This window comes from Physcomitrium patens, chromosome 17 (genome assembly GCF_059467195.1).
Source record: "Physcomitrium patens ecotype Gransden chromosome 17, ASM5946719v1, whole genome shotgun sequence".
In the NCBI taxonomy this organism is placed as follows: domain Eukaryota; kingdom Viridiplantae; phylum Streptophyta; class Bryopsida; order Funariales; family Funariaceae; genus Physcomitrium; species Physcomitrium patens.
In genome coordinates this window covers 2,018,863-2,090,951 of record NC_143426.1, presented here as the reverse complement: position 1 = coordinate 2,090,951, position 72,089 = coordinate 2,018,863, and the positions used below count along the sequence as shown (strand labels likewise).

At 33.4% G+C, this 72,089-nt stretch overlaps 4 protein-coding genes across 6 annotated transcripts; 2 read left to right on the top strand and 2 right to left on the bottom strand.

Moving 5' to 3' along the window:
* The first annotated feature begins 32,509 nt into the window (after positions 1 to 32,509).
* Positions 32,510 to 37,283, top strand: LOC112294560 (transmembrane 9 superfamily member 3). The gene is made up of 7 exons (XM_024545148.3): positions 32,510 to 33,010; positions 34,208 to 34,251; positions 34,409 to 34,982; positions 35,195 to 35,332; positions 35,647 to 35,803; positions 36,048 to 36,532; positions 36,670 to 37,283. The coding sequence occupies exons 1-7, from the start codon at positions 32,856 to 32,858 to the stop codon at positions 36,887 to 36,889; spliced, it is 1,773 nt and encodes a 590-aa protein (XP_024400916.1). The 5' UTR covers positions 32,510 to 32,855; the 3' UTR covers positions 36,890 to 37,283.
* A 556-nt stretch (positions 37,284 to 37,839) lies between these two features.
* LOC112294561 (uncharacterized) lies at positions 37,840 to 39,675 on the bottom strand. The gene is made up of 3 exons (XM_024545149.3): positions 39,225 to 39,675; positions 38,834 to 39,070; positions 37,840 to 38,738 (listed from the first exon to the last, which is right to left on the bottom strand). Exons 1-3 carry the CDS (start codon positions 39,364 to 39,366, stop codon positions 38,542 to 38,544), a joined length of 576 nt encoding a protein of 191 aa, XP_024400917.1. The 5' UTR covers positions 39,367 to 39,675; the 3' UTR covers positions 37,840 to 38,541.
* Positions 39,676 to 44,824: 5,149 nt separating this feature from the next.
* LOC112294609 (putative catabolite repression protein creC) lies at positions 44,825 to 51,204 on the top strand. Its single transcript, XM_024545265.3, has 12 exons — positions 44,825 to 44,970; positions 45,238 to 45,407; positions 45,861 to 46,181; positions 46,995 to 47,103; positions 47,279 to 47,372; positions 47,737 to 47,824; positions 48,101 to 48,184; positions 48,379 to 48,475; positions 48,693 to 48,780; positions 49,396 to 49,501; positions 49,671 to 49,766; positions 49,930 to 51,204. Exons 1-12 carry the CDS (start codon positions 44,952 to 44,954, stop codon positions 50,332 to 50,334), a joined length of 1,677 nt encoding a protein of 558 aa, XP_024401033.1. The 5' UTR covers positions 44,825 to 44,951; the 3' UTR covers positions 50,335 to 51,204.
* Positions 51,205 to 55,556: 4,352 nt separating this feature from the next.
* Positions 55,557 to 59,973, bottom strand: LOC112294622 (uncharacterized). Of its 3 annotated transcripts, XR_016498096.1 has the most exons (3): positions 58,976 to 59,973; positions 55,995 to 58,419; positions 55,557 to 55,885 (listed from the first exon to the last, which is right to left on the bottom strand). XR_016498096.1 is itself a non-coding variant. In XM_090244039.1 (2 exons), exon 2 carries the CDS (start codon positions 58,333 to 58,335, stop codon positions 56,062 to 56,064), a length of 2,274 nt encoding a protein of 757 aa, XP_090100165.1. In that variant the 5' UTR covers positions 58,336 to 58,419; positions 58,992 to 59,560; the 3' UTR covers positions 55,557 to 56,061. The 3 variants fall into 3 exon arrangements, 2 of the variants coding, with proteins under 2 accessions (XP_090100165.1, XP_090100164.1); XM_090244039.1 differs by having other exon boundaries at positions 55,557 to 58,419; positions 58,992 to 59,560; XM_090244038.1 differs by having other exon boundaries at positions 55,557 to 58,419; positions 58,976 to 59,343.
* Positions 59,974 to 72,089: the final 12,116 nt, after the last annotated feature.

Here is a 72,089-nt window from a genome sequence, read left to right as displayed (position 1 = left end):
TAACAACCTCCAAGATTATGAATGCACTTAATAATAAGTAAGAGCATAACTACATCAAGAATTAGATACAAGAGGAGATTTAGAAGATATCAAATCCTAACATCAACAACAACTATAAGATCTACTCTTAATACCAACAAAGACTTCAAAGAACTTCAAAACTCACAACTAAAGGTGTGTAGGCCCATAACCTATTGAAGAACAAGCACTTTGAAGTTACAACATTTAGCATCAGTAAGGTTGCACAAAAAAAAATGAGTATGGAGTAAAATAACTCTTACTTCATATACTTGTAACTTATAGGTAGTAGTTGTCAACTGATGAGGCAACTTCTATCAACGTTACATCCATTTCTACTTCATTCAACTAAATCTTAGGTTCTTTCTTAATCTAGGCGCCACCTACAAATCTTAGAAGCCACCATAGTAACTTCTTTATATTCTTTGTTGTTTTTTAACCATTAACAACTTATCTAAAGTAATACCTTTTACTAAGTGACTTACTTCAATAATTGGCTCTATAAATGTTTGTAGATCTCTAAGCTCTACTTTTTATTGGACTCCAAGTTTCAAATCTTATAGAAATCGATCCATCATTTCTACCTCCAAAATATTATCAATTTGGAAGCATAGGAACTTGAATTAAGAGACATAATCTTGTATCGACCTAGCTTGTGTAAGATTTGTCAATTGATCATATATAATCTTTTCTACATTGATGGACTGAAATTGTTTCTTAAAGTCTCTAACTCCTCCAAATGACAAAATCCACCTTGAGCTCCATAGCTTTGAACTTGAAGTCATGACCAAATAGTTGTCACATCTTTCAAATAGCTGGCTGAATATATAATTCTTTCAGTGATATTTGTCCTAGATAATTTGAGGTATTCTCACATATTGAAGAGTCATTAACATATATCTTCTTATCTTGAAGTCCTAGAGTATGTACTATGCTTATTCAATTTCAACCTAGTAAATGTCAATTTTCTTATCCTCAAGGTTTTTATTAGCCCTTACAAAGTAGTTATCTATCCTAAGAGGTGTTGTATTTGAGCCTCTATCTAAGATTGCTCTGCCATATCTCCCATATTGTAATTTCTCCATTAGACTCCACTATTGTAATATCTTTTTTTTTCTTGATTGACTTTTTAAGAGTAGCTCATGGTAGCCCTAACATAGTACTCAGTATGACTACAATAATTGACTTAGGACTAGATAATGACTATTGATATGCTACCAAAAATAAACAATCTAACACTTACTTTGATACTAATGAAATAAGACTGTGATTGTTGTTTTACTTATTCTATAATTTCCTTCAGAATAAACCCGTAAAGGAAAATTTGAACACAAGGAAAGACTAAGTGCATGAATTTTTATTTGTTAGGGTCTTATAATTAACTATATTTTAAACTACTAAAATACCAAGAAATACTACAATGCTTTCTCTTAGTAATAATACTCCTTCATCAAGTGATAACAATAGTGTACAATCTTGCACTCTCAAAAGACTGCTCAAAATACATAATTTCTATCTAACACCAGAAATAACAAACTTCACTCCAATCAATCTGAATTCATATAATTTCTATAATCACAAACTTCATTTATCCAAAACACACACAGCTCTCAATAAACAACAATCATAATCTTCCAATAATTCTTCATATAATTCAATCATCCAGTATTCCAATTACATAATCAATAATTCATAAATCAATCTCTGATTTATTCTACAAACTCACTTCTCAGTATTTAAAAACTATCCATTACTCTTCAACAACAAAGAAAAACAAAGTAACAAAGAGATAGCACCAAGCTTATCCCAACTCATGACTATCATAGTCTGGCACTCCAACAAACTTCTATACTTCCTATATAATTGCTCCTGATTTCTAGATTCTAATCGTAATCCTCTAATTAACCACTTTTAATAACTTAGTTAACCATCTGTCCTTCTGAACTGACTATTCTATAGACTATTAGTCTATTTTATCAATATCTTATAGAAACAAACTCATATCTATTTTACAAAGACTAAATTATTACAAAAATCCAAGATCCTTTTAATCCAAAGCAACATAAAGCCTCATCATAAAATAGGATAAAATAGATGAGAACTAAATTAAATAAAATTAAATAGAATAGGACATGAAAGATAAAATTGAACAAACAAAAATAGAACAGAACAGATATAAACAGAAAGTTGCAGAACTAAATTTTACTAAGAAAAAAGGTCCAAAGCCAAACTTGACTAGATGCCCCAAAAGGCCCTAGCCATTCCTATTTATATCTTATCCTACTACTCTAGACTTTCTAAAATATTCTTAGATAATAGGGTTTATCTAAATAATCATCTTAAGTCTTTTTTAGAAGGTTCTATGGTGGAATCCACTTAAATAATTACTCTAAATTCTTTTTAGAAAGTTCCACAATGTGTCCTATCTGATCCACTGACCTAATTCTAATTCTAAAAACTTCCATTCTTCTATCTATACAATTATCTTATCTATATCCTATTACAACTATTATGGATTACTTAAAGATATTATATTGAATAAGAAGTCTTAATTTATATTAAGATTTTGGAGAATTTTTTTCAAAATTTTAAAACTAGATATAAAGCTCTCTTTGGCTTCCTATCTTTAAATTGATAGGTAAACAAAAGATATGAATGAAGTTTTACAGTAGTATTTGAGATGTACCATCAACTATTATTAAGATAATTGAAACTCTTTTTCCATTAACAAAGTTTGTATATAATAATTTTGTACATTCTTCTATTCAATAAACATCTTTTTTTGCCAATTATAGTTATTATCTATAATTTGATACTTTTGACTTTTCAAAAATTGATAAGCATATAATAGAAGATTTGGTAAATTTTTCATCAAATCTATACGTAATAATGAAGGCACAGTTAAAAGAAGCTCAAGAACTACAAAAGATCAATGTGAATGTTTATTGTAAAGAATAACCACAATTTAACGTAGATGATAAGATATGGCTACTTTATTATAATATTAAGATTATTTGTCTTTGTGACAAATTGGACTATCAAAGCCTTAGACCTTTTCCTATTTGTAAACAAGTTAATTATGTTACTTATTGATTATATCTATGAGAGTCTATGAAGATCCATCTTGTATTCCACATGTCTCTTTTTGAACCATATAAGATAATAAATATTTTAAGAAGAAGATAAATGCCACATCTTTTTATAAAAATAGATAATGATCAAAAATTTGGGGTGGAAAAAGTCTTAGATTCAAAGTAGCACCAAAATAGATTAGAATATCTTATTCATTAGTACCAATATAATATTAGTGAATGCATATGGAAGCCAACAAAGAATCTTACAAATACAACAAAGATAGTTGAAGTTTTTTATTGATGACATTCATCAAAATTAAGATGAAGAATTTTAAGATCTATAAAAGATGATTACCATTCCTCATAGAAGTTGTTTCTAGAAGGAAGAATAATATCATAAACATATATATTTGGTCTAATATTTACCTATATATTGAAATAAAAGTAATTAAAAATAAATTTATTTCATAATATTTTAAAAAAAACTTCTTAGAAGCTTTATAGATGTTGATTTGACTTTACATGTATTTATAGTTCATTGGTAGGTTACAAATTTGGTCAAAAAATTAATCATGTGTTGATAGCTTACATAACAAGCAAACTGTATAATGCACATATAGAAAACTTTTCTTGCAAGTTAAAATATGAGTCTTGCAAAGTCAATATATTTTAGAGGTTATATAGAACATTGACACATAGCTCATAGTATAGAATATATATAGAAACAAGTGTAAAGCGTTCTTAATGTCGAGGCCATGAACTATAAGATGATGCATAAACCAATGAAACCTATGTCAAAGAAAGAGTGACAAAATAGAAATAAGAAAATATGTATATTAGAAGAAACTAAAAAGGCTTATTGCCAAAAGACAAGAAAACTTGAAACTCTTGAAACTAGACTAGAAACAAGAAAGGAGTTGACAAGAGTGAAGATGGCTCACTTTTGTCTCTATATATACTATCTAACTAGAAGCAACATGGTGATGTTCTATAGGACACATGCCTTAACTTACAAGGCAAGTTTTTTTACATGTGGGCCATATAGTTAGCTTGGCCTTCAAGCTAACAACATGTGTGGTACATGGCCAACTTGTTAACCACATTTTTAATCCAAAAAGTCAATTAAAGACACCTATAAAGTCAAAGCAACGTCTATGAAGCTTCTAGAAAGCTTCTATAGAAAATATTATAAAATTAACTTGTTTTTACCTACTTCTACTTACTTCTACCTATTTATATAAGTAATTATTGGCTTACATGTATATGTAGGTAATAATATGCTTCTTTCTAGGGACGAGTTCCATGAGGAGCAATCATCATATGCTGAAAAAATCTATGATGCTAAAAATTATATTTGCTACATACTCGAATCTTTGTTCTTTTTGGAGATGGTTTATAGAACCTCTCAACCATTGATAATGTCTCATATCAAGGTAGGAAGATCACCTTATTATCTTATCATTTTTGAAGCTTTCATAACTTCCTTCAAATAAAATATTAAGAACACCATCAGGAATTGTTTTTACCTCTAATAAAATTACCAACCATCAAAAGTCTCTTCCAAGGTCATGATACCAAATGCATTGTATCTCGCTATCTATTGAACGAAAAACATGTCGTTCTTGAGGATCTTTGTCTCGATTGTGTCATCTTGAAGGTTGTGACAATCATAATATCTTGTTTGGTAGGTTAGCAAACAAAGGCTCTTCAGTCAAATCCGCTAGTTGTTGGTTTTCTTTCTTCTTAGTGTCACAACTACAAAGAAGCTACAAACAAATATTGAAAGTAGAATGTTATCTTGCCTAGATCTTATTTTTTTTACAATAAAGGTTTTCATCTTGATTTTGATGGATGTCATCAATGAAAAGCCTCCACTTCTTTTGCAGCATTTATAAGATTCTTTATTGGCTCTCATGTGCATTCACTAATATCATATCTGTGCTAATGGAAAAGATATTCTAATTTATTTCGGCACCGCCTTGAATCTAGAACTTCTTCCACTTTGAACCTTCATTATTATCCACTTTTAAGGGAGGAGGTGGAGCTTGTCTTCTTTTTGGTATGTCTATTGTCTTGTATGGTTCAAAAAGAGGTGCATGGAATACTAAATAGATTTTCATTGACTTTGGTAGATATAAACGATATCCAACTTGATTGATATGTGCAGAAATAGGAAATGGTCCAAGTCTATAATAATCCAACTTATCACAACAATGAATGGTCTTGATATTGTGATAAAGTAACCATACTTTATCACTTATGTAGAATGGTGGTTGTTCCTTTCGATAGACATCTGTATTGATCTTTTGTTGTTCTTGAGCTTCTTTTAACTATATCTTTATTGTTGTATGTAGATTTGATAAATGATTTGCTAAATATTCCACTATAAGATTATCAGCTTTTGAAAAGTCAAAAGTATCAAATCATGGATGATAACCATAATTAATAAAAAAAGATATTTATCTTGTAGAAGAATGTACTGTGTTATTATAAGTAAATTTTTTCAATGGCAAAAGAATTGTACAATCATCTTGTTGGTAGTTGATGGTTGTAAAATAGGTAAATAAATTTTGTGGTAAGTTACTGGTTGGTTATTGATAACCTTGAGAATTAGATTGATAGTTAGGCAGTTAAGTTGGTAACAGTAGGTTGTTAGTGGAATAAATGATTAAGAATTCAAAGGGTCATAACCTTTGGAATCCGCTGGCCGATGGATCATCTTTTGGTGGGATAAAGAGGTTGACAAAAGAGAGAGCAAGGAACCAGACTGTGAGAGTCGTAAGCTAAGGACCAAACTATGAGAGTCGTAAGCCAACGGCCAGACTGTGATTGTCGTAAGTCGGGGTAAGCTTGGTGCTACCTCTTTTTATTTCTTTATTGTTGACAAGTAATGGATAGTTTTTGAATACTGAGAAGTTAATTTGGAGTACCAGATTATGATAGTGATAAACCAGGATATTAAATTTTGTGTGATGAATTGAGAAACTGAATATAATAGGTAAGGTGGAGTTCAGTAATTAAATATATATAAATTACAAAGAGAGTAAGTGGGAGATGAAAGAATAAGAATATGGAAGTATTATTGAATTGATAATCGTAGAATGGATTATGTGTTGAATTAAGATAGAAGTAGTAAGCCTTGGTATTTTGTAGTTTGATAATTGATTTCAGATAGCCAAAGTAAAGTCAATTGTGACACTAACAAACCCAATTTATATAACCAATCTTTCTCCGTGTTTGAACCCACCTCTATTAGTTCAATTGCTTTGGTATATTGAAGCTTGAACACAATGAGAAGAACATTTTGACGCTGCTACCGGGGAAATGATAACAATAGGAAATGTTAAAAATTGATTGTATGGGAGATGGAATTATATGTTAAATGAGAATGTGAGAAAAACCAGTTTTAGGGTTACAAATATGTGAGTTATAATTCAAGGCAGTATTGATTTTGTAAAGAAGAATGAAAGATTATGAATGATAATCATGAAGCAGAGGATTATCAAAGAATTAATCGACAAGCAAAAGAAAGACAGGAGTGATTACGCATAAGTAATCTCCTATCGAAATGACAAAAAAGAATTGTAGGTCCAAGTAAAATCAAAGGAAGAAAAATTCAAATTCAAATAGCAAATAGCAAAGAGACCAATGATAATACCAATAGTTGTTAGAGTGCCAAAAGTACCAATTGCTATATAAATGCAAGTAGTATGAGACCGAACTACAAGTGTGGCACCATTACCTACTTTTAGTAGTTGGCCGGACTCTGATCTTGATCACCATATATCTCAATTTTTGAGAGTCTGTGTGGCTAATAATGATAGAATTAAAGACATTTGGTTGAGATGGTTGCAAGCAACTTTAAAAGATACAGCTTTTGAATGGTATATTTGGCAATGAGTAGGTAGATTTTTCAATTGGGAGGCCTTGAGGAATGTCTTCCTAATCCATTTTAGACTAATTGGATTTGAAGATCGACTTAGAGAAAGTTTTATGAATAGTAAGATGTTTGTAGAAGAATCAATAGAGTCCTATTATGGCCAGATCACAGATATACTTCGTAAATGAACAAATAATTAAATGCCACATGCATTTATATCGATATTAATCAATGGTTTGCATCCACTAGAATTGAAAATGTTTGTAAAAGAGACTCGACTAGCTACGATAGAGTCATTGTTGACAGGAGCAAAGGTGTGAGAAGAATGTCATTATGACCAATTGTTAACGGTGGAAGCCATGATGATTCCAAGTTCAGGAAGCCAACAAATACAATTGAAAAATGTATTGATGGGTAATTATCCACAAATGGCTGCATCCAACATGAAGAATGTTATATTGCAAAAACCAATTAATGCTACCCCACTCCAAGCAATAGCACCAATAATAATGACACCTTATTTTATATTGCCAACCTATCAATAATCGGAGTTGCTTACAAATGCGAGTGTTAAAGATCCAAATGAAGCCTCGTTATTAAATCTAACAAAGAAGATGGAAGAATTGGCCATAAATTTGGCTAAAGATAAAGAAAAACGACATAAGCCTTCTAATACGAGATCGAATGTATGGTGTAATAATTATAAGGGACAAGGTTATTTTGATACAGAATATCCATCACCCAGACAAACGGGTATTCAATGTATATTTTGTAGAAGAAAGTACCCTATCCAAAACTTTTGGCATTTACAAAGGCAACAACAATTCAATAGTCAGTCAATACAACCAATTCAATAGAATATTAATCAAGTACAAATTGGAAATATGGATGGTTGGAATAGTAATCGCTTAAATCGACCTAATCATGGCTTTGGAAATTTTCAAAATACTAATTATAATCCGGTTTATGGAACAAAGATACAGAACATTAGAAATAATCAAGGGAGTAATCTTCAAACCATATCAATTCAATAGTCCAATTCTCGACCAGTAGCAATTGGTTACCCAGGATCATTTACTATGGCTACCTAAAATCGACTTAGTAGATATATTCCCATGGAGACTCGAAGTGTACCTAACGATATGGGTTGAAAACCACTACGCTGCTACTGGTGCCAGCAAATTGATCATTATGCCAATGAATGCCCTAATCCAAGGTTTATAAATAAATATGCTCCAGTATGTGGAAATTACAAGCAATCGGGTCATTTTTATTATCAATGAAATATTCCATTTAACTCTAATAATCATGATCAGAAGATACAATCGACTATGTAAATTTTAGAGGAAAAAAATAATAGGACATAGGAAACACCAGTTCATCACGTAGAAGAAGTTCAAGTTGTCCTTACTAGAAGTCAGAAAAAGGGGAAAGGACCAATTCAGCATTTGAATGATCCTGAAGCAAAGGACCAATTAGACCCAATTATGGGGCCATCCAATCCAAATCTTGACATGGGTCCCTTACTAAGTATAAGACCTGAATCAGTTGTGCACCCCATTGAGGTATCAATTACTAAGGCTTCGGTTCCGTGTCAAGCTATTCTGTTCTCTACATACTTTCAAAAAATATCCTTCTTATTAAAAGATCTTCTCGGGGGCACGAATTTCAAAGAAGCTCCAGCTATTATTGCAATTTCAAGTCCAGGACGGAAGAATATCTTACTTCTTGGAGTTAAACTCAATCCAATGAAAAGAAAGACGGCATTGGGTATTACCTTACATATAGAACCCTATGACATTTTGAAGGATCTGGATGTTATTCGGCCTTTTATTTCTATGAAGCAACTTCTAGCAGTTGCACTAAAGTTTCATTCTACATTAAAGTCATCGTTAACGTGGTATAGGCAACGCAATAAGAAAGTTTGTAAAGTTAGTTTGAACCTTGACCTAGGTGCACCAATAATCGATGTTTTGATTGAGAGTGTTATGATCTCAGGTATTCAGTTGGATGGTGGTTCTAGTATCAATTTAATGAACGCTGATACAATGGATGCTTTAGATTTGAAAAACTTAGTATCCACAACATTGGTGTTAAGGATGGCAGATCATAGCTGAGTTAAACAAATGGATATTTTACGGAGTGTTCAAACTATAATTACTGGTATTGCATATGAAATTGATTACATCATCTTTCAATTACAACGTTCGACTTTATCGTATCTAATTTTATTCGAATAACCCTGACTTTATCAAGTGAAGGCTAAGAAAGATTGGAATCGGGGTACTTTGACAATTGGCAAGGACGGAGATAAAATGATATTACAAATGTACTCAGTACACTATCACGGGAAATCTCAATTGTTAGCATCTAAATTGATGTTAGACGATGAGCTTAGCTTTAATGATGATGCAGTAGTACAGATTACGGAGGCGTTCGTGGAAGCAGATCAACACCTTGGAGTGGTGTACCAATGTGGCGGTCCGGGAGAGTACTTGATATACCCAAAGGATTTGAAAATTTTTGCTAAAGTTACCATTGATTGGATGACCATGTATGATGTGTACCATGTGAGTGCCCTGGACACAGGATTCAGTACTTTATACATGTCAGACTTACCGATTGATTTGAAACCCACGTGGGAGTTGAAATAAAACATCGCTGCTACACCTTTATGTCAAACTATCAACTAAGCAACCACAGTAAAGCCTCAGACAATTAAGATATATAAAGGTATTAAGGAACAGGAGTTAACTTGCTGAACAGAATTTTTCTTGCATCATAAATTAGCTTTTGCTTGAACTTATGTTGATCTAAAAGGTATCCCCGCTGAAATCTGTGAGCATTGTATTATTTTAGAGGAGAACGCTAAACTGGTACAGCAGAGGCAACATCCCCTTAATCCTAAATATTTCCTCATGGTGAAGAAGGAATTGGACAAGCTTCTTGTAGTTGGTTTTATTTACCTAATACCGAATAGTGAGTGGATTTTTCCAATCGTGATGGTGCCAAAAAAGAATGAAAAAATCCAAATTTATCAGGATTTCTGAAAACTTAATGTGGCCACCAAGAAAGATTACTTCCCATTACCTTTCATGGACAATATGGGTAACATGTTGTCATTATCACCAGGTAGTAAAAGAATAGGAGTGGAGCACTAGTTAAAGTCATTTTGTGGTATTATTTTGGATTGGCTGAAATACCATTTTCTTATATTTCTTGTATTTTTGAGAGTAGTAGTTTCAATTAAGAGTTAACAGTGAGGAGCCGGTCACAAGTGTCGATTGAAGATGTTCCAGAATAGATGAGTCAGCAACAATAACAATTGGAACTTCGAGATGTCTAGATCTTGAAATTAGAGGCTCAAGTCTATGAATTGGGAGAGTATAATGAAGATCTCTCAAACCAGTTGAGGAAAGAGTTGATGGACGGACTGGAGGACGAAGAAGAAGATTTGCAATTGGAATCAGATTTGGTGAAACGTAAATTTGATAATGCAGCAAATGATCAATTGCTTAGGCCAGAGGAAATAGTACCTTTGTAGAGTTTTGTTAAGTAGTTTTTAGATAGGTAACAATTATGTGTTTGCGAGGGCGCTGTATAATTAGGAGTAGGGCTATGTAGAATATATAAATAAACTTTGTGGTAAGTTATTGGTTGGTTATTGATTACCTTGAGAATTAGATTGATGGTTAGGCAGTTTAATTAATAACAGTAGGTTGTTAGTGGAATAAATAGTTAAGAATTCAAAGGATCATAACCTTTGGAATCTGCTGGCCAACGGATTATTTTTTGGTAGGATAAAGAGGTTGAAGAAGGAAGATCAAGGGGCCAGACTGTGAGAGTCATAAGCCAAGGGCCAGACTGTGAGAGTCCTAAGCCAAGGGCCAAATTGTGAGAGTCGTAAGCCAACGGCCAAACTGTGATTGTCGTAAGCCGGGATAAGCTTGGTACTACCTCTTTTTGTTTCTTTGTTGTTAACAAGTAATGGATAGTTTTTGAATACTGAGAAGTTAGTTTAGAGTGCCAGATTGTGATAGCCGTAAGCCAGAATATTGAATTCTATGTGATGAATTGAGAAATTGAATATAATAGGTAAGTTAGAGATCAGTAATTGAAGATATATATAAATTAGAAAGAAAGTAAGTGGGAGATGAATGGATAAGAATATAGAAGTATTATTGAATTGATAGTCATAGAATGGATTATATATTGAATTAAGACGGAAGTAGTAAGCCTTGGTATTTTGTAGTTTAATAATTGATTTCAGATGGCCAGAGTATAGTCAATTGTAACACTAACAAACCCAATTTATATAACCAGTCTTTCTCCATGTTTAAACCCACCTCTATTAATTCAATTGCTTTGGTATATTGAAGCTTGAACACAATGAAAACAACAATGGTACATCTTAAATATTGCTTCAAAACTTGATTAACATGCTCCATTTATCCATTAGTTTGAGGATGGAATGCCAAAGCTAGTTTTATATCTATTTTTAGAATCTTAAAAAGAGTCTACCAAAATCTTGATACAAATTAAGTTCTCCTATCTAATATAATATCTTTGAGTAATCCATGATAGCGATAGATGTTGTCAAGAAAGATCTTAGTTTTTTCTTCACCTGTGATAGATTTTGTATATGGTACAAAATATATCATCTTAATTAAATGATCTACTATCACGAATATAGAGTCATAAGAACCTGAGATTAGAAGATCAATGATAAAATCTATAGAAACAGAAGAAAATGGTTGTTTTGGAATAAGTAATGGTTGAAGAATTTCATAATGTCAATGATGAAAAGTTTTTGATCTTGAACAAATGTCACATGACTGAACAAAGTCTTTTACATCTTTCTACATTTGTAGCTACCAAAAATCTGTGAATATAAACTCCAAAGTCTTGTTGTATCCAAAATGTCCTTTTGATAGAAAGTTGTGATGTGCTTGAAGAACACATAATTATGCTTCTTCTTTTGGAATATATAATCAACCTTTGAAATAGAGTAATTTATTTTTGAACTCAAAATTAGAAGTATCTTGGGACTTAAAAGAAGGATTCTTGGTATTGTGAACAAGAGGATTAGAAGACATACTTAATTGGATTTATTTCACAAGCGTTGAATCAACAATCAACATTGATTTCATTACTCAAAGATGAAAATGCTTTGGCTTCAAGAAAATTATTCTTTACTAATCAAAAGATGCATCTTGTTCTTTTGGTGTAAAATAAGAACATCTAAAAAAGGCGTCTGACAAACTTTGTTGTTTGCTAGATCGATATGTGAACTTGAAATCAAATCTTGATAAGGACATGCTCCAATGGACTTAGCAACAATTTAAAATACGTGCTAATATGAAGCACTCAAGATTCTTATGATCTACATATATGGTGATTGGATTAGAAGCGTCTTTTAAATGATGATGCCATTCTTGAAATGAATCCATGATTACAAGAAGTTTTTTGTTGTCGATTTCATAGTTAATCAAGTTGATGAAGATGTCGTCTAAATAACAAACAACAAAATCATCTAAAAACTCTCAAAAAACATCATTCATTAGATGTTTAAAAGCTTCCGGTGCATTTGAAAGTCCAAAAGGCATAACATTGTATTCAAAATATCCATACCTAGTTCAAAATGTAATCTTCCATTCATTTCCTTCTTTAATACATATTAAATTGTATACTCTCCATAGATCTATTTTTGTGTAGATCTTAGCTTAATTTAATTGATCTAGAAGTTTGGATATCAAAAATAGAGGGTATCTATTCTTGATGGTGATCTTGTTGAGTCCTCAATAATCAACACAAATCTGCAATGACCCATCTTTCTTCTTCACAAATAAGATTGGAGCTTCTGCTAGTGATTTGGAATGGCATATGAAATTCTTGGCCAGATTCTCTTCAATATATTTTTTGAGTTCAACTAATTAATTTTAAAATAAACTATAGTTTGGTCTAAATGGAGTTTGTGCTCCTTCTTGAAGGTCAATTGAGCAATCATAGGGATGATGTACTAGAAGAGTATCCGCATTCTTCTTCTCAAATACATCTTGAAATTCTTGATATTGGTTGGAAATGCCACTTGAAGTCTTTATATCATTAGAAACATGTATGGCGTAAATGAAACAAGGTATTACCATCAAATTATGGTAACGTTGAGGCCTATTTGTACGACCCTCAAATCAAAATTTAAAAATTTGATTCTCGCATTTCACAAAAAACTCAATTGCTTGACTTAATGTTTGAGGATCAAATAAGTTGAGCACTAATTTCTTCACTTCATATTGTAATCCATAGAGAAATTGGCTAATAAGTAGACTGTCATTCCACTTGATATCAGTCACAAGTTATCAAAACTGTGAATCATATACCATTATAGATCGATTGTCTTCTTGCAAAATATAAATCTTCTTGGTTGCAATACGAGTTGCATTGCGTTTTCCATACATGGCCTGGAATTCTGCCAAAAATATCTACAAGTTATCTAGTATTGGATCTCATCGTTCAAGAAAAGATGAAAATCATGATAGTGCTAAATCTGAAAGAAGTATATCAATGAATCTAACTTATGATCTTAGAGTTGGATAGCTTTGAGGTTGAAGTTCAATCACAAGTTGTACTTGAATGATAAATCCTCAAAATTTGAATCTTGTACCATCAAACTTTTTGGGTAGGATAATTCTTAGTTCTCTAACACTTAAAGGATGTTCCACCATGGATGGAGGGACATGATTTGGTGTTGATATTGAAGCAGCTCTAATCATCTCTATATTCTCACTTCTTACCATTCTTCTTGATCCTTGTTGTGATAAACTAAGTTGATGCATCACAAGTATCATCTTCTTGAATTGCTCTTATATTTGTGCCATTACATTCTTTATTTCAACAAGCTCTACCATAATAACACTCAAAAAAATATCTAATATTACTCAAGATAAGTAGAAGAAAGGACTTAAGGACAAAGAAAATACTAAAAAAAAATATCAGTTTAGAAGAAGGTAGTCCGCAACTTCTAATATGCTTATATCTTATCATGAAAAAGAGGTAATCCACTCTTAATCAAAACAAGACAAAGCTCTGATACTATAAGTGTACTCTATCAATTTATCAAAGACATGAACTAAAAGATGATGCATAAACAAATGAAATCCATGTCAAGGAAAGAATGACAAAATAGAAGTAAGGAAGTACGTATATTAAAAGAAACTAAAAAGGCTTATTGCCAAAAGACAAGAAAACTTGAGACTCTAGAAACTAGACTGGAAACAAGGAGTTGACAAGAATGAAGAAGGCTTCATTCTTGTTTCTATATATACTATCTAACTAGAGGCTACGTGGTCATATTCTTTAGGATCTTTAATATGTGTTGACTTTGTAGGACACATGCCTTGACTTACAAGGCAAGTTTTTTTACATGTAGGCCATATAGTTACCATGGCCTTCAAACTAACAACATGTGTGGCACATGGCCAACTTATTGACCACGTTTCTAATCCAAAAAGTTAATTAAAGAAACCTATTAAGTCAAAGCAACGTATATAAAGCTTCTAGGAAGCTTGTATAGAAGATATTATAGAAATAACTTGTTTTTATCTACTTCTACTTAGTTTTACTTATTTATACACGTAATCACTAGCTTACATGCATATGTCCATGACACTTTAGTCTTGTCAATGCTTTTTTAGTCCTCAATCTTATTATAAGACTTTTTGATCTTTTTGTCTTTAGCAATAGTCATTCTAGTTTAATACTATATAATCTTTAAATAATTTTTTTGGTCTTTTTTAATGATATTATAGTATATTCAGGATTTCTTTCTTCAAAATTCATATTCTTGATAGAACCACTTTTGATGGTGTTCCAAATATTTTATCTGAAAGAAGTTATAAATATCACAATAATAAATAAATATAAAGGTGGTTTTTTTTTGCCATTGTATAAAATATTATAGATAGCTAAGAATACTTATTAACCTTATTCAAAAAGAACAAAGCTTAAAATATGTATTAAATACAATTTGTTACACCTTATAATTCCTCAATATATAATTACCACTTTTCATAGAACTTGTCTTTAAAAGAAGAAAGGATATGTCAACAACCATGTATTTATTTAGATTAAAGAAGCTAAATAAAATAAGTAAAAATAAGTAGATTTGATATTATTTATTTATTATAAACATAAAATCTTTAAGAATTTGTTGCCTCAATAAAAATAATATAATCTTCATGAAGTGTTATTTCAATTGAAAACATGATTTAAAAAAATTAATAAATAAGAATATATATATATATATATATATATATATAATATAAAATAATATATATTTATATTATTTATAATATATTTACTAATATTTTAAAAAATAAATAAATAAGTAGATACAAAATAGACTTTATATAAGGCTATTTTCTACAAAATATAGATATAAATGATAAAATTTATTATTCATTTTTTATTTTAATTATATATAAACTAATAATAGAAAAATTAAATTTTAAAAATTAAAATCTCATATATATTTCATACATATTTTTTTTAATTATATTTAATATAAGTTTGAAAAATTAAAATACAATAAATTTACATATTTTTAATCTTATTATAATAAACAAGATATAAATATTATATAAAAATCATATCTCAATAGATGTATAACATAAGTATTTTACATCACTTATTATATAAGTTTGTAATATATTGTTACATAAACTACAACACATGTAATAATTAATATATTTTAGAATATAAAAAAAATTAAATTAAATTAAAGGAATACCACTTATTCCAAAAAAGTTATGTTTTTTTGGATTAAAATGTCTGATAGTAATATTGAACCTCCAATTTGTATTTTACTTTATGGAGGAATTTATAAGAATTTAATTAAAAATTAAATTAATTTGATACAAAATATTAGAATTTTTTTTAAAATTCTCAAAAATAGATATTTTAATTTTTAATCTTTAATTGGCCTTCTAATAATAGTTATTTTTTTATTAGATAAGTAAAGACTCAAAATAAATAAAATTCAATTAGAAGTAGAAATTAATATCAAAATATATTATAATTTAATATAAAATAAGCATATTCAAAAATATAGAAATAATTTATGTATATAAAGATATCTATGTATAATACCAAAGTTCAAACTTAGACTTATTTTAGAAGTTATGCCCTAAGCCAAGATTGCTTGAAATTCAATCATATAAAAAATCATTATTATTGTAATGTATGATTATAAGTAACTGTCACAAATTTAGAATACTAACTGGAAATCTAAACAAGAAGCTCAAGAAGAATCGGCAAGAACTAGATTAATCAGATTGATACAAGAACAGTACTAGAGAGGTGAGCTAGAGTTTTAAGAGGTGTATTGTCGAGATTGAGGATCCCCTCAGTCTCGGCTCCTATATATACTACAAGCTTGAAAACTTCTCAAGTAGCTTCTACAAACTACAAAGCTTCTCTAGAACCTTCTAGAATCTTCTACAACTTCTTAGTATATGTTCTTGACATCACCTCCCCCTTTAGCTTCGAGGTCTCCGAGAAGTACTCCTATTTCGAGTTAGTACTAATGTAAGAAGTTAAAAATTTGTTGCATAGTGTCTACAATATACTCCAATTGTTGTTTACACGACAAGTAGTTCATTCGTCCTTGTAACCAATGATAGTGTCCTACGCCTTTAATTTTTGACCAAGCATTAATTTTTGTGTCTTCATTGTAAAAATGCCTTGCAAACACTCCTTCGGGAAGATCACTATAGGCAGGTTCTACATCAAACACAATCACTAGTGACGTGTTACTAAATATCCTCCATGGTCTTTGTAGTATAGACAATTCTTCATCTTCGGGTCGTCTTCATGAGATACCTGGTTGAGAGGACATGGCTGGTATGGTATCTATGTCTTGGCTATCCATATCAGACCAAAAAAATAAGCACTAAACATAGAAGAATGGGCTCAAATTACAGATTTATAGTCTCTAACTATGTCTTTTAGATGTTCCTTCTCCCCTTCTTTGTAAGGCCGAGGATTATGAGGCTTCAAGGAGAAGGGACTTCACTGAAAAACTTTCATCAAAAGGGCTTAGGTTTCTGAGGATAGCATCGATGAAACTCCTATACCTTTTGCAATGCATTGATAAGATTTTCTACTGCTTCCCATGTTTGCTCATTGATATCATAGCCACTCCAATGTACTAGGTACTCCAATTTCTCCCACTTACGTCGCAAATCTAGTACCTTTTTTACCTTGTATTCCTTGTGGTTCTCAATTTCAATACTAAGTGGTGGATATTACACTCTTCTAAGAAAAGTTGACTCTCGATAAGGCTCCAACAAAGAAACATGAAAGACTGGATGTACCTTCATAGCAACTGGTAATCCCAAACAATATGCCAATGGATTGATTTGCTTCTAGATGACAAATGGTCCCAACCTTCAATAGTCCAACTTATCACATGGATGCTTAGTTTTGATATTCCATTGAAGGAGCCATATTTTATCTCAAATTTTGAAAGTAGGTGCCTGATTTCAAAATTTATCTACAAACACCTTGTAAGCTTCTTGGAAAATTTGTAATTGAAGCTTCAACGTAGTTTGAAGTTGCGATAGTTGTTTTACAAATCTTTCAGCTGCCAGGTTGTTATTTGTTGACAAACTCAACAAATCAAGCTTCAGATGATACCCATAGTTCAAAAAGAATGGTGTTTGTTGAGTCGACGCATGAAGGGTGTTGTTTTATGTAAATTCGGCTAACGATAGATATGCAGTCCAATCATCTTGTTGATAGTTGATGCTGCATCGTAAATACTGCTCCAAAGTTTAATTCACCTATTCCGTTTGGCCGTCAATTTGAAGATGGAAAGCCAAAGAAAGCTTGTTATCTACCTTCAATATGTCAAAGAAAGATCTCTAGAACTTTGATATGAATTAGGTTCCTCGATCCGACATGATATCATCTGGTAAACTATGATATCGATACATACTATCAACAAAGAGCCTTGTTGTATCTTTGCTTGATGATGTTTTCTTGCAAGAGACTAAGTGTGCCATCTTTGTAAGCCGATCTATCACACCCAAGATGCTATTAAATGAATTCAATGGCGGCACATCTATAATAAAAATCCATGGAAATTGAACACCATAGCTAATGTGGAATAGGCAATGGCTAAAGAAGACCATAAGAATAATATCGAGGATTCTTCCATCTTGAATAAATGTCACAAGAGAGGAAAAAATTCTTAACATCCTTCCACATTTGGAGCTACCAAAAATCTTGGAAAATAAGTACCAAGGTCTTATTGAATCCAAAATGTTCTGCAGCTAGAAAATCATATCGAGATTGGAGAACTCAAAGTCGTGTTGGTCCCTTTCGAATATATAATCGCTCCTCAAAATATAAAAGATCTCCTTCTACCTTGAACTTGTCATTATTGACATGTTGCATAATATTGAGGGCTACAGAATCTCCAATAGTCGCAGTACATACCTGGTTGAAGAAGTCAATATCAATTGATACTATAGCAGAGCAAAGCCTGAATTGTTCCGACTTCAACAATGTTCTACACTGTTGATCAAACGTTGCTTCTCCAACCCTTCGTGCTAGATACAATCTCTTTGTTAATGTATTGGATAGTCTTTGTTGCTTCTCAGGCCAATAAGTAATAACAAAGTCAAATCTGAATAGCAACATATTTCATCAAGCTTGATGACAATTCAGATTCCAAACAAACATGAAATAATCCAAATTCTTGTGATCCGTGTATACGGTCACCAGATGCGTAGCTCTTTCCAAAAAGTGATGCCACTCTTAGAAAGAATCTACTATTGTAAGAAGTTCTATATTATGGATCTTATAATTGATCTCTGTAGTAGAAAACTTTCGAGAGTAGAACGCAACCAGATGAAGCTTCTTGTCTGCGCCTATCTGTAAAAGTACAACTCTCATAGCAAAATTTGAAGCATCGATGTTGTGTTGTAACATGATTATATGTTAAAAATATAAATAAAAAAGATATTATTAATATTTAGTCATCTTGGATGTTAAAAATAGTGGCCAATTCTAGTGCCAATATTTAAGGTCAGTTAATGTCATCCCACCGGCGTCATTGAACCAAGTATCCTCCATATCAATGGGACAACCAGGATCATTTTCCAACCCTATATGGAACAAGCCTAGTAGGTATATACCGGTAGAAACACCCAATATGCATGACGGGGGTGCAGGAAGACCACTTCATCATTTTTGTTGTAGACATGCTCATCATTATTCCAGTGAATGTTCCAATCTCAAAGCCAATGATGATTATGCGCTAGTATAAAGGAATTGCAAGCAATTAAGGAATACTTATCAACAATATAATGCTCCGTCCAATTTCAATAAACGGGATTAGCAGATCCAAAGCCAAGGAAAAATTAAAGAGATAAATCAAGGTCTTTAAGATTCTCCGACAAATTGGGTGGACTGAATTCAAGCCGTTCTTATGAAGAGTCCATAAAAGGAAAAAGGACCAATTCAATATTTAGATGAGTTTGATGTGAAAGACCAATTTGATCCAATTATGGGGACATTCAATCCAGGTCTTGGTATGGGCCTCTTATCCAATATGAAACCTGATTGGTTGGGCAACTCAATGAGGTCTCAAATACGGAAGCTTTGATTTCATTTCAAGCTATTCCATTCTCTATGCCATTTTGAGAGAAACGTCCTTTTTGTAGAAAGATCCTCTTAGAAACAGGAATTTCAGAGAGGTGCCGTCTGCTGTTTCAATTCGAAGTCCAAGACAAGAAAAAAGAAGATGACACTGAGGTAAAAGACAATAGGGATAAGAAAAGGGGCATTTGGAGATGAGGATTTTGGGATCGAAGAGCTAACTTCAAGCTCTTTTGAAAGGTGTAGAATTAGATTTTTATAAGATTTGAGAGAACTTTTGCAATCGTTGCTGAAAGTCAGTATTTGTATTGGTGATTGGATTTGTTTTGCAATAAAGTAACGGCTGGTACTCTTGACTGTTTTGTAAAATTGGAGAAATTTTTTCAGTTGAAATTTAGGGGTGTCTAGAGAGTTGAGTATGCCGAGTGCCTGCAAAATTTTGTGTTAATTTGATGAAACAAATAGAGGATATTTGACCATTAGTTTAAAGAGGTATTAGAAGTTAGTATATTGGGGTTGTTTAGGGTTTCTGTAATATCTGGACATCTACTATCTGGAATAAGGTGACTTTTGGCGTGGTAAGTCGAGGACTTTTAATCGATGGTCAAGATATATCAGTGTGGATTATTAGCATTTTCTTGCAACCTGTAAATTAGATTGGATTGAAACTTCTTGAGCATTTAGAAGGCTTATAAAAACATTAGTGGTAGAAATTTACAACAATCGGATGGTCAGATTGAGAATTATAGCTTGTTGAAGCTCATTGTCTAGAGTTAGAATTAAAAATAAAATAAAAATAAAATAAAATAAAAAATAAAAACTAACAAATAACAAAAGACTTTGTGCTTATAATATCTTGAAGTTATTAAAAATAGTATTTCTAAGTACTTTGTATTAGAATTAAGCTTTTACATTGAAATCTGAAATAGTTTGTATTTAGATGTTTGAAATCCACTAGCCTACTTGGATACTTGCAAAACATTATTTTATCTTCCACAGCCAGATACCCGATGCGTTCTCAAGTAAGTTAGCATGTAATACAATATAAGTGGTGAACCCGACGTGAAAGCTTGAATTGGAAGGTATTAGATTTCATTTATTTTTATTTTATTTTATGGAGAACGAGAATAAAAATTTTGAAGGATCTTTGGGGGGAGCTTCAAATAGAGCTTGTGATGGAGTTTCTTCTAAAAGACAGGGTATCTACATGGATCCATCTATTGCTAATATGTTTCAAGCCTTATCATTATCTATGCAATAACAGCAAAACATTGATCACAAAGAAGCTTTAGCAACCAAAGCTTTGCAAGCAGTGGTCAATAAAATTGACCAGCTTGATAGAAGGAATATTTCAAAGTATTTAAGATGTCATGTTTGAGAAATGGAATTAAATTGGATTTCTGAGAAGAATATGGTTGAATTATTTGGACTAGCCATGATATCAGAGATAAGAGAGTATATTACCTCAATTATATAGTATTATGGAAATTCATAGGAAAATTTTTCATATGTATTAAAAAAAAAATATTTCTTGAAGGACCTTGATCGTGTTACTAAGAAACTATTTATAGAATAGATTGAATAATATAATAAGAATTTGTAAGTAACAAAGCTACTAAGGAAATTTGAGAGGTAATATTCTCAATTATTGAAGGTAGAAAAATTGACATTTGAGCCGAACAAGGTTGAATTATTTCTTCAAGCTGCTGATAGAAAATTACAAAGGAAATTGGAGTTACTTCTTGAAGACAAAGAAGAAGATGAAGGATTCACAACAAAGTAGAAAAATATTGAAAATACTGTGGGTTTGCTTGTAAAAAGAGAAAAGAGGAAGGATAGGAGTAATATTCCAAAAGCAGTACAAGCACCTAAAATTCCAATACATACAACATGACCATCAATGCCTACTGTCCAACCTTCAACATCTTTATCAAAGAAAGGAGACATGGAGATTGAAGAAATTATACGTGGAATGTGAGATCTTCAAATCAAATTGACAAGACTTGAAGAAAATACTTCTACAAATAATTTGAAGAATGTTTCAAAATACGAGTATATACAAAGATGTATCTGGTGTGATGACATTTTACATACTAGAAAGGATTGCAGTGAATTTAATAATATGGTGCAATAAATAGTTATTTGTTAGAAAGATGGAAAGATAGTATTAAAGGATACAGAGGATCTCCTTCAAATCAATTTTGGCAAAGGAGGTATGACAACATTGATTCAAGATTATTTAAAAGAACAAGGAATAGAAACACGAGAGAGTATAAGTTATGGCACTAAAGTAAATGATGACTTTGGTGGAAGTATGGAAACTAGTGAATTTTGGGCTTCTGCCATTTCTACAATGCAAAAAAGAAAAATACCTCGGGAAGCATTATTGAGGAGTATAGCTACAATACGAGGTGCAACAGGTTGAGAAGATCTTGTTGAGTCTCTTTCAGTTCATGCATATATTACTAAGATCCAATATGAAGCTTTGATGGAAGAAAAGAGATGAGGAAATTTTGATGATACAAGAGAAGGAAATTCTTCTTAGAGGCAGACTCAAGGAAATGAGGCTAGTGAAGTGGTTTCATAAGAATTGCCTATAAAAGATACTTCAACATCATTGGAAGAAAAAACAAAGGAGATAAAAGAAAAAGGTAAATCAATTGCTTATAAGCTACTTTCTGATATTGAAGTGGCAACAAATTTAAAAGGTATGCTGGAAGAACTTATATTAAATGCTAAGGCGGAATTCACATTGAAAGAGATTTTGGAAATTGTAAAGAAGGAGTTTCATGATGTTATCATTGACATTATTAAGCTAAAGAAGCAATTAATGGACGAAGCTGGAATGAGTCATGCTATTGATACAGGATTATATAAAGATGAAGAAGAGGTTGATAATAGTTACAAGCAATCAACAAATAAAAAGAATGGATATAATCAACGAGTACATTTTGAAGATTAAAGTGATAAAGAAATGGAAGCTTCAAGCCATTATACTTGGAAATATTGAGCAAAGGTAATTACTAAAGTATTCGTGAAAGTAGGAGATATAGAAGAACCAATTGTTGCTTTAGTTGACCATGGTTCTAAAATAAATCTTATGTCTAAGGATCTTTATAAGAAGCAAAAATGGCCAATTGATATGGAACATAGATGGGCAATACGAGCAGCTAATAACACACGAGGCAAATTATATGGAGCTTGTCCAGATGTCACAATTCAGATTGGAGATGTTGCGATAGAGGAACATTTCTTTATTCAAGATACAACATCTTATCCATTGATTTTAGGACAACCTCATATCACGACAACACGGATGGAAATAAAAGTACTTGATAATGGTTATGCTTATGCAAGGATACGTAGTAAAGATGGAAGGAAAGCTATATAATTTTTGACAGTACCTCCTAATCATGAACGGAATCGAGATAGGTTGAGGGAGAAACCATTGCCAAGGGTTGTTGAAGGATTTAAGGATTTTGGAGAAGTACCACTATAAAGCAAGATTATGGAGGTACAAAAGAAGAAGTACTCTTACGAGATGAAGGTATCTTTGATGCGAGTTTTATTGATATTTTTGAAAATAGAAATATTATTTATAAGAAAGTTGATGATTTTAAAAGAAAAGAAAGAAAAAGATTATATAGTATTGAAAAGGAATTACACAAGTTAAAGACATTAGAAGATGATGAGAAGTTTTTAGGTATTTATGAAGAAAATGGATTGGAGGATTCTTTAGAATTAATTACATCTATTGGATTAGGAGATAATGATAAGATTGTGGAATTTCATTCGAGGGAGATTTATACTATACTTGAATCTTTTCAAGCACCAGAAGTTATTGTAGAGATAAAATATAAAATAGTAGATAAAAAAGTAAAACCTATTGTCGAACCTTTACCAGAAGATTTTAAGCAAAAAATAGAAGAAGCATCAAAAGAAGAGAGTTTAAGAAATCCAAAGAATATTGGACATCGGTTTACAAAGGAGACTTTTGAAGAATTGAAGATTGGATGCAATGGTTCCTTATTTCCAACAAAAATTGAATATTTTAAAAAAATGCTTGTGAAACGAGATAAATCATTTGCCTTTAGGTCTCGTGAAATAGGATGTGTAGATCCTAATGTTGTTGCTCCTATAGTTATCTTTATAGTGCCTCATGTACCTTAGAACTTAAGGCCAATTTCCATGCCAACGGCACATTTACCTAAATTGGTGGAATTATTGAAAGAAAAGATGCAAATAAAAATTTTGGAGCCTTTTTTTGCTCCATATTCTAGTCGTTGGTTTACGATGCCTAAGAAAATTGGATTTTTATATTTTATTTAAGATATACAGCCAATAAATACAGTAACTATAAGAAATATAGGTATAGGACCATTAGTAGACGAGTTTGTAGAAGCGTTTGCAAAAAGGGCAATTTATTCAATGGATGATTTATATTCGGATTATGATCAATTTCAACTTGCACATGAGAGTAGAGATCTAATAACAATAAGAATGCCACTTGGATTATTTAAAATGTGTACTCTCCCTCAGGGTGCTACTAACTCAGTTGCGCATATAATGAATGGGATGAACAAGGTATTAAGAGACTTCATTCCTGAAAAAACTATGCCCTTTTTAGATGATGTTCCTATCAAAGGATGTAAAGAAGGAGAAAAAGATGAAACTTTAGGTCAGAGGGGGTGTCGCAAATATGTTGTTGATCATATACAAGATTGTGAAAAGATTTTAATTCGACTTGAAGAGGTTCATCTTACATTTCGAAGAGCAAAATCTACATTTGGAGTGCATGAAGTTCTTATTGTTGGGCATTTGTATGGATTTTATGGGAGAAAGCCAGATCCAAGCAAAGTTGATGCAATTAGAAGGATGAAGGATTCATGTGACTCTTTAACAGAAGTATGCAGGTTTTTAAGAGCTTGTGTATTTTATCATATACGGATTCCTCATTATGCTCATTTAGCAGATCTATTGTATGAATTATTACATAAGGATTATCGATTTAAATAGAAAAGAAAGCATACGGAAGCAATGCAGCAGTTAAAGGTGTTATTGTTGATACCTCCAATTTTAAGAAAAATTGATTATGACTGTAATAGACAAGTAATTCTTATTGTGGATACTAGTCGTATTGCTATTGGATGGATTGTGGATCAAGATGGCTCAACTGAAAATAGATTTGCAGTTCGATTTGGAGCTAAAGTTTTAAGTACTCATGAACGTGCATATTCACAAATTAAAAGAGAACTTTGGGGAGTTGTTTTGGCTATGAAAGCTGAAAAGGATTATTTAATTGGTGCAGTAGTAGTAATTGAAACAGATTGCTTGGAATGGTTACTAATTGTTCAACGCTAGATATTACAATGTTAAGATGGATTGCTTATATTAAGTCATTAAAACTGGAATTTAAGCATGTTGTTGGAAAGGAAAATTTAGTAGCAGATATGCTATCTCGAACAAGATATGAAAGAGAAGACGAAATGGTTGAAGACATTGATGATGTTGGGTCAAAATTCTATTCAGTATCAAATCTTAACAAAGAAGACAAGCTATTTCTTGAAGAAATTTATGAAGGAGAATTATTGCATATTAGTCATTACTTGAATATCTTAACTAAGCAAGAAAATTGGTCTACAGAAAAATTTAAACAAATAAGAAAAAAAATATATGGATTTTTGCTTCAAGAAGGATTCTTATGGAAGAAACCAAAGAAAGGAATTGGAATGCTACAAAGAGTGATAGGCAATAAGGAAGAGAAACAAAAATTATTAAAGGGATTTCATGATAGTTTATGGACAAGACATAGAAGAATTTGGGCTACTTTTGCTAAACTTAAGGAACGATATTGGTGGAAAAATATGTATCGAGATGTGCTCTTATTTGTAGAGTCATGTGAAATTTGTCAAGCATATTCTAATATACGACATCAAGATGGTCTTCATCCTACATATCCTCTAGCTATTCATTTTAAATGGGTTGTTGATTTGGTTATTATACCAATCGGGTTATGGCAAATGAGATATTTGGTCTTAGCTCGTGAAGATTTATCAAATCAAATAGAAGGAAGAGCATTGAGAACAAAAACTACAAAAGAAATTTGTAGATTTTTGCTTGAAGATGTTATTTTCCACTACAGATGTGTAGGAAAAATCACTATAGATCGTGGAGAATTGAATGCACAAGAAGCTTGTGAATTCTTTGAAAGATGTGGAATTAAACTATCACTGACCATGCTTATAATCCTAAAAGAAATGTAAAAAGTAAACGTGGTCACCCACCGATTGTGAAAGCATTAATTAAAGCTTGTAATGGGAAGGTTAGAAAATGGCCACAACTTTTGCCATTTGCATTATGGATTGATCAAACAACTCATAGCTCAGTAACGGGATATATGCCTATTGAGCTTATGATAGGCCAAAAACCAATTATGCCAATTGAAGAAAAAGTACCTACTTAGAGTGTGCTACTATAAAAAGATGGATTGATAAGAGAAGTACTTCTAGCTATTAGAATTCAATAATTAGAGCAAAGATTAGAAGATGTGCAAATAGCATTACAAAGGTTAAAAAGAGCGAGGTTACAAAATAAGATACGATTTAATAAGTAGCATCGATTGAGGCCTAAAGCAATTGAAGAAGGTGATTGGGTTTTGGTCTATGATAGTAGCTTGGACAATCAACATAGTGTTTTAAGAAAGTTTTCTAAACGATGGTTTGCACTGTTTGTGGTAACAACTGTTCATGATAATGTAACTTATTCATTATGAGAGTTAGATAGAACAAGGTTAAAAATACCAATTGTAGGGAAGCGAATAAAAATATTTAAACAAAGATATATAAAAAAAAATATAAAAGACCTTGGTGAAGATATAGATATTCTTCAACAGGAAAATGAATTTGACATGGATAGCAAAAATAATGAAGAGGATTTGGACAAAGACTTACGGAACGTATTATAAATCAAACAACAACAGGGTTATTTGGTGCATACCAGAGGATGCACAAGTTTAGAGGGTATAGATATCGTATTGTAATACGACTATATGGTGAAAATATAAATAAAAAAGATATTATTAATATTTAGTCATCTTGGATGTTAAAAACAGTGGTCAATTTCAGTGCCAATATTTAAGGTGAGTTAATTTTATCCCACCGACATCATCTAACTAAGTACCCTATGTATCAACAGGATAACCAGAATCATTTTTCAACCCTATATAGAATAAGTCTAGTAGGTATATACCGATGGAGACATCCAATATGCATGATGGGGGTATAGGAAGACCACTTCGTCGTTTCCATTGCAGATAGGTTGATGATTATGCCAGTGAATGTTCCAATCCCAAAGCTAGTGATGATTATACGCTAGTATGAAGGAATTGCAAGCAATCGAGGCATGCTTATCAATAATGTAATGCTCCATCCAATTTCAATAAACGGGATTAGCAGATCCAAAGCCAAGGAAAAATTGAAGAAATAAATCAAGGTCCTCAAGATTCTCTAACAAATTGGGTAGGCTGAATCCAAGCCGTTCTTACCAAGAGTCCACAAAAGGAGAAAGGACTAATTCAATATTCGAATAATTTTGATGTGAAGGACCAATTTGATCCAATTATGGAGACATTCAATCCAAGTCTTGGTATGGGCCTCTTATCCAATATGAGACCTGATTGATTGAGCAACTCAATGAGGTCTCAAATACGGAAGCTTTGATTTAATTTCAAGCTATTCCGTTCTCTATGCCATTTTGAGAGAAACGTCCTTTTTGTGAAAAGATTCCCTTAGAAATAGGAATTTTGGAGAGGTGCCATTGGTTGTTTCAATTCGGAGTCCAAGACGAGAGAAAAGAAGACCACACAGAGGTAAAAGAGAGGAGAGGATAAGGAAAGGGGTATTTGGAGATCAGGATTTTGGGATTGAAGTGCTAACTTCAAGCTCCTTCGAAAGGTGTAGAATTGGATTTTTATAAGGTTTGAGAGAACTTTTGCAATCATTGCTGAAAGTCAGTGTTTATATTGGTAATTGGATTTATTTTGCAATAAAGTAACGGCTGGTACTCTTGACTGTTTTGTGAAATTGGAGAAACTTTTGCAGTTGAAATTTAGGGGTATCTAGAGGGTTGAGTATGTCGAGTGCATGCAAAATTTTGTGTTAATCTGATGAAATAAATAGAGGATATTTGACCATTAGTTTAAAGAGGTATTGGAAGTTAGCATATTGAGGTTGTTTAGGGTTTCTATAATATCTAGAGATCTACTATTTGGAATAAGGTGACTTTTGGCGTGGTAAGTCGAGGACTTCTAGTCGACGGTCAAAATATATCAATGTGGATTATTAGGATTTTCTTGCAACCTGTAAGTTAGATTGGATTGAAACTTCTTCAGCATTTAGAAGGCTTACAAAAACATTAGTGGTAGAAATTTACAACAATCAGACGGTCAAATTGAGAATTATAGCTTGTTGAAGCTCACTATCTAGAATTAAGATTAAAAATAAAATAAAAATAAAATAATAATATAATAATATAAAATAAAATAAAATAAAAAATAAAAACTAAATAACAAAAGACTTTGTGCTTATAATATCTTGAAGTTATTAAAAATAGTATTTCAAAGCACTTTGTATTGGAATTAAGCTTTTACATTAAAATCCAAAATAGTTTATATTTATATATTTGAAATCCACTAGCCTATCTAGATACTTACAAAATATTGTTTTATCTTCCACAGCCAGATGTCCGGTGCTTTCTCAAGCAAGTTAGCACGTAATACGACATGGGTCTCCAAATAGAAGGCCTTTGCAAAGTCTAGATGTACCAAGATTGGAGCCAAAAGGTGGTTGTGCTCCTTCCTGCAAGTCTATGGTACAAGTCTATGGTACAATTATATGGTCAATGCTCCGGTAGCATGTCGGCATTCTTCTTTTGAAACACGTCTTCAAAATCCTTATATTGCTCTCGTATATTTGTTGTCAAAATCTTCTCACCCCTAGTTAGAGTCGCATAAATGACAAATGGTGTGCCTTTCTTAGACAATGTTACAAACACTCTTACTCCAATAAATAAGGATTTTTTGATTTGGGATCTTCTAACAGGCTTACTCTCGGAATATTTAATAAGAAATGTCATCTTTCATAACCTCCAATCTATGCATGGATTATACATTTCTAACCAAGAAAGACCAAAAATAACAGGGTTTGACGGTGTTCTAATAATATTAAAAATAATATAACTAATATGGTCTTTAAACGTCACCTCTATAGGTTCTAATTCATGGGTGACACTACCAGACAATAAAGGTCGTGTATCTATTACTTCTACGTGAACGAGTTTAGATTTTTGTACTTGAAGAATATCATGACACTTAGCAAATTCTTTGTCTACAAAGCAAGCAGATGCTTTTGAATCTAATAATACTAAGATTTTTAGTTTTTGAGGGCCAAAAGATAGAGGAATGGTAAAGTAATAAGCAAGCTGAGCAAAAAGAGAGGAACTTGATTATTGTTGTGGTATTGAATTATCCAGCCGCACGATTCGTATTATGGCTGGGCATCCTTATTTTCTTGAACAAATATGCCTTTGGTCTTGACAATGCATCAATTTTACTTCTTGGGATAGTTTCTAGCTCTGTGGCCTTCTTCACCACAATATAAGCATAGTCCTTCCTCCATATGCCGCTTCTTTTTCTTCTAGAATTAGAAATTTATCACGTATCGTGTCAATTTGCATGTCTTCCACCTCTGAATGTGAATTCAGGCTTCTTGCTGACATAGTTGGAGCGTGGTGAGCCGTACGTTATCTTGAGCATTGGTCTTGGCAACGTTGAAATAGGCAGTTATTGTACTTCACAACTTGGATAATGGCTTTGTTGAGCGTTTGCGGATTTGAAAGAGATAATAACAAATCCTTTACATCGTCCTTCAAGCCCCAATAAAATTGACTCATCAATGCTTCCTCATTCCAGTTGATGTCGCACACTAATTGTCTGAAATCTGATGTGTAGACTGATGCGCAGCGTCCCCCTTATCGTAGCAATTGGATCTTTGTTGTAGCCCATCACACCTTGTCATGTTTGCCAAATGCTTCTGCAAATGCCTCCAAAAAAGTTTTGAAGTTGTTCAAAATTAACAATCTTTTCTCAAACAAAGGAGCAAACTATGATAGAGCTTGCCCCATGGACAAAGTTCCAACCAGTCCAACACGTGACTCCTTCATTGGATACCGTTTGGATTGTATAGTTGTTATCAATCTAATTTGATTGACAAAACCTTGAAACTTGAAACGTGTACCATCAAACTTATTTGGAAGGCTAATTCAGGGCTCTTTTTGTTGTAAGACCAACGGTGCTTATTGAACTAGAGGTAAGGCTACTACTCTTAGTGCTGAAGCTTGAGGATGGTGAATCCTCGATTGTGCCATCCCGGATGCTCCATCATTATGAAGTCTTATAATGATTTCTTCAATCTCTAGAATTCTCTGTGATAACGTAGCAAGAGCATTCATAATGGCATCCAACTTGGACTCTGAACTTTCAGCCATACTAATGTCTTGACCTCCGGCCATTCTAAGAGAAGGAAAGAAATGACTCTACAAGAAGGCAATATTGGTTTAGAGGAGGGTACTCCCCAACCTCTAAAATGCCTTAAAACCTTCAAAAAGAGAGGTAATCCACTCTCTCCAAGAAAGATAAGACTCCAATATTATAATAGAAGAAATACCAGTTTAAAAGAGGGTAATCTGCAACCTCTAAAATGCCAGCACCTTCAAGCAAAGGGATAATCTATATTCTAACAAGAAAGAACTAGCTCTGATATGAAAGATCAGTGCAGTTTTGACAAACTGTCACGAATTTAGAATACTGACTGGAAATCTAAAAAAAAAACTCAAGAAGAATTGACAAGAACTAGATTAATCAAATTAGTACAAGAACAACACTAGAGAGGTGAGCTAAAGCTCTAAGAGGTGTGTTGTTGAGATTGAGGATCCCCTCAATCTCGGCTCCTATATATACTACAAGCTTGAAAACTTCTCAAGTAGCTTCTATAAACTACAAAGCTTCTTTATAACCTTCTAGAATCTTCTACAACTTCCTAGTGTATGTCCTTGACAATAATACAAAAATAATAATAATAATAATAATAATAATAATAATAAATATGTATTATTCTAAATACTAAAGCAAGAACATAGACCTTTAGTCATAAAATTGTTTTTGTAAAAATGTTTATATTCTAGTTCTTTGATCTTTAAAATATTATGTTCGTTTGTTTTTCTTTGTTCTTTTGTTGATTCCTTGTGTTGTAAAACAATTGAATCATCACTTGTATTTATTTTAAAAATTCTTATTATTCCAATAATTCATATTGCAAAACTTTTGTGCATCATGAAAAAATTCTGAAACCATGATAATGCATGTACATAACATTTGGTGCCGCATAGTAATGTATCTAATCCCTTTAAACTTCAAAACTATTTTTTTGGTATATCAAGGTGATGTTTCATATTTTTTGTAAAAATAAAAATCATGGATAAAAAATAAAATTATTAAAATTTGAAACTTAAAGAAGCTATATGGTCCCACAAATACAACAAATCACAACTTTATTTGTTTATCTATTACAGCTAACTTAATCCAAGATGTTCTTTTACAATTACATATTGATACATACAAGATTGTTAATTGCAAATGCTTTGAAATTAACAAGAAAGTATATTTCTTTTTTATATCACAATTGTGCAAAATGATTATTATAATTGTAAAAAAGAAAAAAGAAGAAAAAAAAATATATTTTCTTTATTGTATTATTTTGTTGACCAACAAATCATAATACCATCAAGAATACGTATAATCCATTAAAATAAAAAAATAAAAAAATTCAATTTTTAAAAAATATATTTAATTCTAATTAATTAAAACATCCTCACTAAATATGTTTTTATTTAAAAAAACTTAATTATAACAAAATTAGAAAATGATTTCATACTTCTACATTCAACTTTAAATATCTTTTGCATTGTCACATCAAAACATTTGATTTAATATATATATATATATATATATATATATATATACGCACTACATTTGCCAATTAGCAATTGGCAAATGCTTGTTCTATTTTACCATAATTATTTATAGGGATCAAAAAATTATCACTATAAATTCTGAACTGCATGAGAAATAATTGTGAAGACAATTTAAACATCTATCTAAACCTTTTAATCTATTTCAAATAAAATGTTGGGAATGCACTTATGACTTAGAATAATAATAATAATAATAACAGTAATTAACGGTTTATTGTCTTTGATTTTAAAAAAAATCATCATCATTGTGAAGTTCTTGAAAAAACATGCTGTTTTGCAGAGGTCCACAACATCATGGGAATCAAAAGAAAAAGGAATGTTCCCTTTTAAAAAATAAAATAGAACTTTGCAACACCTAAATAATATTCAAATGGTGGTATCATAGGTGGCTAAATTTGTCTTACGAACAATGCACATCCCTGCTGCAATCCTACATTAATAATAATAAAAATGTGGTCCATAATATACACTGTCATAGCGAGTCTTATTATTGCAGATTACCATACAACAAACAAACACACCCTTTTTTTGATACCCAACTCTACCAAAAATACAACAAAGTCAACACTTACGGTTGAAAATATGTTTTTTTACAAGAAAATGTCAGACCGACCTGGCACCCATTTCCAAGATGTGGCACTCACCACTAATCATTGACGTAGTTAAAACACTCGAACTAAAAAAGTTGCATACAAACGTGAAAAGAGTGTTTTCATTAATGTATTTTCATGGTCGCATCTTTCTTTATCTTTAACCAGAACTAGCCCTAAAATACCGGGTATAGAAAGGGCCCTGCTATTCCACAAGGGAGCCTAACCTTCCCCACAACTCATGTTGTTGAGCTCGTGCTTTTGTCGATCGCGAAGGGTCCGATGTGCAGGATGTCATCGAGGCATTTGCGTGTGGCTACCGGAGTTTGTTAGATCGGCAACCACCACAACAACAACAACCATGCCGGAGTGTGCTTGAGATCGGTGGTGGTGGCGGAAGTGGAACAAGGAAGAGTGCCTAGGGTTTGACGGACGGACAGACAGACAGACACAGGATTGGGGTTTGGAGCAGGGGTGAATTTTCTTGAGGTTTTTGTTTGTTTGTTTGTTGGTTGGTTCGTGGAGTTGGTGTAGGGGGAAGTTGCGATGGCGCAGCGAAGAGCGATGCTGGTATTTGTGGTGCTGGCGCTGTGTTGTTTAGATGCTGTGGAGGTGGATGCTAGTGGCTCCAACCACAAGTACGCCACTGGAGATCCCGTGCCGCTGTATGCGAACAAAGTTGGTCCCTTCCACAACCCGAGGTTAGGCTGACGAAACTTTCTCGTGGTGTAGGCTGGAACGTCGCAGGGATGTATTGAGCATGTAGTTTACAGATCGTGTGTGTTGAACAACAGTAATGGTGTCCGCGAGAGAGTATTAGATTTTGTGATACCTTGCAAGTGTTCGGAAGGAAGGAAGGAGGTGACTGGGCAAAGTGTGTAAGTGGAAGCGGCAGAGAGTGATCTCAGTCATTTGTTCTTCCTCTTTTGTGGAAGAATTACTCGAATGGCATATCAATCGCTAGACTTCGGTATCGGGATTGAGTTGCTGCCGCGTGGGAGGGATCCATTTGCACAGTTATTTGTCGTTAGTGTACTCCCGAGGTAGCGAACCGTGAGAATTCATAATGCAATCTGGCGCAGACTGTTTTAGAGTAGCGGCTTTGCAAGTTTTTGACAAATATAGGTTTCATCCTTTTTTAGGAATCACCTTGGAATCTAATTAGCTGCAGTAGTTTACCTGTCAGGTTGCTGGGCTTCCGTTATCCGAAATCTTTTTAATTTTTAATTTAATTTAATTTAATTTAATTTTTTTTCCTGTCTCCCCTTCCTTCTTTCAACACGCTCGACTAATTGTGCTCAAAATCTTCGAGATGCTAAATAATTGCAAGCAATAAGGAACGTAACGTGGACTTAGAGGTTTTAGTTAATGTCTGATTGTTTTCGAGACCTTCGTCAGCTTTGTTGCATGCTACATTTTGGAAGCGGGAGTGAATTGACGAAGCAGATGCCTTGAAACAACGCATGTGTTTGGTATTGTAAATACTGAAGGGTGTGTTTCATAATGAGTGCGTTGAATGCTGTGGAGGGAATCATTAATGTCGTAGCTGGAGGTTTGTACTGCAGCCTAGATTTGAGAGTTGCAGTGTCCCGGTTCGGTCGTATATTAGCTCGGGTTGGAAATTTTAGTATTCTGATTTAGCAAATTGATCGAGTTGTGAGTATGCAGATGCGGGTGAAGCTCTTGATTTATTTGCAGCTTGTGTGGAATGATCTAAGGATGAGTCGTACGGGTCCATGTTCTGAGTTCTGGATCGGCATGATTAATGTTGGTAGAGTAGTGTATGTATATTACTTTATCTCAAGTGTGACAAATTTGAAGTTCTGCCGACGAAGGAGGTGGTGCACCAAATTTGTGTTGTCACAGGCCACTCTGACACACTGTATCCGTGTTTGCAGTGAGACCTACAAGTATTTCGATCTGCCTTTCTGCCATCCCGTAGGTTTGTACTCATGATTCCCCACCTTTGTCCTTATCGTTGCAGTGTTCGTGAAGCTGCTTTTGGATGTTTAGTAGTCATCCTGTACGGGTTCCGCGTGTTTCATGGTGCCTTGACGCTTACATGCAGGTCTCAAATGCTGACTTGTGTGGCATTGCAGGTGAGGTTACCGAGAAAAGGGAGGCTCTTGGCGAGGTTCTCAACGGCGACCGCATGGTGGAAGCTTTGTATGAGTTGAGGTTTAGAGTGGACAAGGAAATGAAGACCCTCTGTGAAAAGACACTTACAAAGGATGACATCAAAAAGTTTCAAGATGCTGTGAAGAACGATTATTTTTTCGAAATGTATTATGATGACTTGCCCATCTGGGGGTACGTTGGCAAGAAAGAGGATTCAGGGCAGGATGTTAAGTATTTTTTGTACACTCACGTTCATTTTGAAATCCTCTACAACCAAGATCGAGTCATTGAGATCAATGTCGGGTTCGATCCTATGTACACCGTGGACATCACGGAATCTAAGGAGCAGACAGTAAAGTTCACTTACTCTGCAAAATGGAAGGTAACTGACAAATTATTCAGCCAACGTATGGAAAAGTACTCGAAATCTTCATTTATGCCACAGCACCTAGAGATCCACTGGTTCTCAATCATCAACTCGTGTGTTACTGTCCTTCTACTCACCGGTTTCCTTGCGACAATTCTGATGCGCGTACTCAAGAATGATTTCATCAAGTAAGTAACTTGACAGACTTCGTTCCTGGGGAGGAATACACTTATTTATGATTTTTAGAGTTGTATCTCCATCTGTTTGCGCAGTAGATGTCATCGTTGTTGGTATCCACTGTTGTTTCTGACGAATCTCGGAAAAAGATACATCTGAGCCACCATAAGGGTCATGTAGTGAGTGTTCAAACTTGATTGTGTTCATGTTTCTGAACGGCCAGGTATTCTCGTGATGAAGAGGCTGCTGATGAGCAAGAAGAGACAGGGTGGAAGTACATTCATGGGGATGTGTTCAGATTCCCACCTTACAAGTCCCTTTTCTGCGCCGTTCTTGGAAGTGGAGCACAGCTTCTTGCTTTGTAAGGTTCCAAGCTTTCTTCTTCAGCTTCCTTGTTCGAATGTTCGTGATTTTCCATTCAGCTACTGATGCACTGCCCTGAAGGCTGAGACGCTTGGTTTCGATTGTGGTCAGATTGTGTACATGTGCACCCTGATAACAAACTTGGCAACTGGGGACATTCCCAGGATTGTGAGTTTGTGTATAGTTTTTATTTGTCGTGTATGTCTTTTCAACTAAATTAGCTCAGCATGACGGGTACGTGGCCGAAGGCATCGCACAATGTGAGCTAATCAAATCACATGCCTACGGGGGCCTGTGTTGTGTTATTTGTAGGGCTATCTTCATCTTCATGCTTGCCTTGGTTGGAGTATTTTACCCGTACAATCGTGGGGCTCTTTACACGGCGCTTGTTATGATATACGCACTGACATCAGGCATTGCTGGGTACACAGCTGCTTCTTTCTACAAGCAGCTTGAAGGCGTTAATTGGGTAAGTGAATGATCATGTGTTGATGTGGCTTTGGATATATCTTTGTTTAGTTATTTTGATTCTAGTAATTAGCACAAGTCTTAAGCTAGCCACTGAGCGATGACGTCGTCCATCTTCATTACGGGTAAGTCGGTGGAAATGACGTAGCAATTACGAGAGCTCATGCACTCCTTACAGTTGTGAGCAGAATAATTCTGCCCATGTGGATCTGACACTTTTTGTAATATGTACTGGGTGAGTGCAGGTTAGGAACATTCTCTACACTGGAGGATTGTTTTGTGGACCATTGTTTCTCACATTTTCGTTTTTGAATACAGTTGCTATCTTTTACAATGCAACTGCAGCCCTCCCATTCGGCACAATTTGCGTTATTTTCCTAATATGGACGCTCATCACGGCCCCTTTGCTGGTCTTGGGTGGGATAGCTGGGAAAAACAGCAAAGCTGAATTTCAAGCCCCCACCAGGACTACAAAGTTTCCCAGGGAAATCCCGCCTCTGCCTTGGTATCGTTATACTGTTCCTCAAATGGCCATGGCCGGCTTCTTGCCATTCAGTGCTATTTACATTGAGCTGTACTATATTTTCGCCAGCGTGTGGGGGCATAAGGTGTACACCATCTACAGTATTCTATTTATCGTTTTCATCATCCTGATAATTGTGACGGCTTTCATCACTATTGCGTTGACCTACTTCCAGCTTGCCGTCGAAGACCACGAGTGGTGGTGGAGGTGACACTCAAACTATGCCTTATTCCAACAAATGTTGCTACACAGGAGTGGCCAAATTAATGACTAGATGCAGATACGATTAGTTTGTGGAGATAGTTGCTTTTAAGGCGAACTGATGCTATGGATTGTATGTGCAGGGCCGTCTTATGCGGGGGCTCCACTGGAGTGTTTATTTATGGATACTGCTTCTACTACTACTATGCGCGGTCAGACATGAGTGGATTTATGCAAACGTCGTTCTTCTTCGGCTACATGGCTTGCATTTGCTTCGGCTTTTTTCTCATGCTGGGCAGTGTAGGATTCCGCGCGTCACACTTATTTGTCCGGCACATTTACCAATCGATCAAATGCGAGTGATATCCTCGCTGTGTTGATATTGTCTTACTGATCAAAGTTTCTGTGCCCTTATGCACGTTGATGTGTATGACAAATGTATCATGCTGAGATCCGTTTGTTAATTTGTCAGCACGTTCACTTGAGGTTTACATTGGTGATTAACATAGTGTCGAGTCACTTTATTCCTTCAGGAATGTTTTTGATAGTTAAGTTCAAATTTTCATTTCAAGGGTGAGGGGATCACAAATAGTTCAATGGTTAAATTATGTTGCACTGATGGTGTTTTAGGAATTTTTAGGGATTGATGGAGTTAAAATGGTTAATTAGAAGGTTAAATTTATCTAGTACTCAATGGTCAAGACAAGTCAAGTCTATCTAGAATGAAGTGAAATTATGGAGTCAATTTCAATCACCATATCAAATAGCATGTGTGGATGTGCATATGACTCGAAGTTTGAGCCTTATCAAAGCCCTGGACCATTCTTGCATAGCAATCAGAAGGTAAAAACTTGCGGAAGAATTGTTTTGATTAAATTGATGTTTCTAACATAGTATGTTCATTCAAATTGTTGATGTTCAAAGTGTGTCATTGGAATAGGCTTGATTGGGTGTTATTACATATTTGTTAAGAGTGTTCTGAAGAGAGTAAATGGTCAGTGGAATAAGAATATTAGACAATGCTTTGTCATTCTAGGAATGCTTAATAATTATCAGAAAAAAATCTTTCCAGATAATTTGCATTGGTGGTAGAGAGAAGGGGAAAGTAAGGGCTTCACTCATTTAAGAAGGTTGTGTGCATGTTCTGGAAAAAGTAGTAATTTATCATACACGCAATAGTTATAATGAACTGAAATCATTTGACAACATTAACTAGCTCGGAATTAATTTTGTTCATTGTGACGATGAATATTGAAAAATAATACGAAAACAATTATTGTACAGAAATAAACATAATTTATTCTTAGTTATCATACTTGTTATTTGTGCTTTTTCTTAAAGAGGGTTGGTAATGCCTCAGTTTTTGATATTGCTACCACAATCCACCACCCTTTCTACAAATCTTTAAATGAGCGTCTATTGCTCATTTAATGTGTTTTTAAACAGCAATTGTTTACACTCATTTACTCATCTATTTTTTTTACAAGTGCAAACAAGAACTAAAAATAATTTAATACATCTTTTTCTTTTTCTTTTTCATTTTTAAAAAGGAACAAAAACAAAAATTGTAAGCCAGTCCAAAACACAAGGAAACGACTCTCTCTCACTCTCTCTCACTCTCTCAATGCAACTTATTTCCGAAATACTTTGATGCAAAATTTCTTGTCTAAACATCTCCACCACATATTTAGTTCCAACAACAAAATACTAAACTTAGGCCATTATTCTTATAAGTCAAAGACAAATGCCTCCACAACACAAATGGAAGGAAATACAGGTAACAAGGTAATGTAGTAGGTCTTGGAGGCCATCACAAAGAGGGCATAACAAGTAATAGAGGACTAGATCTGGATTCCACAAGCTCTGGATTTTGATCAACCGTCTTTTGATCCATTCATTGCAGGAATTTCACAAGCTCTGGATTGGCATATATTGTTTCATTGATTGACCTTATTATATCGTGCTTCATTTTGTTGGTCTTTGCAGGTAGAATGTTGATAGTTGCAACTCTCCCCTCACCCGACGTGTGGGATGCGAGCTACCTTCTCCTCTTCGTCAACGTACAGGACAACACGGTTAATTTGTGTTCCTTTAGGTTTTCGCCGCCGCAAGGGTCCATAATCAACAAGCACTCCTGGCATGTCGTCCTTGATGATCTTCACTGCATCTCTATAGTGTACACCCTTCAACTCGGGCCATCCTGGACATACTCCTGAATGGAGACTAACGCATGTTTCAATATGCAATTCGAAAGCAGGATATGCGAGCTGCAGAATTCACGATTGCGTAGAGTTTTTTGAGACGTACTATTTGGATGCCATCGACCATGCCGCGGGATTTCATATATGATGTCGTCACGTGTTAAGTAGAACCAAACATCTGATTCTTCGTCGTGTTGCGGCCGATTTTGCTCACTTGGCAGAGGTCTTTGCAAAAACATGCTGAAATCGGGATCCGCTTCGTCCAAGGTATTCCAGAAGAGGGCCCAAACAGCGGACATATTTTTATGCAGCAATTCCGGCCACTCGGTTCGTCTCTGAACACCTGCAATTGCAATCGTCTACTGTCACTCAACTTCAATACGCACGACTTCAAGTTACAAAGAATATGCTTACATTCGCAGGTCAAGCTCAACCTAGCTCTCATCTTCTCCTGCGATCACATCGAGTGTAGTATTAAGTGTGCAAATTTGTCTTGCCTGTGGCTTTCACATCGTTCCTAAACATTCGATCATATTCTCTCTGTGTTGCAAACCCTTCCTGCTGTGCAAGGGCAAGTGGTAGTACGTCCTTGCCGATGATGCTGGCAATAGTTAAAACTGCAGCAAATATCCTTGCCATCTCGGATACTGTTCTTATCCGTCCAGCTTCACCATGGGATTTTCCTTAATCTCGAAGTGCAAAAAAAGATTCTTCGGACGATTGTAGTCCTGTCTCGCACGCAGAATTTCTTCTTCAAGGTTGTGGCTATAGACCAGTGGCGTTCCATGGAGTGCAAGACTCACAGGGTCTTCTTCTAGTGTAGAAATAAGCTACCGAAACTGAAATTGATGTAATTATGTCACTTTTATAGTTAACAAGGCAGTTACTTTGTTCCTTCAAACGGCTTAACTTTCAAGTCTCAACAATAAAATGAATCAAATGCAAACGAGCTTGATGGTTGAATGACGAAAGACATGAATGAAACGGTGTAGATTTATCTGAATCGCTACCTTTCGTGATTCAGTTGAGAATCTCAGGTCAAGGGAAATTTGGGCGTACTTGTGCAGTGTGCATTGAATTGGCCAGTCTATTGAGATACCAAACGTAACTCTGTCCAATTAGAGCGGCTCTACTCATCGAGGATAGAAGGAAATAATCATAACAAGCATCAAAGTCGAGAACTAACAGAAGGTTCTCTATAAGCCTCATCGCATCAGCTGAAAAGGAAACGCTCCTCGATGGCTGACCGACGAGATGGCAGCTGAGGCATGCTTGGACATCCAGGTGTTCTCAGTAGCTTGTGTATCATTTCTTCCTCAAGCAAATGGACAAATAATTAAATTCATTAATTCCTAAACCAATATCACATGACTATGTTCTTACGCTTGATAGATTGGTTCATAATTAGATAGTTGAACTCAAGTAGAATATATCAGATCGTTACGCTGAAGTATTCAGTTGAAGTTCGTGATGCCACGATCTTAATCGCAGAAGGATTCTGTTACAGCGACGAAAACAACAACTTCGAGGTTATAACATCGAGGTGTTCGGCAATGTTGTTCACAACAACGATTTATTCCCTGCACAAAAGGAACAAGAAGGCACTAGGCTCGCAGGCTGGAAGCAACGCACATTGTTTCACGACTGAAGATAACACATACATTTGCTGCAAAACGCTCTAACGGAGGTAACAGAAATACTTCAAGCAGGTCACCACAATGCTTCTGACTTTAACTTATGCGCCGGCTGCGTTTTTGGAATTTCAGAGAAAAACATTGGAACTTTTTAGTCTCGAATCTCTGGCTCCTTGTTTGGTTAGTCGGGATTAATCTCAAGTCAAAGCTCACTGTTTCAGAGTGTCGTTAAAGAGATGGAGGTGTGGAATAAACGATGGCCATTGCAGAAATGCGTATCAGCATTAGAATGCGTGAGAGAGAGCAATTTTTACAGAAACTAGAATTACTGATAGATTTCTATATGAACAATTTTTTTTAATAAAATGACTTCAGGTTTGTAAAGAAGAATCTTATTTTGGAATCTTTAGTTTTTGGAGATAGTGTAAAGTAAACAGAATTGGTAAAACTGATCAAATCAATTATTCTATTATAAATCTAAATATGTTGGCTCATATATATATATATATATATATATATATATATATATTCATGTTTGCTATAATTTTTAGAATCAATGTATGATTCTAACAATTATAGCAAACATATAAAAAAATAAAAAATAATAAAAAAAGATACTCTTATTTTTTAGATATTTTTAGAGTTTTAAAATATAAATATTATGAAAAAATTCTAAAGGACAACATTATTTATGCCTTGCAGGAAAAAAAAATGTATATTACTTTATCTTTCCTTCTCACTATCTTTGGCTTGATTTTATTGAGTGTAAATCCAACTAAATAATATTTTTTTAATCTCATCTAATTGACAAAATTAAAAATTTTAATCTTTTGTCTTCTCTCTAAGTAGATTTTAAAAGGTAGATAGTCTTAATAATCTAGTGTATCTTTATTGACTTAACTATCATTTATTCTCATATTTTAAGTTAAGGTTTGTAAATTTGAAGAAAATATGACAAACTCAAAAAAAAAAGTTTGAAGAATTTTAAGTCTTCAAAGGTTTGTACAAAGTTAAAAGATATATAAAATTGTGAGTAAAAAAAAGAAAAATATAAATTTTAATATAAAATAATAATAATAATAAATATAAAAAAAATAAAAATCAAAAGAAGACAAAAAATAAATAAAACATAAAGTGGTTAGTCTTATTATAAGCTTAATTCAAAGTTTGCCTATAAAATTCAAAATAACCAATTTAGCACTTAAGAGATGTAGAACCGCAAATTTTGTTATAGACTATTGTAGGTGTATCAATAGTCAACATCATAAGTAAACATCTTTTTTTTTTGTATACTTTATGTTTTTTATGTAAAAAACCAATTATTTTTTTAATACATTTTCCAACATGACATCACAATTTACTAGGTCTAGAATAGTAAAATTGAGTAAAATATAAGTTTTGACCTTTATAAGAAATATCAAGATATTTAAAAATTTACATCCATTTTTATATAGTTTTAGATTCTTAATATAATAAATGTTAATATTACTTAAATAAATAAAAAGAGATGTAGGGAGAAACATGTTAAGTAATTAATATCCTTCTTATGAAACTTTGAGGAAGTTTTTATATCTAGATTGGATCTTTATACTCCTACAGATATATCATGTGGTAATTAAAATTTATTCTACAAGTTTTTTTATTTTTAAGAAGTTACATTGGAATTTGTCTACACTTGAAATTTGGTTTATAAGTCTATTAGTCATCAAGAAGCTTCTACAAAAGTGCATTGATAGATAGTATATGTAGAGGTAGATTAACATCATCTTTGGTCTTATCAATGTCTTTTGTATGTAATGGTTTAAGTTCAAGTATCTTTATATTTAGCAAAAACTATAACTATAACTTTATATATATATATATATATATAGTTACATTACTTTTCTTTACATTTTTATTTATTTTAGTGGCATATAAGTATACTGTATTTTCAATTTTTTATCTGGTTTTATGTCCTTGATATTTGAGCATACTTCAACATGTTTTTCTTTTATTATAAAATAAATTTCGAAAATATTCTCTTTGCTAGAATGTTTTTTTGATTTGACTTTTTTACTTAATTATACCAAAAATAGAATTTATACATAGATATAAGGTATGTGAGAAGCAATGAAAAATAAAACTTTTACAATATATTTGTTCAAATATATCTTTGTGGATAACAAAATTGACCAAATCTTTACATCTTGTTTTTTAATTTTATTTTTAAAAGCAGTGCTTTTATTTATCCAATATTATTGTAAATAATATTTAATATAATTTTATATGTACCAAATATTATTAAAAAATCTAAATAAAATTGATGTATGTATTTGTATTCCATAATTTTTAATTTTTAATTAATTGTAGACAATAAATCAATTAATATTAATATATATATATATATATATATATATATATATATAGTGAATGAATTGAATAAAATTAATTTTTAAATCCTATTAATCTATTTATAGAAATTCAAATTTAATTAATTTTAAAAGAAAAATATAAATATATACATATACAATATCTTTAGATTTTATATAATATGATTAAGATTCATCAAAGACAATTTGAAGAATCCTTTAAAAATCATTTTTGAACTACGATTTATTTATATTGAATACCTTTTTATTTGATAATAAAATCTAAAGTATTTTATTATATATGTTAATTATTATCTTTTAATAAGTAATTATAATTTTAAAAAAATTGTAAAAATAATTGATATTAAATTTATAGCATAAATAGCAACATATAATTTTTATTTTAGAAATTTTAATATGATGTAATATACAAATAAAACAAGTCTTTAATATGACTTTTTCAATAAGAATTCCAAATCATAAATATAACACATTTAATATTTATATATTTATACATTAAATATATTTCAAAATTATATATAAATTACAATGTATGTTACAAAATAGATCACACATTTCCATTTTGTCTTGTGATGTAGTATAGTAATAAAACAAGGTCTACAAGCAACCAAGAACTTTTTATTTTTATTATTCAACTGAATTTTATTTTTTCAACTTTTAATAACTAGATATTATTATTTTAAAAAAAACAAATAAAATAATAAAATAATAAAAAATAATAAAAAAATAATAAAAATCTTTTTGAAAATAACCTTTGCCCTTTTTGGTACAAATAAAGAAATAAATTAGAGTATTGAATAACTGATATTAATTAAATAATATCAAATACTAATTTAAGTTTTTTTCTAAATATATAAGCTATTGAATAAATTTTAAATACCATCCTTTTTAAAAACACACACACACACACACACACATATATATATATATATATATATATATATATCACTTTTGATAATGTGTTCCATTATAGACTTTACAGATTTAATGCAAAAAAAAAGTTCTTTCAATACAAATATTGGCATTTAAACAAAGTATATCACTTTATAAAGCTTATCAATGTAGAATTTAATATGATATGTTTGATAAAAATTTGTAATCAATACATCATCCAAAATTTTAAAAGTTTAAAAATAATACATAATAAAAGTATGTTTAGATTAGAAATGCATACAATGTCAATTGGAGTTTTATGTCACAAGTTTTGACCATTCCTAACCATATCTTGTATTTTGTATTGATGAAAGACCAATATTATCTGTTAAATGGCATGTAATATTATTCCTTTTACAAATTCCTTATTATCTGCCCTTGAAAAGTAACCATAATTCACTAATAGAAACAAACTTATTATAGATATGATAGCTAAAACCTGGTTTTGTCTTTAAATATTATTCATATCTTATTCTTTTGATCTTTAGAATATATTTTTATATATTTAGTGTTATATGTATTTGATTTTATTATTTTTAAATTTATTCTTTGGTTTTTTTGCCACAAATCTATTTTATTTAAGTCAAATTTTTTTTATGTTAAAAATATATTATCAGTATATGATCTATGCTTTAATTGAGTATTTTATTTTTACGATCTTCATACTCTTCTTTTTGAATATAGTATATTTCTTTGTACTAAAAATATTCAATTAATAATATATGTTAAGATGAATAAATCCTTTTAAAAATATAGGACAAAAATATAAGAAGGCATAAAAATGTTGAAGCAAATATTAGTTTTTTAATATGTGATTGTGCTATTTTGCAATGTAAATGTAAGATATTGAAATAGATAATGTAAGTAACATGCGTTCTTTCTTCGCCGAGGTCTAGAAAGATGCGTGAAGGCAATAGGAGGCAACGAGGGAGGGTTTGGAGAATAATGTGTTTTTTGCGTCGATACGGAGGATTGCCGCTTCGGCGTACAGCTGCAAGGGGGGGGGGATAAGGAGAAGAAGAATTAGAAGCAGAAGTAGAGGAAGAAGCCGTAGTAGCACAAGCAGAAGCACGTGGTCGTCGTCGTCGTCGTCGTCGTCGTTATTGTCGTTGTTGTCGCAGTAGGTGTTCCTTGTCCCGCACGCTACAGCCCCGAAATGAAATGACTCGAGGCACCAGAGAGAGACCTAAAGACGAGTTCACCGGAAGAGAAAGAGCAAGACAGTCTACCCCCGTGTCCCTTACCCCCCCCCCTCTCCTCCCCCCGACTTCGCTCGCGGCTTCGCAGCATGGTTGAATCTCCGTTCGGTAGTGCCTTTTGCTTCGGATCGCCTCGTTGTTTGCGCTTGGTGCATTTTTCCTGCCTCTCCTGCTGCTGTAATAGCAGTAGTACGATACCAGGCTACTGATCTCAGTGGCAGCTCTGTTGTTGCGTAGCTGGTGGTGGTGGTGTTGCTGCTTGTATCTCCTCTTCATACCCTACCATCGTCGTTTCTTCCTCTCTCTCGCTCTCTCTTTCATCATGCCCCTTCCTGTTCTCACCTCGGTGCGTCCCCCCCTGCCGCTTTTGTACAGCTGATTCTTCTTCAATCCCATCGCCCAGCCCTATGGCGACGTCCACAGCCACCAACCCAGGCGTCCGCACTCATTTTAAGACCCCCGAGGGCCGGTACAATTTGTCGCGCGAGAAAACACATTCTCCGGGCATTCCTCACTACAGCCTTGCCGCCAAGGTTATCACTCAGGTACGCGATGGTTGCTTCAGCTGCTGAGCGTTTTAGGGAAACTACACCTTCACTCGACTTCGCCTTGTTTTTTTTTCCAATCATTTCTGCCCCCACCCCCCACGTAAAGTCTGCAGCTAGTCGCACGGGAAGATTCACTTGCCGCGACTTTTGGGGTGGATTCCATAGTGCAAACGCATCAAACTGAAGGCTGATCTATGTTCCCGCAAAGTAGCCTAAAATCTGTAGCGTGAATTTTCAAGTCTCACTCTAGCAGGGACACGAGGATGGAGTTTGCCCTTAGGTTGCAACGTGTTAAGGAATGAAGCATTAGGGCTGCTGGATTCGCTGTTTTGTAGATCAGCATCACGCAATCACGCTTGCGCCCTGAATGCAACAGCGTTACACCCCCTGGTTAGGGTACTAGTCAGAGTAATCTGGAGTGACTGAGACACCGGTGGTCCATTGTTGCAGGTGGCGTTAGCTCATCTGAAAGAGAAGCCCACTCAATCATCGACGGTAAGTGGTGGCAGTGCAAGTACTGTAGGAGGCGTGCGCTTCACAGCTGCTCGGTTTTTAGGAGCAGGCAATGGGAGTAGAAGTCTGGGGTTCGGAGGTGGGAATGGTTTTACGGGTAGGCTGAGTAGTAATAAGTCTCCAACTGCAAGCAACGCAGGGGGCCCTGTCGGATTGGGTAGCAGCCCTTTGACCTCCTCTTACGATGGAGAGGGCACTTACTTAATTTTCAATGTGGGCGATGCCATCCTCATCAGTGACTACTATTCTCAAGAGAAGGCAAGTGTGTTATCAAGACAGGCCTTTCGTTTTGTTTGATCGTATTCTCTTCCTTATAACCACTAGGTTATCGCCACGCGAGTAGTCAAGATTGATCGTTTGTTTACAGGTAGATGGCTCTTGCATGTTTAGCTTTATAATCTCTAACCGCTGATAGCTATGTCCTTTTCTATTTATGTTTACATCACAGCTCTTATGGCTTAGCTGTAGGAAGCACATACTTCGACAAACAAGTGATCCTGCATCTTATAATTTCGAATGGATATGATTTTTGTTTTTGTTTTAGTTTGTTTCTTCTTCGATGTGATATCGAAGAGTGAACAGCCGATTGGGGCTATGGTAAACACTTATAGTCTTTCGAGCCTAGAGTTCTGTAGGTTGCACCAACATAAAATACCTCTCTCGTCAATCAGACACCACCTTTGATTTACTTATCAAATAAGCAATTAAATGATAATTCAGTTCAAATTTCATTTTTGCTCCTACCTTAGAATCACTTCGTTCATACAGCTTCGATTTACGGAAGGCACATCTTTAGGTCTCGTTAGTAGGCACTAGTTAGGAACTGGTTCCCTTCGTCGGGTTCCAAAAATGGGACGATGCTCGTCACTTCGATGAGAGTACGAAAGGCACGTTTGTGGATCTTTAAAATGAAGTTTGGAACACTTTCTTGGTGATTTTCTTGTGACAGGATTTTGCGTCCTAGTTTGAGTATGTAAAGTACTTGTCTCCGGAATATTTTATACCTTTTTAATGGTTGTGTTCAACAAATTAAGCCATACCTTTGAAATCTGTGCAATCATGTTCTTCCAGGAGCCAATCAAGACGATCCAGTTTGGCAATGCTAATCCCGTATGTCATCATTTTGACGAAGATGCGAAGGATGGCAACGACCTTATCATTGGGTTGAATACTGGGGATGGTGAGAGTTATTCAGTTTTGATTTGTTTCCCAGACACAAAATAAATAAATAAAATGCTGATAATTTAAATTCAGTTTCTCTTGGTCCGTATTCTTACCAAATACTTCCAGCGGTCTGCCAGTCATGGATGTAAGTATCATACCTTAGACCGAGTTCACATGGTTTGTCGGTGCAGTTTACATTGCATCGCTTAGACAGCAGCTGCAGGACTCGGGAAAAAAGCTAGTCGGGGCCATGCACTTCAATAAAGACGGCTCTATCAATAGCAGGTATGAGCTCCCTCACTTCTAAGTAACTGCTGCTGATTGACAAGCATGTTTAAGTTTGATATAGTAGAGTCTTACTCGAATGTTGGTCCAATGTGTTTCAGCGAGATTTTTTAGACAGAGAGCAGGTCTTCTATTCAAAATGTGCTTGGATGGCATAATTAGGATTATGCTACAGCTACCTTGAAGAACTTTTGCTGCAAAAAGCACTGCTAATGTTTAAATCACTTGTCAGTGTTAAGATTCGTCATGGTCTTGTGTTTTTCTCTGGATTTTGGGCAAGTTGGAAAGCTTTTTTGGAGGTCGAAACGCTTCAGCACGCTGTTTTAGAAATTATGACTAATAAATTAGCATCGGGTTTGTACAGTCGGTGCACGGCGGTTTCTCATGTACCCAACGTCGAGGGCCTTTTTGTGGCAGCGCATGCTGATGGGAATGTTTTTGTTTATGACAAAGTGAGTTAAACAGTATTTATTCTTATTTTTCTCATTTTACAATTAAATATAGCAAGCACCTCTTCAGTTGATACGATTATCATTTATCAAGTGTTAGAGGGGAGTTTGTGTTGATAACATTATTGGCTAATTCCTTCTTGAGTCGAAAGCTTTTGAAGTTCGGCCTGCAACGATTACCAGTTACTAGGAATGTGTGTGGGGAGCTGGGGTTCTCTTTGGTCCGGTGTTGAATGATTATTATTGTATTAACGAATGTCTCCGGTATTGTTTTGACAGACTAAAGATAGTAGTGGAGATGCTCCATTTCCACCTGTGAAAGATGCGGTCCAGTTCCATGTCGCACATGCAAGGTCTAGCAAGGTACTCTTAATTCACCGTTATCCTCTGTTAGGTGTCAAGGCACTGAATAACGTTTTCAATTCTCACCATGGTGACTTGATTACAAGAAGTGCTTCTTTTGTTTGCTGCTGACATTTGGTGAGTCTAGACTTTTCGCATTGGCCCAGTCTTTTGTTTTAGTGACATAGGATTTTTTTTGATGGCTCAATTTTCAGAGCAACCCAGTTGCCAGATGGCATATTTGTCAGGGTTCTATTAATGGACTTTCTTTTTCGCGGGATGGTACTTATCTTGCGACAGTTGGTCGAGATGGTATGTTTCTTCTAGCACTGAACATGTTCCCGCAGATTAAGTGCTTACTTTGGTATGTCTACACATTTCATGCTTGCAGAATGAGTTTTATTTCCTACATTTATTGTTAAGATATGGTAAGGTTGGTGATAAATGACTTATTTCAGTGTAGAACAGATGCTGCTTTGAATTTATTCTTGGCTTGGAATGTGAAGTTATGACAATGTTGATGTGTCAGGATACTTAAGGGTATTTGATTATGCTAAGGAGACCCTTGTATGTGGGTGTAAAAGTTATTTTGGTGCCTTGCTTTGCTGTTCTTGGAGGTATTGTCTCTGGATCGATCTCAAGTCTTTTAATGTTTAATCTCGTAATGCAATGTTGACGTGGCAGCTGATGCAGTTACAATTTGAACAAAGTAGGTTTAACTTTGTCGTAGCGATTGTTTCAATCCAATTGGAAGTCCATGGTAGGAAACCTAAAACAAAGCCCAGGGTTATGTTGCAAAAATCCAGGTGATGTAAGTAAAAGTCCAAGTGAAGAAACTTACCTCACCTGGATCTTTGCATCATAACCCTGGGCTTTATTTTGGTAATCTTATTACGGACTTCCCTGCGATTTGTTCCATCTGTTCCAGTTCGTCTGCTTTGTATTTAATGCTTTGTATTGATGATCGGGTGACGTTTGTTACGTTTTTAATAGTTTGTAGATTTGGTTATCAGGATGTAAAATGTTAAGTTGATATTTGGTACATATTTAACTGAATGCTTTATTATGAGCTTCAGGAAGTAATTTAGTACTTCTCTTAAAGCATCTCATAGAACTCTTCTTTCTTACGATGTCATCATTACTCTCTTGAATGCGGCTGTAGTGTACTAAAATAGAAACCTTGGGAAGTGAAAAGTTGTCTTGACAATCACAATGGGGTTGGCTATTGGTAGTCCGGATGGGAAGTACATATTGACAGGTGGAGAAGACGATCTTGTACAAGTTTGGAGTATGGAGGATCAAGCCGTCGTTGCTTGGGGGGTGGGGCATAATTCTTGGGTACTGTTTACTTGACTACAGCTGTTGGCTTGTCGTGGTTTTTTTGTACGATTATCCGCTTTGGAGCTTTGACTGTTCAGACATCCTAACACAACTATCCTGGATTTTTTTTATTTTTCTATTTTTTTATTATCTTGACGCTGTGCAATATGGCTGGGGAGGGTCTCAGGTTAGCGCAGTGGCCTTCGATCCCTTCTGGGAAGCACCCATTCCTGACACTGGAGCAGGAGAAGTTACCACCTACCGCTTTGGCTCTGTTGGACAGGTGCTTTGGCTATTTGTCATTTTTCCTCATCGAGTTAGAGTCGTTTCGACACTGATTTTGTGAGGAACAAAGAATCAATGTTTCATTCTCAATGGTCGCATTGTGTCAATAGAAGTGTTGGCATCTTGTATTGACCCACGTATGGTGGGATCCTTCCACACAGGACACACAATTGCTTCTTTGGGATCTGTCTATGGATGAGGTGGTTGTACCGCTGCGGATGGCACCAGTATCTAGTGGGTCTCCGTCGGTGTTAAATCATCAGGCGGCAGGTTGGGATGGGGCAGCGCACTCGGTGGGTCCATTACGTCATGCTCCTGCTCGAAAGGAGGTGCCAAAATTGGCCCCTGTGATGGCTCACCGTGTGCATGCAGAGCCGTTGTCAGGGCTTCTGTTCACGAAGGAAGCTATCGTTACAGCCTGTCATGAAGGTAACTTGAAGATTTGGGACAGGCCAGGGCATGGTGATAACCTGCTCAATCATACACCAGAGGTTCCTGCAACTGCGGTATCCAAGGACAGGCTGTTGACGTCAGGAAAAGGCGGTATATCTCACCTTAGGCAATGACGAAATTTATTTTGGTCCTATTTCAGTTTTGACATTCACTCTTGGTCTTTATTGTGCACTATGTGTTCTTGCAAGGGAATCTTCCATCTTCATACAGCAGTGCACTAGAAATATGGTTCATTTAGCTGCAGAAGTCAGAGCCGCAGTATTGACACCATCGCTGAGGTTGAGATTCACCTTTTGCCCTCCCCCTCTATAAACGTCTCATGTTTTAGAAAATGCTTTGAGACCGGGAAATACACAGATTGGTAACTACGAGGTCGAGGGTTGATTTCGACGAAGCAGACTGCTTCGAAGAATTGGTTGATGCATAGATGACTGAATCGCATCCTTTGAGGCTGTAGCATTCCACATCACGTAGGGTAGGTACCCTTGTGTCATGAAGTTCCCGTGGGAGGAACCAGAGTGCGTTGTTGCTTTACTACTCAAAAGTGGACCTGTGCTTGAGATGTGGGAGTGTGCAATTAGTTTTTAAGAGATTGTGGGGCGCCATCCTTGGGACATCTGCGAATAAATCCCTTTTCCATTTCTTAGAAATGTACAATGTATTGAACGGTTAGAATCCACATCGACGGTTGGTTTAGCTGTTCAGCTTCTCACTTGTGAAGGTGAGGCTGTTAACGCTGGGATGTTCGCATGTAAAGACTAGTCTATTTATAGAAATTTCAGAGGATGGTATTACCTCGTTTGACTGAGCGGAAGATAGTGCCTGGGTGGTTAATGCTAGTCTTCCTATACCCTCTTCACAGGATTGCTGAACTGAATGGACAAAAGTAGACAAAATGTACTTAATTGTTGAGTGCAAGTGCAGTATGTAGTAAAGTGCTGCAGTTCACATGGTAGAAGTAAAATTGTCATTTGGAAATTAAATTGCCAGACCAACCATTCATTTGTAACAGGACTTTTTAAACACAACATGATAGTCACACCTATAACTAAGTCTTTGGTATTCAGCACTACTGCCGATGCTCTGGCTTATACTCTGGTATATGTTGCAGATTTATAGGATTTTCTACAAAAAGACCTAAAATTACATGTATTTTGCACGAATTGAAAGAACACTTGTATCAAAATTGTCCGAAATTGATCATGTACATTGAATGGCATAATTGATGAGTGATCAAATAATTAATACATAACACAACATATTATGTACACAGATGTGTGAAGTACATATATAATTGAAATTTCAAAATTTATGTTTTTATCAAGTTATGCAATTGATGTGTGTTCCATTGTACAAGGAAAATAATCTGATGGTGTATAAAGAATTAACACTCATGAGTTAAAAAAATATTGTCTATTTTTCTTGTATAATTGTGAGATGAAAAGGTTGAGCCCATACAACTCTGTAGGATATTATGGTATTTTTGGAATTTGTTTTGAAAGGATTTGATTTTGACAAAGTCTTATTCTCTCCTTTCATCTTGCTTTTGTCCTTTGGGATTCTTCCCTTGGTTTGGTCTGAGAGTCTTCATCTCTTCTCACCTTTGGGCAATCACTGCCTCCAAATTAAGCAAGCAAGCTTTTAAAAAGAAATCTAATCTAGCCTCAAATCTCTAAAAGGATATAAAGTAAAATTTAGGAATAATCCTTCTAAATCATGAATTTTAAATAAAACGGCCCTAGTCTTGTTGTGATGGCTTTTAAAAAGATGATTTAAATTTTTTGAATACAAAATTTTGGATCAATTGCTATTGTTTAATTTCCACATCTTTAGTAATATTATTGAGCTAATTTTAATTATTTTCATGTGATTTATAAAATTTATTATAAATTCTATATAATAATTTTTATATAAACTATAAATAAGTTATTATGGTTTATATTAATACTAAATCAATATATAGTAAAATAAAATAATAAATAATTCATATATATACATATAATTTAAATTTAAAGTTGCTTAAATTACATTGCAATTGTATTAGTATAAAATATTTGATTATGCTCAAGTAAAATAGCATTATTATAAAACTATAGTTGTTTAAAATTACATAATTTAAAAAAATATATATACTTAGACTTAAAAAGGACTTTTGATAAATTCCTTAAAATTAATCAATACCTAAGAATGTATATCTTTGCTTTATTGTAAATAAAATAATTTAAGTCTAATACTTTGATGTTAAAAAGTAAATTATGATGTTTGAGACATATTTTAATAATAAGATTTTAATATCATAATAAATTTATAATGAGACATAAGTTGTTATTATTATTATTATTATTATTATTGTTGTTATTTCACAATTTTATTTATATAATATGCATAATGTCTTTTTGTAAAAAAATTAATCTTAAACTAGTATAATAAGTAAGAGATATTGTAATAAATGAGATTATAATGAAGACATAATCTTTTAAGTTTTTTTTTTTTTTTTTTTTTTTTTTCCATTTTAAGAAAATTCAACCTATTAAATATTATATAAAAATATGGGAATGGTACTAGGTAGATAATTTGACTAAATTTAATCTTTTCAAATCTAATATTTGACCTATTTGACAGCATAATAAAAAGAAATCAAGTTTCTACAAGCATTAATAGAAACAATCTGCTCAACAATTTAAGTAACAAATATTTATATAAAGTATTGAATTTTACCACGAAGGCAAAACATATAATAGATGCCTACACAACTTAAATAGATAGAAGTAAATAGTAGTAATTAGAAATAAGTAGAAATAAGTAGTAATATATTAGATAGGTAAATTTTTGTTTTGAATGTATAAAAGAAGCTTACTAGATTCAAATTTAAATCATAAATATGCATAATAGCTATTGAAAATATTTTTTAGCATAAGTATTAACATATTCGTAATAAAAAGATGATTTTTACATGATTTTTTTTTTTAACTATTAAGAAATTATTTTATTTGATCAAGTAGGACTGATTTCTATGATACTACTATTTGTATCTTTTTAAACTTAAAAGGCTGATATTTCAAAAAATAGTATTTTTATTCTCTCTTATTATTATATTATAGATTTTTTTCTTTTAAAACTCTAAGATGATTCTTTGAAGTATAGTAGACAAATAAATAAAATTTATTGTAAGTATTAAATAAATACTACATAAATACTAAAATGAATAAATTTTAATATTAATTTATTTTATTATTCATTATAAAAATTAAAATTCTTGGAATCTATTTATCTTATGACATTTTATAGATTAAGATTTTATCTTAATAATTGATATAGTATATAACCATCTAAATACAATTCACAAAATTTACTTTTATGTGTAAGAATGTCTAATTAGAAGTGTGGTTGATAATCTAGATGATATTGCTTTAAGAATAAATCTCATAAATAAAAAGAATAAATTAATATATTTAAATTAATAGATTTTTTTATATATATTATGGACTATCAATAGTCTACATTTGAGATATTTCAAATAATAAAGTATTTTAATTATAAATAAATATTTCTAACTTGAAGAATATATATATTTATATATATTTACAGAGAAAAAGAGAGAGTTGATAAAACCACACCTCAATGTTGTGAAAACTGCACTCCCCTTGCTATCTTATGATTGATTTTGTCCATCCTCTATTTCTATCATTGATTCCTTTGTCTTGTATTATCATGGCCATATATGGCCTTCTTCTCTATTTGTAATGCACCATCTACCTTACAATGTTGATGATGGCCAATGTGATAAGGGTTCTCCACTTGATACCCAAGCTTCGATGGTTGAAACCTACTTTCTCTCTCTCTTTCAAGATTTTATTCCACCTCCTTTCATATAAGTGTAGATTATTGCACATTACCACATTTAATATATTATGTTACTTATAAAAAAATGATGCTTAAATAATATATAAAATTAATAAATATTAGTAAATTATACTTAATAAATATAACTTGAAACATATTAAGCATTTTGATAGTTTAATTACTTTTGAGTCTCTTTTATTATTTTGCTAAATATTCACATCAAATTGCATTGATAAATTTTCATATTATAGGTTAAAAGAAGAATTTTATTATTAGTAGTAAACTAAAAATTTATGTATCAAACTTGAATTCTTATTTTAAAAATAAAGAGTGTATCCTTTAAATATTTGAAAATAATAGGAATTTAAATGATGTTTTGAAGAAATTATTGTTAAAAATTCTAGTACTAAAATAATAGATAATCTATAATAAATAATAAAAGTATAATAAACTTACAAATATCAATTTGATATTTACAAAATTTAATCCCATAAATTTAATAAAGAAAATCTCATAAATTTCTTAAAGAATAATCCCATTTAATAAAGAAAATATCAAATAGTCTAACTAAGGTTATAAAGTTATATAGTGGAATTCAATAATAACTTGATTATGTTGGATCTATCCTAGTTTTTCTTAAACAATGGTTCTGATAACTTAAAAGAGTTTATTTTGGATTTTATTAATTCTAATGATTGATAGTAATTGGATTAGAGTATATTATTACAATGTTTTAATATAATTACAATATTAGTTTTTAAATTTGCAACACTTTTTATATCTAGGATTTTTAATTTATACCATTAATGATTTTACAAAAAATTATTGTTTATTTTTGTTTTTATGTTTTTATAACCATCACTACATGTTAAAATTTCTCTTCACTAAAGTATGGATATACATGTTCACATTTTTTTGTTTTAAAACACACCTATCAAAGTGACATTCTTGGATACCTTGTGACATCTTTGAGTCTACTTAAGTGCACATAGTTGGTGTTCATTCCCGCACCAAACTGTATTGTTGCATTGAAGACATAGATTCTCCCTACAATTTCCTTCTGATCAAAGATCTGGTTGAATTATGCTGTGCCTGTGATAAAGTGGAATGCAAGGAAGTGATCTTCACATGCTGCTCTGATTGTATTATGTCATGTTCATGCTAAAAGTAGAAAAGATTGTAATGGGACAACAGTAAAATTAGGACATAATAGGGTAACCATCCTGACAAGACACCTTCGGTTTTTGAAGCAATCATTTACAAGACATGAAACTAGGGCTGTGGTGATGAAAGCAGTGTAGAGATGACTGCAGCATGGGTAACAAGCTTAACTTCATCACATAACTTCAGGAGATCTGAAACACAGAACTTGCATGCAAGTAGAATATTGCGGGAATACACCCAACACTGACTTGAGATCAACTAGATACTAGGCCTGCACCGTAAGTCTAAGTTAAAAATGATGACATGACCAAATATTGACAACCAGATATTCCACTCAAGATGAACCAAAAAAATCATCTCAAGATCAAGTAGCAAAATCAAAGTACGAGTCTGAGTTTGTACATGCCAAATATTCTACACATTAAAAAAAATCCCGAAGCTATCATAAAACTTTCGAGAAGTAGCTTCCAACTATGCTTTCTATCCTAACTCTGCAAACAATTTTCACTTAAAGCATGTGATAGTAAATTTGGACCAATTCTTGGTGTAAGAGCCTAAGAGGTGTTTCTCAGGTGGTAATAAGCCTGAATAACAACACTAGTATGTGAGGGAGATGGCCCGCTGCTTGACAAGCCGCATTACTAGCTGGTACCAATTCTGAAGAAATAACATGGATGAAGTTTGTGAATATCCGCCCCACGTATCAAACATCCATCCATCAGTGGGAAAAAAAAGTTGAAAAAAGAAAAAAGACTCCAGAATTCACCTTCAATATGCAGCAGCAGCCAGACAGATATCCCGTCTGCCCCATCTTCCTTCAAACTGTGGACTTTTTATGTCGCATTAGCTGAGGTTTCTACAGCATCAGCTGGGGTAGATGCTGGGTCTAGCTCCAGACAATCTGCAGGCACTCCAGGCAAGTCACCTTCTGTAATACGCAATGCAGGTACTCGATGTGAAAATTTGTGCAAGGTTCTCACTGAAAGCGGGTACACATCTCCCTGAGGTATCCAGAGGGTTTTGTATCCTTGGAGCTTCTCTAGCGCCACTACACCTCCTCCCCCAGTCACTGCTGAAAAGTCACTTTTAATCTCTACAAAGCTGTACCGGAATGGAACTCTTCCATCGGCATTAGACTTCGGTATATCTTTATCGTAGTCTCTGAAAATTGCCCACACTTCAGACCTCTTCGGATAGACTTCATATAGATTTTTGCATCTCCTGATTGGCATTAAGTGTGAGAACGTGTTTATCTGGTCAAATTCGATGTCATCACCAAGCTGAAATTCACCAGTGCTCAAAGAAAGTTCGCGTTCGTTTAACCAGTGAAAGGAATCTTTAAGAGGATGAACCGGCTCCAGCCATGAGCCATACACCATAAATGGGGTTCGGCGGACTTTCGTCACCTGACAATAAAACCGAGGCATTCCATCTGTATCATCGAAGACAGCCCACACCTGGTTCTTCTTCACGTGAGCTTCGGTTCGGTCGGCATCAAAATCGTGAAAATCAGGGTCGGGCACATTTATGACGTCTTCTTCAGAGCCTACGGGGGACGGAACATCCTTCTCAGGTCCATCAGGAAAATTGGCGCGATGATGAATTTCTTGCTCGTTCTGCTTTAAGGTGTCTACATCGACATGACCACCAGGTTTCCCAGTACAAAATGATGAGTTTTTGGAATCATTCACCGAGTTAGCAGCGCAATCCATTCCTTCCTCTAATTTCTTTCCGTGTTCGTCCTCCGTCTTTGGCCGTGCTAAGCCTTGTCGAGGCACAGTAAGACCTGGAACTCTGCCAAGTTTTGCTGCAAGGTCTCTCCTGAACCTCTCAGCCAAACGTTCATGCAAAGGATCCTTCAGTCTAGTATCGTTCACAAATGCAGATCCGCTATCCCTTTCCTTCACACAATTGTTGTCAGCACCTCTTTCAATCCACATCTCGTCATCGGAGTCCATCATGGACTTGCCCTTTTCTGAGGTGCTACCGCAGCCAACCTCCCCACCATTACCAGATATGGAGGGTTTTTTTGCTTCCGAAGGAGGAACAAAATCATCATCGTCACTTCCGTCTTGTCCGTATGCCACATTCCTTTTGCGACGACAGGATCTCCTCGTAGGATTTGACTTGGCTGTGGGACTCCCGACCTCGTCCTCATTCTCATCCTCGTCGTTGTCATCATCGTCATCATCATCATCATCGCCTCCTAATCTTTTGCGCTTGCTAAGTCGCTTCCTGCTCAAATCTTTCCGACCAGCTTGCCGTTTGGCTTCTTTTTCAATGGTTTCCTTCCGCTTGTTCATCAAGCGATCAAAAGCCTCTTTCGACTTGGCCTCCTCACGCGCCTTCCTTAAAGCCTCCTTTTCTCGCTGCCGCAATAGTTTTTCCTTCTCCTTCTCTTTCCTCTTCAACTCCTTCTCAGCATCCACTCTGTCTTTTTGGGCCTTCCTATATGCTTCCTGCACCAGGCTTGCAGCAGCTGCTGCTGCTGTTGCTGAAGTTCCAGCAGCTCCTGGTCCTTTGACCCCAACACCCGTCGCATGAGCATCCCCAGAGACGTGAGAATGTCCGTTTCCAGCTACATTACCTGTAGACCCATTGGTCCGAGGAGTAGTCCAGTTCTGAAAACTAAATGGCTCGGCTCTTTTAGGAGCAGGGGGAGCTGCGCTGCGCGGGATGGGACCGTTATTGTCTACGGGAGTACGTGTCCACGCGGCGAACGAAGAGGCCCCATTTACAGGTGCTGCATTGATGTCCTTCGCAAGGAAGGGTATGTGGCATTTCTGACATAAAAGTTGATAATTCAAGTAAGTGCGCAAATATTGGTACTGCATTCGACATTCAGGGCATGACGTCCAGAAGGTGAGGGATGGATGCGGAGCTGGAGCGCCAGTTCCAGGGCCAGGGCCAGGTGTTGCTTGTGCAGCGGCTTGATACTGAGCATGATAAGCGGGATACGAAGTTTTCGATGGTTCGTTTACACGAGACGGCGCACGTGAGGCCTTGGACTCACCAGCTCGCTTCACATCATGCAAACCTCTCTTACCCTTGTCAGACAGAACTCCAAAAGCCTCTCCAACCATTTTGAAAGCAGCCTCCGCCCCCATTGACTTGTTCTTGTCAGGATGCAATTGTAGAGCGAGCTTCCGGTACTGCTTCTTGATAGTGCTATCATCCGACGTCGGCTCCACCTAAGACACAGTGCTCACGAAGTTCAGAAATAAGTTCAGACCCCACAAGTACAGCCTACCAAGTTCCAACGGCACACCAAAATGTAGAAAATCGGCTCCAAGCTCATGACATGGAGAGACCGAATCGTATCAGTCGCAAAGACCACTACGTCAACGAATATTTACCCCACAGAGCATTACTTTTCAAAATAAAATAAAATAAAGCAATCAAACTGCAAGGATGCTACTACTACACAATCTTCACCTCGCGAAAAGAGGACAGAAGAAGCAAAACATTGTCCATACTTCACGTTCGAATCCATGCACAGCATCAACAAGTTGATGCTTGCATTTACCGAGTGATAACCACAATGACGGGCATTAAAAACATTGCTTACGACATACTCGTTGTCGTAAAATTAAAGGAGGCAATCAACATTTGAACGTCTCCAGTGGATTGGGGCATCATAGAACGCTCATCCGAAAATAGGTACAAAAGAATACAGCTTGAAAGAAAACACCGAGACACAAACGAAACGCGATGCGAAAGGGTTAGTCCACAAAAAGGCACGAGTACCTGAAGGATGCCATACCAATCGGTCTCATTGTTACTGCTCCCGACTTTCGTTTGAGACACAATGTGAACTTCTATAACAGCCAGCCATTGGGATACACCTTCGAGAGCAGGATACAACTGTTGAGCTTTGTGAATAAACTTCTTAGCGCCAGCAAAATCCTGCATTGTAAACTTTTTCTCTGCAATCTCCCTCGCCCGAATTGCTTCATCTCTGTTGCACTCCATCAATCCTCAAGCCAGCGAGGCGGCAAGTACCAACTCCCCGCCCCTACTTACACACTCCCAATTCAAATGTTTCTTCGACCCTATAATTTCGTGACCTAACCCTCCTAAGGACACAATGTAAATGTAGCAACCGAGGGCTTAGGTTGAAAACGTGCCATTTTCCGTTTCTCAGAATATTTCACCGCTATACATTTCCAGTAAACGCTGCTGCTCATACCCCCTACACTCCTTGAGCTCATTTCTGTAAGACCCTACAAAACCTGTTTGCAGAAGTAAAACTCTGTGTCGCATTCTAAACGTCTCTGGTCCAATTCAACAATCCACCAATTCTCACTGTAATGATCCACCACAGCCCGCACCACGTCCCCGACGCTCACCATGACCTGCCACGCTAATCTTCTTACTGACCACCCCCAAAAAACTTCAGCGAAAACGTTTCACTAACGTCACAATCCGCTTGTGCTTTTAGAATGCGATGCATAAAGAAATGAACCGCGGCACTCCATCTCCTTGTCATCCCGGCCAATTTCTTCGCCACCATACACACACACACACACGCCGCTACTTCAAACCCTAACGAACACTCCAGAACATCCACCTCCTCTCCTCCCTTCTCTCAACCCCAACAGGACACAACTTCGCTTAGAAGAATCCCAACCCTGAAACCCTAAAACCATCATGCCACCCCCTACCTCCAATCCTTCAGACCTTCATGACACCACAAAAAAATAACACAAAAACAAAAACAAAAAAAACTGATCACACCCTCTCCTCGTCCCTGATCGCCATTGCCCACGAAACCGAAACCAAGCGTAAACAATCACTTTCCCGCCCTTTTTCTGGTTTCAACCCAAGCAATCTACCACCGCGCTGGACGAGTTTTCAAACCCGAGCATTCGTTACAAAGCCTACAACACAATCTCGGCGGGAGGGACGACGACATGCGCAGGCGACGCCGTTGGGAAGAAATTGCGGGGAGTGGGGGAAGAAACGGACCAATTGCATCGGAACACGAACTGGGACCATCGGGGAGGAGCAGGGTCCAAGAAGCCCACAAAAAAAACAAAAAAACCAAGCAAATGGAGGGATGGAGGTATGGAGGGTCCGAACCTCCCTCCTCACCTGCTTTCCTACCCTCCCATCCTCCCTTCGGCCCGAACCTGTCCAATTCTATTCGGACGATGACGATGATGCCTTCCTAAACCCTATCTCTCTCTCCCTAGCTTGGACTTGCTTCGTGCCCGAACCAATTCCGAACCTAACTGCCCGGTTGCCTTAGCTCTTCTCTTAACCTACTCGTCTCTCGAACCTTCCAACAGCCTACAACTAACAACACTGTTGGAGCTGGAAGAAACAACCATCTTTATTAAAGTGCACTTAGAACTACCACCCTATGGCTTCACAATAAATTATTGTAACTAGGCTTTGATTTGAACTTGAGGAACTACTCACTCTTTAGGGTTTTTCTGCCCATGAAAATTGAAATTTTGTGTTGAGAAGTTGATCTTACGTTAAAAGTCTTGTGGAGAGTGAAGATTTTGCAAGAAAAAGTTATATTTTTAATTTGGATACATTCAAATGTTATTGAAAAAACATAGTATAGGATGTAAAACAATAGTTTTTTTGTTTAAACTAATTTGTTGGTTTCAATATCTGAGGTCAGAGAGTGTAACATTTAAGTTTCAAGTATTTGTTGATTGATCTTAGTTTAACATTAATTTTGAGCATGTATTTTTTTTCACCATTAATATTAGAAGTTAGGTATATCAAAACTATACTTAATCAACCTATGTTGTTTTTATTTTTTGGTGAATAAATGCGTGTCATATCAGTTGCATCAGAAATTGATTGTGATACAAAAAATGAAAGATATTTATTTGATATATCAATTGTAAAAATTTGAATTCACATGGAAGTATTTTTGACAATAAGTATATATATATATATATAGATAGATATATAACTTGGCTATATGTCAATGTCAATAAGAATATTTAGCTAGCTTTTAACACACAGCAGATAAACAAATAAATAAACCACAAAGACTTTGGAGGTTTTTGTAGATTTGAATAACATGAATGACTATAGATGGTCATCATTAAAAAGTTGGTGTATTGTTAGAGTAGAAAAATGTAGAGGTATCTATATATATATATATATATATAGAGGGAAATGTTAAAATGATTTATTTATATGACAGAATTGGTGTCAGATGTGGCTTAGGTGATACATATTTACATTATACATACATGATACATTCTTAAAAATTGCATCATGCAAAAAACTCAAATCTGAATGATGATTAGACCATTTAGCATTTGAAATGAAATCCTTGAAGTTCTTTCAACTTCTTTGTGACTTTTTTGGAAAAATAAAATATTCTGCTGTCACACTTCCGTCAACTCAAAATCTGTTGTATAGATTTAAAAAAAATTAAAAAATCATAAAATAGCATAATTTTGACTAAAGTAAAATCTTAGGTTTTTTTAATTTATAATTTTAATTTTTTATGATTAAATTTTTTCCCTAGGTGGTTCAACAACTCAATACACTAGTAATCAATAATAAATTAAAAGCATACTCAAAGTCATCAATCCCTTCTTTTATATATATATATATATATCTATTTGTGATATATCTATTTTCATTTGTAATAAAAATAGCCATATTTGTTTTTTTGTTAAAAGTGGGTGTGACTCCAAATGCCCATGGAAAATGAAGAGAATGTGATTGATTGAATGTGACAAATGTTGTGTATATGTGACGAACAAAGCTACCAATAGCAATGATGGGGCATTTTTTTTTTTTTTTTTTTTTTTTTTTGTCATGGAACATTAGACATATCTATATTATGAATGTGCAAGTCTTATGTGAATGTGTATTACTACATAAGCAACATAGTGATTCTGGTTGCTACAATGATTATAGATTTTTGAAGGACACTTTGATTTACTTTCACTTTAAAATGCTTGAAATTCCACTTGTGTCTTGCACTCATTAATTTGAAACAAGTAATAATCAGTTCATAATAAATTTTTAATTCATTTTAATTATGATTTATTCATGATATGATAATTTGAAATTAAATAATATTTGAATCATAATTATTTAAACATTAATTAATAATTTTTTATAATTTATTGCTGATATTATTTGAAAATGATTAAAATATATAATTGGAAAATTTTACAAATCTAATTCAATACTTACTATGTAATGATTCAAATTACTTCTATTTGTTTAGAATACATGAAAGTATATTTTTCAATCATTCATCATATTTATATCAATAAATCATAAATAGTTAAATACATTATATTATATTATGTTATATATGTATTTATTAAAATAAAAAATAAAATATTTTTAATTTTAATAGATGAAAACTAAAAATATTAACATCTTTATTACAAATTATTGAAGAAACAATAATTGTTCCATTATTATATGTATATCTTCTTTTTTTTATTTATTTTTTTAACAACATTTCTTTAAAAGTGGTCAATTTTTGACTTAACAACAAACAAATTAAAATTTTATAATTTGTTTGTATTCAATAACATGGATATCTACTATTTGAAGTTAAATATTTCATCAATATGTGTATTTTATTTGCACAAAATTATGATATTGATGATCTAAATATGTGTGATATAAAAAGAATTTTTGGAGTTTTACATATTTATCTTATTACATGTATAACACTTATGGAAGATGGTGCCAACAATGGTAATTGTTATCCAACTATTTAAATAACTTACATCTATATAGAATGCCACCATTTAATTTGGACTTAAAGGTTGGATATTCTCTTATGTTGTTATGAAACATAACTTTGCATCAAAGACTTTATAATGGATTATGCTCAATCATTATACAACTCATTGATTGAATTATAGACGCAAGATTGTTATCTAGAGACTACAAGAGATAATTGGCTTTTCTTCTAAGAGTTATATTATGTCTATTATTTCTAAAGATCTTGTTTAAATTACAAGTCAAATAATTTTTAATAAAGGTGAGATTTATAATGGCTATCAAATAAATCTCAACAATAATCTTTGAAAAATATAGATCTTGTAATCTATATATTTGCACTTGAACAATTTGTTGAAGTAAGTAAGTAAAAGTAGAATAAATTATATAATAAAAGGTATTACCTTAGGTATGTTGCTAATGGTCAAAGGATTGATTCTTGGTATATAGAAAGGGCATCCTATGGATATACGACAAGGTCAAGGACTAAGAATCAAAGTCAAGAGGATAAAATATGAACTAGAGAATATTCAAAGATTAAGTAAGAGTAATTAGTGTTTGACATAGGATACCTTTCTGGTTAGTAAGATGCCAAAAGATCCAAGGGCTATAAGATACCCTTAAGGTATGTTAGATGCCAAAAGATTCTAGGATCTAGGATCATATATGTAGAAGAAAAAGAGTGAAAGTTGTCTTATAGGGCAGCAATCACAATATATAAGTATTGGATGTTGGAAGTAAAAGACATCTTATTCTATATTTTCTTTGTGTGCAACCTTGCTAATACTATGTGTTGTGACTTCAAAGTTCTATTTTTTCAATAGGTTATGGGCCTACACACCTTTAGTTGTGAATTTTAAAGTTCTTTTAAGTTTTTGTTGTTATGAGGAGTAGATCTTATGGTTGATATCTTTTAAATCTCTTTTTGCTTCTAGTTGTTGATATAGTTTTTGCTCTTACTTGTTATTAAGTGCATTCATGGTCTTGGAGATTGTTATATACTTTAGAATGTTGTTCTAGAGCACTGGTGGTGTGTTTCTTTGCTAATCTACATCATTGGTACAGTAACATTAAACTTTCATATGCTTAAGTTCTTAATAGATCTTCTTACAATGAATAGAGATATTATGAGAGATTAGAGGTGATAAAAGAGTGAAAAAGCTTACAAGAGAGGTTGACATAGTATATAAGACTTGTAAGAAGTATTATAAGTGAAGTTGAGAGTGATTCAAGAGTGAAATCACTAGTTTATTCATAAAGAGGGCATTCTAGGATTCTAAAGCAACAACATCTTCTTATTGATTTTAAGAGTTCTATCTTCTCTTTTCTTGATTTTCTTTGATACATTCTTTCTTTAGACATGTCTACAAATAAAGGTGAGGATTTGAAAGTGATTGAGAAGTTTAGAGATGACAACTTCTACCATTGGAAGAAGAAAATAGAGCTTTTGTTGGCTTCATTGGACCTTTGGAACATTGTTGATGAAAGTGAAGAGCCTCCTAGTGATAATGCTGATGTCAAGGTAAAGAAGAAGTACAAACAACGTGAAAGAAAGGCTTTTATTATGATTGCAACAAATCTTGATGATGTGAACTTTTCACATGTAATTGCTTGCAATGGACTAGTGGAAGCATGAAAGACTCTTTATAACATCATTGAGAGTAGAAATCTTGCCAATATTCTATAGATAAGGAGGAAGTTCTTAACAACAAAGATAGAAGAAGGAGATGATCTCATGGCTCATGTCAACAAGATAAAAGTATTTACAAATCAATTAGTAATTATTGACAAGTTAATTAATAATAAAGAAATTATGTTGACATTGCTCATAAGTCTTTCCAAGTCTTATAACTATCTCATTGTAGTATTGGAGTCTATTAATATGAAAGAGCTTACCATGAATTATGTCACATCAAGACTTGTTCATGAAGTAACTAAGATAAAAAAATGAGCTTCAAAGTGATGATCTGACTCTATTCCCAAGATAAGGCAAAGATAGCTTTCTAAATCAATGTGATAATTCAAAAAACAACATAAAGAATTATTATATTTGTAAAAAACTAAGTCATTTTGCTAGAAATTACTACAAGGCCAAGACAAGAGATAGGAAAAAAACAAACAATACTAGTGATAGTTTTGGTAGAAATGATTATACTTTCATGGCAAGTGAAGGAGCCTCCATGGCAGCCATGTCTAAATAGATTATAGATTTGGATACTAATAAGCACATGACACTATATAAGTGTTTATTTGACAGTTATGAAGCAATTCAAGCAACAAAAGTATGGTTGGGAGATAATAGCATGGTGCAAGCTATTGAAATTTGCTCCATTATAGTAGAGATTGTAGTACAGGATCAAATCAAAAAGATTGGATTAAAAGAAGTCTTACATGTACCAAAAATGAAGAAGAACCTTCTTTTGGTGAACAAACTTATATCACATAGTTGTAAAGTTCAATTTGATATGGATGGATGTTTTATGAAGACATTAAGTAGAAAATATATTGCCAAAGGCCTTAGAGATGGCAACTTCTACTCTATCAATTGTAAAAAGGTGAATGGAGTTGAAATAGTGATATATATTGATTTTTGATAAAATCAAGACAAGTTTGGTATTTAGCATCATGACTTGGTCATTTAAATGCCAAAAGTATGAAGGAGCTTCAATCTATGCTAAGTGGCTTGGAACTTGGTCAATTTAGCTACAATGCTATGACACTTGCTTGTGAAGGTTGTATCTTAGGCAAACAACAAAGGGCTTCATTTCCAAGTGGAATTACAACACATGCAAGCAAATTATTGGAGATGGTTCATTTTGATGTTTATGAACCAATAAAGATACCATCAATTAGAAGAACAAGGTACTTTGTCACATTTATTGATGATTTTTTAAAAAAAGTATGGATTTACATCATAAAAGCTAAGAGTGAGTGTTTCTCAAGGTTTAAAGAATTCAAGGCACTTTTGAAGAAGCAATGTGAATGTAAGATAAAAATATTACATATAGACAATGGACATGAGTACATGTCAAAGTATTTTGATGAATTTTTGAGAAATTAAGGCATTGCAAGACAAACCTCTACTCTTTACACTCTACAATAAAATGGAGTTGCTGAAAGAGTAAATCATACTATTGTAGAAATGGCAAGGAGTATACTTCATGCACAAAACCTTGGGCATGAATATTACGCAGAAGCTATCATCATTGGACTGTATATAAGAAATAGATGTCTAACAAGTGCACTCATATCAATGACTCCAGAAGAAGCTTGGAGTGACAAGAAACCTTGTGTTTCACTTATGAAGATCTTTGAATGCATTGCTTATGTAAAAAAATTAAATGAGGTCCAAACTTGATACAAAAGGAACAAAATGTATATCTGTTGGACATTAAGAAGATACCAAAATATATAGGCTCATGTATTTAGAAACCAAAAAAATCATTAAAAGTCATAATATAGAGTTTTTGGAGTACAAGAATACTTGTGAGTACTTAGAAATGTCTCCAAGTGAGAGTAATGGTGTATTTGTAGACACATCTTTAAATCCAGCAATGAAAGAAGAAAAAGATGATGATAGTGAAGATGGTAGAATCTCAAATCAAGATGAAGAATCAAAGAAGGTAGATCATGAGGTACCTACAATTGCTAAAACCAGCAATAAAGATAATTAAGATGTTGAAGATGATAATGGTGATGAAGAGTATCAACCTTTAAAAGTGAAGAAACAAGTTTTAAAAAAAAAAAAATTACAAGAGCTATTGGAGTACATGAATGTGAATCTTCATCAAGTGAAAGGAAATATCTTTTAAGAGATCGAAAATACCTTGGTATATAGTAGAAAAATTACATCTTTCCTCAAGTAAGTGAAAAACATGCCAATGTTGCAGTCTTTGCTGATCCATTGAATTTGTGTGATGCAATGAAGTCTATGGATGCTATAAAGTAGGAGAATTCCATAGAAGAAGAATATAAATCATTCATGAAAAATGGAATATGGGAATTGACTCAACTTCCACCAAATCAATCTTTAATTGGTTTTAAGTAGGTGTTTAGAACCAAAATGGATGCAATGAACAATGTTGTGAGATACAAGGCTAGGTTGGTTGTCAAAAGATACTTACAAGTTGCTGGAATTGTTTTCAATGAGACATTTGCTCTCGTGGTAAAATTCACCACTATTAGAACTATTGTGGCAATTGGGGCAACAATGGACTTGGAGATGCATCAAATGGATGTGAAGATAGCTTTCTTGAATGGAAAGTTGGAAGAAGACATCTACATGGATCAACCTCAAGGATTTTTTGAAGATGGCAAATAAGACCTTCTTTGTAAGTTAAAAAAAATCCTTGTATGGGCCCAAAAAATCTTCAAGGATATGGTACCAACGTATTGATACATTCTTTGTGAAAGAAAGGTTTATAAAGAGTGAAGCTAATCACTCTTTGTATGTGTTACAATCAAATAAATTCATATTGATTGTCATCTTCTATGTTGATGATTTGATCGTTTCATTTAATACTATGAAGATAATGGATTGGTTAAAGGCAAAGTTAGAAAAAGAATATCAGATGAGTGATTTGGGAGAGCTTCACTCTTGTTTGACGAGTGGAGTTTGTGAGAGATTGTGCTAAGAAGACCATTACAATGAGCCAAAGTAAGTACATTAAAGAGGTATTGAAACGATTCAACATGGAGGAGTGTAAGTCTATTGGAACACATTTATAGGCCAATTTGAAGTTGATGAAGCTCATGAAAGAAGAGTTTGCTGAAGTTGAAGGATAAATGCAAGGTATTCTATATAAGGTAGCAATGGACTCACTAATGTATATAATGATTGATACAAGGATGGATCTTGTATATGAAGTGAATGTTGTGAGCCAATACATGTAAAAAGTTAGACGAATCCATTGGGTAACCATTAAAAATATCACGAGGTACTTAAAAGATACTTTAAACTTCAAATTATGTCTTGGAGGTGATAACATTACTATGCATGGTTATTGTAATGCAGATTAGGCTGGAGATATAAATGATAGAAGGTCAACAATGGGATATGTATTCTTTGTTGGAATGAGAGTAATTTCATAGAATTGCAAAAGACAACCAATAATTTCAAGGTCAAAAATGGATACGGAGTACATGGTAGCAAATCATGATACAATAGAGGTAATATAGCTAAAAATAACTTTTAGAAGACATTGCAATAGTACAAATGGAAGCAACTCCAATGAAATATGACAATCAAGGATGTCTTGCTTTTGTAAAGAATCCAAAGCATCATTCAAGGACTAAGCACATTGACATTTAACATTACTTTATACGAGAAAAGATTGAAATGAGAGTGATTGATATGCAGTATTGTGCAACAGAAGACATGCTTGTTGATTTGTTGATAAAGGCATTAGTAAAGGATAGACATTAAATATTGACAAAGGCTTTAGGATTGAAAGCCTTTTGACCAGTAGCAAAGTGATAGTAATGAAGTAAGTAAATAAAAATAGAATAAATTACGTAATAAAAGATATTACCTTAGATAAGTTACTAATGGTCAAAAGATTGACTCTTAGTATATGGAAAGTACATCCTATGGATATAAGACGAGGTCAAGGACCAAGAATCAAAGTCAATAGAATAAAATATGAACTAAAGAATATCCAAAGATTAAATAAGAGTAATTAGTATTTGATATAGGATACCTTTGTAGTTAATAAGATGCCAAAGGATCCAAAGGCTATAAGATGCCTTTAAGATATGTTAGATGCCAAAGGATCCTAGGACCTAGGATCATGTGTATAAAAGTCAAAGAGTAGAAGTTGTCTTATAAGGCAACAATCACAATATATAAGTATTGGATGTTGGAAGTAAAAGACATCTTATTCCATATTTTCTTTGTGTGTAACCTTGTTGATTCTATGTATTGTGACTTCAAAGTTTTATTTCTTCAATATAATTAGATATTTTCTTTTAATGATATACTTCTCCAAATATGATTAAGATCATATATCTTAAAAATAATGAAGAAAAAAAATACTTCAACAAATGTATTATATATACACTATATAAGAGACTACATAAGATGTTGAACAAAAGAATTTCAAGAAGAAAGCTAATAAGAACTTAATTAAATTAGATACATATAAGATTAATACGAAGAGAGGTGAGCTAGAATTCCAAAAGATGTATTGTCGAGACTGAGGATCTCTTCACCCTCAACTCTAATATATACTAAGTATTAGAAAACTTCTTAAGAAGTTTCTATGTTCTTTGAACATAAAGTAATCTTAGAAAGTTTCTTAAGAAGTTTCTATATTGCTTGAAGATAAAGTAGTTGTAAGATGCTTCTCAAACAACTTCTTTAATCACCCTAGAATTTCTTAACTACTTCTAAAATATTCTAATTTTTTTTAAAACCTTTTAAAGATCTTTTAAAAATCTTTTTAGAATCTTTTGAAACCTTCTAGAATCTAATAAAATATTTTAAGAATAATCATAAAATCTTTTGATTGAATGTTTGTAATATCACCTATCATTCTAATTTTCAGTTCTACAAGGAGCATCAGATTTATATCTATATTCTTTGATATATACAACATCTTAGTAATAGCTTTATAAAAAAATCATCTTAAAATAGGTTTAGATTTTTAAAGATAATATCAATAAAACTCGTATATCTTTTCTAGCACATTAACTAGATTTTCTACTAGTTTCTACCTACTTTCATTGCTATCATAGCCACACCAATGAATAAAATAATTTTACTTATTTCTTCTTTTTTAAGAATCAAAGAATTTTTTTTACTTCATATTCTACATAATTATCTATTTCAATGCAAGGCAATGATGGTTGTATTCTCCTTAGAATAGTTGATTTTGAATAAGCATCTAAGAGAGTAATATGAAAAAATAGATGTATTTTTATAGATGTGGGTAATTCCAACCACTAAGACACTAGATTTTTTTGCCTTTGAATACAAAATGGCCCCAGTCTTTAATAGTCTAATTTATTGCAAAGCCAATTAGTCTTGATATTTTGTTGAAGAATCCATCTTTTATTTCTAACTTAAAAAATAAGGAATTATTTTCTAAATTCATGTGAAGATGCTTCATAAGAATCTTAAGTTGCTTATAAATAAAGCTTCAAAGTTGTTTGGAATTGTGACAATTATTTTGCAAGATCTTCATCAGATAAATTTTCATCCTTCAATATATCTAAAAAATCAAGCTTTAGATAATAACTATAATTAGAATAAAATGGTTTTTTTTGAGTTCAAGCATAAAAAATATTATTATAAAAAACTTCTTCTAAAGATAAATACAAGGTCCAATCATCTTGTTGATAGTTGATGGTATATCACAAAAACTGTTCTAAAACTTATTGACTTGTTCTATTTGACCATCTATTTGAAGATAGAAGGTATTTGGGACCACCAAAAATCATGAAGAGATAAACTCGAATATTTTGTTAAATCCAAAATATCATGCATTTGAAAAATCATGATAAGATTGAAGGATATAAAGTTGTATTGGTCTTTTTAGAATATATAAATGATCTTTAAAATACAAAAGATCTTTCATAAATTTAAACTTGTTATTGTCAAGATGTTGCTTGATATTTCAAACTAATGAATCCTTAATTGATGTTGTACGAATTTATTCAAGAAAACTTAAATTAACAAGTACAATTATAAAAATAACATATAAATAAAATTATTTTGCCTTCAAAAGAATAATATAATGTTAATCAAATATTGCTTCTCCGACCTTTAGAGCAAAATATAAATTTCTTGATAAAACATTTGATAGTTCTTGCTACTTTTTTGATTGATATGTAATCAAAAAATCAAAACAAGATAATGACATATTCCAACAAGCTTGGCAACAATTCAAAATCCGAAGTAATATGAAATACTCCAAATTTTTGTAATTTTTATATATAACCACAAGATATGTAGTGCCTTCTAATAAGTGAAACTATTCATAAAAAGAGTCTATAATTACAAGAAGTTATTTATTGTGAATCTCATAATTGAGCTATGTATCTAAAAATTTTTTAGAATAAAATACAATTGAGTAGAACTTCCTATCTTTTTTCATTTGTGATAGTACAACTTCTAATGCAAAGTCAAAAGCATTGGTCTCTAAATAAAAGATCTTTATAAAATTTAGATGTAGTAAAATTGGAGCTATAATAAAAATTTACTTTAAATCATAAAAAGTCCTTTGTGCTTAAAGTTTCTATTCTAATTTGTCTTTGGATGTCAATCAAGTGACAAGAGCAACAACTTGGGAGTAATTTTTAATAAATATCTGATAGAAATTAATAAATTCAAGGAAATATTATATGTCCTATATTATCTTTGGAGTTGCTTATTCAATTATAGCTTAAACTTTCTTTGGATCCATTAATAGGCCTTCATTGGATATAATATATCTAAAAAATTTCACCTTTGACTAATGGAATATATATTTTTCTAATTTGGCATATAATTCTACATCTTGTAATTTTTGTAAGACTAATTATATATATTCTTTATATTCTTTAAGAATCTTTGAATAATTTAAGATATAATAAAGATAATAGATAAAAAAATTATATAAAAATTCTTGAAAAATATCATTCATAAAATGCTGGAATTTAATTGGAGCATTTGTCAATCTAAAAGGCATGACATTATATTCAAAATATCTGTATCTTGTCCAAAATGTTGTCTTCCATTCATCTCTTTCTTTAATTTGTACCAAATTTTATCCTCTATAGAGATTTATTTTGGTGTAGATCTTAACTTGATCAAGTTGCTTCAAAAGCCTTGATATTAGTAGTAATGGATAATGATTCTTTATTTTTATTTTGTTGAGGTTGCAATAATCAATACATATTTGCAAAGATTCATCTTTTTTCTTCACAAAAAATATTGGTATACTTACTTAAGATTTAAAATGTCAAATAAAGTTCTTTGTAAGATTTTTGTTGATATAATCCTTCAATGCTAAAAGCTTGTTTTGTAATAGATTGTAGATTGGATCAAATGGTGGTTGAGCCCCTTCTTAAAGATTGATAGCACAATCATATGGTTGATGCTCTGACAATACATTAATATTCTTCTTTTTAAAGACATCTTAAAACTCCTTAT

What these genes read in the sequence shown, in the direction of transcription:
- LOC112294560 (XM_024545148.3), top strand. Translation starts at nt 32,856, where the DNA reads ATGGCGCAGCGAAGAGCGATGCTGGTATTTGTGGTGCTGGCGCTGTGT. An exon ending in GCCTTTCTGCCATCCCGTAG is followed by an intron (nt 34,252 to 34,408) that starts GTTTGTACTCAT and finishes GTGGCATTGCAG; the next exon opens with GTGAGGTTACCGAGAAAAGG. An exon ending in GGAGCACAGCTTCTTGCTTT is followed by an intron (nt 35,333 to 35,646) that starts GTAAGGTTCCAA and finishes TGTTATTTGTAG; the next exon opens with GGCTATCTTCATCTTCATGC.
- LOC112294561 (XM_024545149.3), bottom strand. Translation starts at nt 39,366, where the DNA reads ATGGCAAGGATATTTGCTGCAGTTTTAACTATTGCCAGCATCATCGGC. An exon ending in GAACGATGTGAAAGCCACAG is followed by an intron (nt 39,071 to 39,224) that starts GCAAGACAAATT and finishes TTGCAATTGCAG; the next exon opens with GTGTTCAGAGACGAACCGAG. An exon ending in TGGTCGATGGCATCCAAATA is followed by an intron (nt 38,739 to 38,833) that starts GTACGTCTCAAA and finishes GTCTCCATTCAG; the next exon opens with GAGTATGTCCAGGATGGCCC.
- LOC112294609 (XM_024545265.3), top strand. An exon ending in CCGCCAAGGTTATCACTCAG is followed by an intron (nt 45,408 to 45,860) that starts GTACGCGATGGT and finishes CCATTGTTGCAG; the next exon opens with GTGGCGTTAGCTCATCTGAA. An exon ending in GACGGCTCTATCAATAGCAG is followed by an intron (nt 47,373 to 47,736) that starts GTATGAGCTCCC and finishes GGGTTTGTACAG; the next exon opens with TCGGTGCACGGCGGTTTCTC.
- LOC112294622 (XM_090244038.1), bottom strand. Translation starts at nt 59,200, where the DNA reads ATGGAGTGCAACAGAGATGAAGCAATTCGGGCGAGGGAGATTGCAGAG. An exon ending in ATTGGTATGGCATCCTTCAG is followed by an intron (nt 58,420 to 58,975) that starts GTACTCGTGCCT and finishes ACTGTGTCTTAG; the next exon opens with GTGGAGCCGACGTCGGATGA.